The sequence below is a fragment of the Oncorhynchus gorbuscha genome, linkage group LG02 (genome assembly GCF_021184085.1).
Source record: "Oncorhynchus gorbuscha isolate QuinsamMale2020 ecotype Even-year linkage group LG02, OgorEven_v1.0, whole genome shotgun sequence".
NCBI lineage: Eukaryota > Metazoa > Chordata > Actinopteri > Salmoniformes > Salmonidae > Oncorhynchus > Oncorhynchus gorbuscha.
The window spans coordinates 31,015,766-31,087,854 of record NC_060174.1 but is presented as its reverse complement, the minus strand read 5'-3'; the positions used below and the strand labels follow the sequence as shown (position 1 = coordinate 31,087,854).

Below are 72,089 nucleotides of genomic sequence, written 5' to 3'. Positions count from 1 at the left end.
TGGGGCCCCCGTGTTGAGGATCAGCGGGGAGGAGATGTCGTTGCCTACCCTCACCACCTGGGGGCGGCCCATCAGGAAGTCCAGTACCCAGTTGCACAGGGCGGGGTCGAGACCCAGGGTCTCGAGCTTGATGACGAGCTTGGAGGGTACTATGGTGTTGTATGCCGAGCTGTAGTCGATGAACAGCATTCTCACATAGCTATTCCTCTTGTCCAGGTGGGTTAGGGCAGTGTGCAGTGTGTTTGAGATTGCATCGTCTGTGGACCTATTTGGGCGGTAAGCAAATTGGAGTGGGTCTAGGGTGTCAGGTAGGGTGGAGGTGATATGGTCCTTGACTAGTCTCTCAAAGCACTTCATGATGACGGAAGTGAGTGCTACGGGGCGGTAGTCGTTTAGCTCAGTTACCTTAGCTTTCTTGGGAACAGGAACAATGGTGGCCCTCTTGAAGCATGTGGGAACAGCAGACTGGTATAGGGATTGATTGAATATGTCCGTAAACACACCGGCCAGCTGGTCTGTGCATGCTCTGAGGGCGCGGCTGGGGATGCCGTCTGGGCCTGCAGCCTTGCGAGGGTTAACACGTTTAAATGTCTTACTCACCTCGGCTGCAGTGAAGGAGAGACCGCATGTTTTCGTTGCAGGCCGTGTCAGTGGCACTGTATTGTCCTCAAAGCGGGCAAAAAAAGTTATTTAGTTTGCCTGGGAGCAAGACATCCTGGTCCGTGACTGGGTTTCTTCTTGTAGTCCGTGATTGACTGTAGACCCTGCCACATGCCTCTTGTGTCTGAGCCATTGAATTGAGATTCCACTTTGTCTCTGTACTGACGCTTAGCTTGTTTAATAGCCTTGCGGAGGGAATAGCGGCATTGTTTATATTCGGACATGTTACCAGACACCTTGCCCTGATTAAAAGCAGTGGTTCGCGCTTTCAGTTTCACGAGAATGCTGCCACCAATCCACGGTTTCTGGTTTGGGAATGTTTTTATCGTTGCTATGGGAACGACATCTTCGTCGCACGTTCTAATGAACTCGCACACCGAATCAGCGTATTCGTCAATATTTCCATCTGACGCAATACGAAACATGTCCCAGTCCACATGATGGAAGCAGTCTTGGAGTGTAGAGTCAGCTTGGTCTGACCAGCGTTGGACAGACCTCAGCGTGGGAGCCTCTTGTTTTAGCTTCTGCCTGTAGTCAGGGATCAGCAAAATGGAGTCGTGGTCAGCTTTCCCGAAAGGGGGGCGGGGCAGGGCCTTATATGTGTCGCGGAAGTTAGAGTAACAATGATCCAAGGTTTTACCACCCCTGGTTGCGCAATCGATATGCTGATAAAATTTAGGGAGTCTTGTTTTCAGATTAGCTTTGTTAAAATCCCCAGCTACAATGAATGCAGCCTCCGGATAAATGGTTTCCAGTTTGCAAAGAGTTAAATAAAGTTCGTTCAGAGCCATCGATGTGTCTGCTTGGGGGGGGGGGTATACGGCTGTGATTATAATCGAAGAGAATTCTCTTGGAAGATAATGCGGTCTACATTTGATTGTGAGGAATTCTAAATCAGGTGAACAGAAGGATTTGAGTTCCTGTATGTTTCCTTCATCACACCATGTCCCGTTAGTCATGAGGCATACCCCCCCGCCACTCTTCTTACCAGAGAGATGTATGTTTCTGTCGGCGCGATGCGTGGAGAAACCCGTTGGCTGCACCGCCCTGGATAGCGTCTTCCCAGTAAGCCATGTTTCCGTGAAGCAGAGAACGTTGCAGTCTCTGATGTCCCTCTGGAATGCCACCCTTGCTCGGATTTCGTCAACCTTGTTGTCGAGAGACTGGACATTGGCAAGAAGAATGCTGGGAAGTGGTGCGCGATGTGCCCTTTTTTGGAGTCTGACCAGAACACCGCCTCGTTTCCCTCTTTTTCGGAGTTGTTTTTTTGGGTCGCTGCATGCGATCCATTCCGTTGTCCTGTTTGTAAGGCAGAACACAGGATCCGCTTGGCCACGCAGTCATGAGTGAACAGGGAGTACAGGAGGGGACTGAAGACGCACCGCTGAGGGGCCCCCGTGTTGAGGATCAGCGTGGTGTATGTGTTGTTACCTACCCTTACCACCTGGATCCTTAGCATAGTGATGAGCTTTGAGGGCACTATGGTGTTGAACTGTAGTCAATTAATAGCATTCTCACATAGGTGTTCCTTTTGTCCAGGTGTGAAAGGGCAGTGTGGAGTGCAATAGAGATTGCATCATTGGTGGATCTGTTGGGGCGGTATGCAAATTGGAGTGGGTCTAGCGTTTCTGAGATAATGGTGTTAATGTGAGCGATGACCAGCCTTTCAAAGCACTTCATGGCTACAGACGTGAGTGCTACGGGTCGGTACTCATTTAGGCAGGTTACCTTAGTGTTCTTGGGCACAGGGACTATGGTGGTCTCCTTGAAACATGTTGGTATTACAGACCCAGTAAGGAATAGGTTGAAAATGTCAGTTAAGACACTTGCCAGTTGGTCAGTGCATGCTCAGAGTACACGTCCTGGTAATCCGTCTGGCCCTGCGGCATTGTGAATTTTGACCTGTTTGAAGGTCTTACTCACATCGGCTGTGGAGAGCTGTTGTGCTCTCATGCATGTTTCGGTGTTACTTGCCTCGAAGCAAGTATAGAAGTAATTCAGCTTGTTTGGTAGGCTTGTGTCACTGGGCAGCTCTTGGCTCTGCTTTCACTTGTAGTCTGTAATAGTTTGCAAGCCCTGCCACATCCGACAAGCATCGGATCCGGTGTAGTGCGATTCGATCTTGATCCTGTATTGATACTTTGCCTGTTTGTTGGTTTGTCAGAGGGCATAGCGAGATATCTTCTAAGTTTCCAGTTTAGAGTCCCGCTCCTTGAAAGCGGCAACTCTACCCTTTAGCTCGTTACGGATGTTTCCTGTAATCCATGACTTTGGATGGGGTATGTACAGTTGAAGTTGGAAGTTTACATACACTTAGGTTGGAGTCATTAAAACTCATTTTTCAACCACTCCACAAATGTCTTGTTCACAAACTATAGTTTTGGCAAGCCGGTTAGGACATTTACTTTGTGCATGACACAAGTAATTTTTCCAAGAATTGTTTACAGACATATTATTTCACTTATAATTCACTGTATCACAATTCCAGTGGGTCAGAAGTTTACATACACTAAGTTGACTGTGTCTTTAAACAGCTTAGAGAATTGCAGAAAATTATGTCATGGCTTTAGAAGCTTCTGATAGGCTAATTGACATTATTTGAGTCAATTGGAGGTGTACCTGTGGATGTATTTCAAGGCCTACCTTCAAACTATGGTCCTCTTTGCTTGACATGATGGGAAAATCAAAAGAAATCAGCCAAGACTTCAGAAAAAAAATTGTAGATCTGGTTCATCCCTGGGAGCAATTTCCAAACGCCCGAAGGTACCACGTTCATCTGTACAAACAATAGTACGCAAGTATAAACACCATGGGACCATGCAGCCGTCATACCGCTCAGAAAGAAGAGGCATTCTGTCTCCTTGAGATGAATGTACTTTAGTGCGAAAAGTGCAAATCAATCAATCAGAACAACAGCAAATTACCTTGTGAAGATGCTGGAGGAATCAGGTACAAAAGTATCTATATCCACAGTAAAACAAGTCCTATATCGACATAACCTGAAAGGCTGTTCAGCAAGGAAGAAGCCATTGCTCCAAATCCGCCATAAAAAAGCCAGACTACGGTTTGCAACTGCTGTACTAAAAAAGCTGCGAAACCTGGACCCGTACAAATCAGCTGGGCTAGACAATCTGGAACCTCTCTTTCTAAAATTATCCGCCGCCATTGTTGCAACCCCTATTACCAGTCTGTTCAACCTCTCTTTCGTATCGTCCGAGAAACGTAAAGATTGTAAAGCTGCCGCGGTCATCCCACTATTCAAAGGGGGTGACACTCTAGGTCCAAACTGTTATAGACCTATATCCATCCTGCCCTGCTAAATGACTTAAATGTAAAGTCTTCGAAAGCCAAGTTAACAAACAGATCACTGACCATTTCGAATCCCACCGTACCTTCTGTGTTGTGCAATCCGGTTTCTGAGCTGGTCATGGGTGCACCTCAGCCACGCTCAAGTTACTAAACGATGTCATATCTGCCATCAATAAAAGACAATACTGTGCAGCCGTCTTCATTGACCTGGCCAAGGCTTTCGACTCTGTCAATCACCGTATCCTTATCGGTAGACTCAACAGCCTTGATTTCTCAAATGACTGCCTCGCCTGGTTCACCAACTACTCTGATAGAGTTCAGTGTGTCAAATCGGAGGGCCTGCTGTCCGGATCTCTGGCAGTCTCTATGGGGTTACCACAGAATTCAATTTTCGGGCCGACTATTTTCTCTGTATGTATCAACGATGTCGCTCTATCTGCGGGTGATTCCCTGATCCACCTCTACGCAGACGACACCATTCTGTATACATCTGGCCCTTCTTTGGACACTGTTAACTAACCTCCAAATGAGCTTCAATGCCATACCACTCTCATTCCGTGGCCTCCAACTGCTCTGAAACGCTAGTAAAACCGAATGCATGCTTTTCAACTGTTCGCTGCCCGCACCCGCCCGCCCGACTGAAAAAAAAACATCAGTCAGAAGTTAAAGCTTGGTCAGAAATGAGTCTTCCAAGTGGACAATGACTCCAAGCATACTTCCAAAGTTGGAGTGGCCATCACAAAGCCCTGACCTCATCCTCATCCTGTGGGCAGAACCGAAAAAGCGTGTGCAAGCAAGGAAGGCTACAAACCTGACTCAGTTACACCAGCTCAGTGAGGAAGAATCGGTCAAAATTCACCCAACTTATTGTGGGAAGCTTGTGGAAGGCTACCCGAAACGTTTGACCCAGGTTAAACAATTTAAAGGCAATGCTACTAAATACTAATTGTATGTAAACTTCTGACCCACTGGGAATGTGATGAAAGAAATAATAGCTGAAATAAATCATTCTCTCTACTATTATTTTGACATTTCACATTCTTAAAATAAAGTGATGATCCTAACTGACCTAAGACAGGGAATTTTTACTAGAATTAAATGTCAGGAATTGTGAAAAACTGAGTTTAAATGTACTTGGCTAAGGTGTATGTCAACTTCTGACTTCAACTGTACGTACAGTTACTGTGGGGACGACGTCATCAATGCACTTATTGATGAAGCCAGAGACTGATGTGGTGTACTCCTCAATGCCATCAGAAGAATTCCAGTAACATATTCCAGTCTGAGCTAGCAAAACAGTCATGTAGCTTATCATCTGCTTCATCTGATCACTTTTTTATTGACCGAATCACTAGTGCTTCCTACTCTATTATTTGCTTGTAAGTAGGAATGTGGAGGATAGATTTATGGTCAGATTTTGCAAATGGAGGGCGAGGGAGAACTTTGTACATGTCTGTGTGTTGAGTAAAGGTGGTCTAGAGTTTTTTCCCCTTTGTTGAACATTTAACATGCTGGTAGAAGTGAGGTAACCCGGATTTAAATTTCTCTGCATTAAAGTCCCCGGCCACTAGGAGTGCCACTTCTTGATGAGCGATTTCCTGTTTGCTTATGGCTGTATACAGCTCATTGAGTACGGTCTTAGTGCCAGCATCGGTTTGTGGTGGTAAATAGACAGCTACGAAGAATATAGATGAAATCTAGGTAGATAGAGTATCTCATGATAAGCTGTAGACCACACTACCTCAGGCGGGCAAAACCTTGAGACTTCCTTAGATATCGTGCACCAGCTGTTGTTTACAAATATAAATTGGCCGCCACCCCTTGTCTTACCAGAGGCTGCTGTTCTATCCTGCCGATACAGTGTATAACCCGCCAGCTGTATGTTATTCATGTTGTCATTCAGCTACTACTTGGTGAAACATAAGATATTGCAGTTGCTAGGATATATCTGATTGTAGTTTTGCCACTTTATTATTCAGAGATTGTACTTTGGCCAATAGTACCAATGGCAAAGGCAGATTAGCCCCTCGTTGCCAGATCCTCACAAGGCACCCCGATTTCCTTCCGCAATACCTCCCGTCTCCTTCTCCTGCGAATGACAGGGATCAGAGCCTGTTCAGGTGTATGGAGTAAATCCCTCTCTTCCAACTCGATATATTTTTTTTGTCCAGTTCAAGGTGAGGAATTGCTGTTCTGATGTCCAGAAGCTAATTTTGGTCAGAAGAGACGGTAGCAGCAACATTATGTACAAAATAAGTTACAAACAATGCGAAAAAACTAACAAAATAGCACGGTTGGTTAAGAGCCCATAAAACGTCAGCCATCCTCTCCGGCGCCATTCACGGCCGCAATTTATGTAACATGCTAAAACTTGAGATAATAATAGATGGCAAAGTAAAAAGATACTGGTTTCCACTAGGAATTATGTAAAAATTGATGGTCTCGAGGTTGCATGGGCAGAAATACTTCTTCCTAAATGTCATCCTATACTTGTTGGTGTGTGTGCTATCGGCCTCATAAGCAGAATAACTTCTATGATTTACTTGAATCGAATTGATGTGATCACAATGTATTTGCTAATAGAGAATGTATTCTTCTTGGCGATTTTAATACAAATATGCAGTTGTCACCCAAGAAAAGAACACAAGTAAATGCCCTGTATAACCTTAATCAGTTATCTGGACTACAACAACTGATTGTTGAGCCAACCCGGGTGTGTATTGACAGTAAATCAACTTTGGATTTGATTATTGTATCAGATCAAGAGAATGTATGTCAGTCAGGAGTCTTAAATATTGGTTTTAGTGATCATATGGTAACCTACTGTATCAGTAAGAAATCCAAAATGCTACTAGAGCCAGGTAATAAATACATGACGGGACGATCTATGAAAAGAAACTCAAATGAACATTTGTAGAAGCATTTGGAATTTTGGATTGGTCTCATGTACTAACCTGTGATGATGTTGATCAAGCTTGGTATCTTTTTAAAGATCTGTTCCTCTCTGTACTCGACTCTCTGGCTCCAATTAAACACATTTGAATCAAACAGCGGTCAGGGAAATGGATCACTTCCGAGATCTTAGACCTCATAAGGAAAAGGGGACAAATCAGTAGGCCAGATTCAGTAGGACAAATCTAAAACAAGATTATGATGGTTATATTAACTGTAGAAACCAGGCAAGATACAAAATGGATAAGGCCAAATCCCAACATGATATAGATGCTGTTAATGACAACTTACATCAGCCTCGTCAACTGTGGAAAATTTTAAAGGACATTGGCTCAAATGAGCCAATCATCTGATCCACTCTACTCATCTGTTATTAAAGGTCTATTTATGCAATATGTTTTCATAGGCAACAATAGGCTATAATCAGGGGTGTGGTGCTGCCGGAGCAAAGAGAAGTGGTGTTTGATTTGATAGCATGTAAATTCAAATAAATTCTATGAATTTATAGTTAACCTCTCGGATTTCTTATATTTTGTAATAGGGTATACTGTTCCTGCTAATCAAATCAAAGTTGATTTATGATACAGCGCGTAAGCTACCCAATGCCTACTCACAATAAAGCTCTGCTCGCAAACAGTTCAATGATATTAAGCTATACTATTTGTATTTACTGTACATTAGGCTATAGCTTACAAATAGTTATACCACGTAGTTATAGGCCTATTCTGCTGTATGCCTACTGCAAATTATTGTTGTTTGTTCCTGAACTTGCCGAAAGAGAGAGCTATCCTTCAGCACCACAAGTTGGTTCAACGTCTTTAACATCCTTGTGGAATCCTGGCGCTGTCCTTTCAGCACCACAAAGGGTGATCCAATCGCTTAAAATGACATTTCATCAATAATATATGCCATTTAGCAGACACTTTTATCCAAAGCGACTTACAGTCATGTGTGCATACATTCTACGTATGGGTGGTCCCGGGGATCGAACCCACTACCCTGGCGTTACAAGCGCCATGCTCTACCAACTGAGCTACATCAAGATATGTTGCATATGCCTAATTGTCACTCATCATTTATTATTACAAATAGTAGGTTATCGCTTCTCACACTGGTGTACGTTTAGTAAAGTTAGATCAAAGCTGAATCAATTTCTCGCAAGGTCACAATGAAATTCTCATTTTGCATAACAGAACCGAATATAATAGCATAGCATACATAGTAGGCCTATAATGTTACTGTTAAAACACAACACCTCATTTCTAGTGAGATTTTATGATGGTTAGCTGAAGCTGAATAGTCACATTTATTTTCTCAGGTGACCAAATCTCAACAGCGTGCACCACTAGGCTGTCACGTTCGGACCTTTATTTCCTTTGTTTTGTATTCATTATTTAGTATGGTCAGGGCGTGAGTTGGGGTGGGCAGTCTATGTTTGATTTTCTATGATTTGGGGATTTCTATGTTTCGGCCTAGTATGGTTCTCAATCAGAGGCAGGTGTCATTAGTTGTCTCTGATTGAGAATCATACTTAGGTGGCCTGGGTTGCACTGTTTGTTGGTGGGTGATTGTCTATGTTAGTTGCTTGTGTCAGCACAGTCCTCATAATAGCTTCACGGTCTTTATTTGTTTATTGTTTTTGTATTCAGTGTTCAGTTCTTTCTTTAATGAAACATTCATCATGAACACATACCACCTCGCATTTTGGTCCTCTGATCCTTCTCGCCTCCTCTTCAGATGAAGAGGAGGAAGATCGTGACATAGGCAGGATGTATGCTTCGATTGAAACAAAATACAAGAAAGGCTAATAGCTTGTTAACACAATCTGCTCTAATTTGCCCACAAAACAGTAATTCAAGAAAATCTAAATGCATTTTCCTTTGAAAATGATTGAGATCAATCAAATGATTGGCATGGAGATGCAATTCTGACATTTCATTGGTTAAACGTGAAGAATTATCATTGACAGTGATGATTGCCTATTTTGAAATTAGGTAGCCTAGCCTAACTTGGTGTTTTAGGGTATTAAGAATAGAACATTTTCTTTAGACCATATGTGTGGGAATAGGCAGACGTTGCAATTGGAGGAAGCATTTTATGCATATTCTATAATAGGCTGTTGAATTGGCGGTACAAATTTAAGGAAATTATTACATAAATTACATTTTTTGGTGCTCTCTCATCTAAAGAAATAGCATGACACCATAGTTTAGGTGTAGCCTACTGTACGGCTGCATTTCAAATACACTTGTATGTCGTAGTGGAGACCAATATTGATCTTGTGTTATTAAGAGGTTGTTGATGTGAATGGATTCATTTCAGACACATTTTTGTATATTTGAATGTTGCAGTAGAACATTTATTAATATTGGTGCTTTTGGTGTTTGAGTGCGTGAGAGACAGAGGATGCTTTTGATAACTGGCACTGGTCTGAATGACTCTACTGCATGGAAAGAAACAAAATAACTGGTTGAACAGGTTTTCAGTGAAAGTTTCTAAATCACGAGGCTCATTTGAATTTGCTGATGTGCAGGAACATTTTCCACGACAAAAGAGTGATCAAATGAAGATCTGACATCTGTATGTTGAGTGAAAAGGGTCTGTTGCCCAGATGGGCTGGGTGGCATTTAAAACTGCCAGACCACTTCTTGCTGGTGACTGGCAGAGGGTAGAAGTAGGTTAGATGCATACAAATCAAATCACATTTTGTCACATGCTTCGTAAACAACGGGTGTAGACTAACAGTGAAATGCTTACATTCGGGCCCTTCCCAACAATGCAGAGAGAAAAAAATTGAAATAGAAGAAAAAGAAAAAGAGGAATAAATACACAATGAGTAATGATAACTTGGCTATATACACAGGGTACCATTACTGTGTCGATGTGAAGGGGTGCGAGGTAATTGAGGAAGATACTGTATGTACATATACATACAGTAGGTAGGAATAAAGTGACTCTCCAACAGGATAGATAAACAGTAACAACAGCGTATGTGATGAGTCAAAAGAGTTAGTGTAAAAAGGATCAATGCACATAGTTAAATAGTAACCAATAGCTACCTGGACTAAGTATCTAGCAGTCTTATGGCTTTGGGTTAGAAGCTGTTCAGGGTCCTGTTGATTACAGACTTTGTGCATTTGTACTGCTTGCTGTGCGGTAGCAAAGAGAACAGTGTATGACTTGGGTGGCTGGAGTCTGACAACTTTTAGCTCCTTCCTCTGACACCGCCTGGTATTGAGGTCCTGGATGGCAGGGAGCTCTGTCCCAGTCATGTACTGTACCGTACGCATTAACCTCTGTAGCACTTTGCGGTTGGATGCCAAGCAGTTGCTATACCAAGCGTTGATGAAGGCAGTCATATGCTCTCAATGGTGCAGCTGTAGAACTTTGAGGATCTGAGGGCCCATGGCGAATCTTTTCAGCCTCCTGAGGGGGAAGAGGCGTTGTCGCTCCCTCTTCATGACTGTGTTGGTGTGTGTGGACCATGATAATTCCTTAGTGATGTGGACACCTGACATTGAGATCTGGCACCACATTGCCAGATCTCTGACCTGCTCCCTGTAGGCTGTCTCATCAACATTGTGTCATTTGCAAACTACTGTGGTCTGCTTGAAACATGTAGGTATTACATACTGGGTCAGGGAAAATGTCTGAAGACACTTGCCAGCTGGTCTGAGCACTTGACCTGTTAATCCGTCCAGCCCTGCGGCCTTGCAAATGTTAACCTGTTTAAAGGCCTTACTCACATCGGCTAGGGAGAGCACGATCACACAGTCATCCTGAACAACTGGTGCTCTCATGCATGGTTCAGTGTTGCTAGCCTCAAAGCGAGCATAGAAGGCATTTAGCTCGTCTGGTAGGCTTGCGGCACTGGACAGCTCGCGGCTGGGATTCTCTTTCTAATCCGTGGTAGTTTGCTAGCCCTGACACATCCAAAGAGTGTCAGCGCCGGTGTAGTAGGATTCAATACATGTCCTGTATTAACTCTTTGCCTGTGTGATGGTTCATCGGAAGGCATAGTGGGATTTCTTATAAACCTCCAGATTAGTGTCCCGCTCCTTGAATGCGGCAGCTCTAGCCTTTAGCTCAGTGCAGACATTACCTGTAATTCATGGCTGCTGGTTGGGACATGTACAGTTGAAGTCAGAAGTTTGCATACACCTTAATTATCAAAATACATTTAACTCAGTTTTTCACAATGCCTGACATTTAATCCAAGTAAAAATTCTTAGGTCAGGTCAGTTATGATCACCACTTTATTTATTTATTTATTTAAGAATGTAAATGTCAGAATAATAGTAGAGATATTATTTATTTAAGCTTTTATTGCTTTCATCACATTCCCAGTGGGTTAGAAGTTTACATAAACTCAATTAGTATTTGATAGCATTGTGTGACGAATCCCTTTTGGCCCGACAGTCTAGGGGGGGTGGTAAATGAGACCCGTAACATAACTCATGCAATTTATAATAGTGACAAAGTAAAAGTGTGAACGAAATAACCACGGCAACTGAAATCTACCGTCAAACTCAGGGTTTATTAATAAATACACGGTAATGGGGGGAGCAGGAAAAGGGCTGAGCTGGACCCAAGGAAAGAAACAATAAGTATTCAAAAACACCCCTAAGCTAGACTAGCCTACTTTAACAACAGCTAACTAACTAACCAAAAATACAGTGGATGGTCCGCCCAGTTCTAACTAGTGTATTTAACGAAGTCTACCTACGGGTAGTGTATGCCCATGGGTGACTTGTCCTGGTTTCCCCTTTTCCCACCAGCAAACAAACAAACACCATAACCAAAAACAATACTCACAGATGAGGACAAAGTGCTATGGAGGTGCTCAAACAAAAGAGAGGTTAATACACAAAGAGAGAGTGAACCACAGAGACCTACAGACATGGCATTTACAGAGAGATTGAGCTCTAGAGCAAACAACTGACAGGGTTTTTAAACCAAGGGAAAGGAACTGTGATAGGGTAGGAAACAGGAGGTGTGTCTTCTCATTGATGATTGGATTGGTGACTGATTGGGGAGTGATGATTTTCACCTGTGAGGAAAGAAACACACACAGGATACACACACAGGATACTTGTATCCGTAACACATTGCCTTTAACTTCTTTAACTTGGGTCAAACATTTCGGGTAGCCTTCCACAAGCTTCCCACAATAAGTTGGGTACATTTTGGCCCATTCCTCCTGATAGAGCTGGTGTAACTGAGTCAGGTTTGTAGGCCTCCTTGCTCGCACATGCTTTTTCAGTTCTGCCCACAAATTTTCTATAGGATTGAGGTCAGGGCTTTGTGATGGCTACTCCAATACTGTGACTTTGTCCTAAGCCATTTTTTCCACAACTTTGGAAGCATGATTGGGGTCAATGTCCATTTGGAAGACCCATTTACGACCATGCTTTAACTTCCTGACTGATGTCTTGAGATGTTGCTTCAATAAATCCACATAATTTCCCCACCTCATGATGCCATCTATTTTGTGAAGTGCACCAGTCCCTCCTGCGGCAAAGCACCCCCGCAATGTGATGCTGCCACCCCCGTTCTTCACGGTTGGGATGGTGCTCTTCGGCTTGCAAGCGTTGACCATTGTTATGTTTTTCCTCCAAACATAACGATGGTCATTATGGCCAAACAGTTCCATTTTTGTTTCATCAGACCAGAGGACATTTCTCCAAAAAAGGATGATCTTTGTCCCCATGTGCAGTTTCAAACCGTAGTCTGGCCTTTTTATGGTGGTTTTGGATCAGTGACTTCTTCCTTGCTGAGCGGCCTTTCAGTTTATGTCGATATAGTTACTTTTGAACCTGTTTCCTCCATCTTCTTCACAAGGTCCTTTGCTGTTGTTCTGAGATTGATTTGCACTTTTCACACCAAAGTACATTCATCTCAAGGAGACAGAATGTGTCTCCTTTCTGAGCGGTATGACAGCTGCGGGGTCCCATGGTGTTTATACTTGCGTACTATTGTTTGTACAGATGAACGTGGTACCTTCAGGCGTTTGGAAATTGCTCCCAAGGATGAACCATACTTGTGGAGGTCTACAAAAAGGCACTAAGTTTGAAGGAAGCATTGAAATACATCCACAGGTACACCTCCAATTGACTCAAATGTCAATTAGCCTATCAGAAGCCTCTAAAGCCATGACATTATTTTCTGGAATTTTACAAGCTGTTTAAAGGCACTGTCAACTTAGTGTATGTAAACTTCTGACCCACTGGAATTGTGATACAGCAAATTATAAGTGAAATAATCTGTCTGTAAACAATTGTTGGAAAAATTACTTATGTCATGCACAAAGTAGATGTCCTAACCGGCTTGCCAAAAATATAGTTTGTTAATTAACAAGACATTTGTGAAGTGGTTGAAAAACTAAGTGGGGACGACTGTGGGGACGACATCGTCGATGCACTTATTGATGAAGCCTTTGATGTTGTAAACTCCTCAATGCCATTGGATGAATTGGGGCGGCAGCGTAGCCTAGTGGTTAGAGTGTTGGCCTAGTAACCGGAAGGTTACAAGTTCGAATCCCTGAGCTGACAAGGTTGTTCTGCCCCTGAACAGGCAGTTAACCCACTGTTCCTAGGCTGTCATTGAAAAAAATAATTTCTTCTTAACTGACTTGCCTAGTAAAATGAAGGTGAAAAAAATTAATTTAAAAAATCCCGGAACATATTCCAGTCTGTGCTTCCGAAACAGTCCTGTAGCTTAGCATTTGCTTCATTGGAGCACTTCCGTATTGAGTATATCACTGGTACTTCCTGTTTGAGTTTTTGCTTTTAAGCAGGAATCAGGAGGACAGAGTTAAGTCAGATTGGTGAAATGGAGGGTGAGGGAGAACTTTGTATGCATCTCTATGTGTGGAGTAAAGGTGATCTAGAGTTTATTCATCTCTACTTGCACAGGTGACATTAACATTTTTATTTCACCTTTATTTAACCAGGTAGGCCAGTTGAGAACAAGTTCTCATTTACAACTGCGACCTGGCCAAGATAAAGCAAAGCAGTACGACACAAACAACACAGAGTTACACATGGAATAAACAAAGGTACAATCAATAACACAGTAGAAAAAAATTGGAAAAAATATATACAGTGTGTGCAAATGGCGTGAGGAGGTAAAGCAATAAATAGGCCATAGTAGCGAAGTAATTACAATTTAGTAAATTAACACTGGAGTGATAGATGAGCCGATGATGATGTTCAAGTAGAAATACTGGTGTGCAAATGAACAAAAAAGTAAATAAAAACAATATGGGGATGAGGTAGGTAGATTGGATGGGCTATTTACAGATGGGCTGTGTACAGCTGCGGCGATCGGATAGCTGACGTTTAAAGTTAGTGAGGGAGATATAAGTCTCCAACTTCAGCGATGTTTGCAATTCGTTCCAGTCATTGGCAGCAGAGAACTGGAAGGAAAGGTGGCCAAAGCAGGTGTTGGCTTTGGGGATGACCAGTGAGATATACCTGCTGGAGAGTGTGCTACGGGTGGGTGTTGACATACCTCACACATACAAAACATCTCCTAATACACAATTTAAAACAGGGAAGATGGAATATGTGGGAGAGGGAGAAGTGTGATGTCTGTATGAAAAGGTTTTAAAAGGTTTTGTGTGTTGTACAGTATATTTGTCACACCGTTGTGAAACCTGTGTTAAAGACAGCACATGTAGACACTGCTGTATCCCCATCACAGATAGGAGGTACTGACAGCTAACATGATGCACTACGTAAGATCCTCTATAAGACTGATGGAGGTCAGTGACAGGTGTAGCAGATGACACGGTTACACAGATGCTTTTGTTTATGAATGCTTGCATCTCTGCTGACTGAAATACAATACAAGTCAGAAGTGTGGACACACCTACTCATTCAAGGTTTTTTCTTTCTTTATACTATTTTCTACATTGTAAAACTATGAAATAACACATATGGAATCATGTAGCAAGCAGAAAAGTGTTATACAAATCAGAATATATTTTATATTCTTCAAAGTAGCCACCCTTTGCCTTGATGACAGCTTTGCACACTCTTGGCATTCTCTCAACCAGATTCACCTGAAATGCTTTTTACAACAGTCTTGAAAGAGTTACCACATATGCTGAGCACTTGTTGGATGCTTTCCCTTCACTCTGTGGTCCAACTCATCCCAGACAATTTGACCATGAAGGCCTGTTTCACACAGTTTCCTCTGAACAGTTGATGTTGAGATGTCTCTCTTACTTGAACTCTGTGAAGCATTTATTTGGGCTGCAATTTCTGAGGCTGGTAAATCTAATTACCTTATCCTCTGCAGTAGAAGTAACTCTGGGTCTTCCTTTCCTGTGGTGTTCAACATGAGAGCCAGTTTCATCTTAGCGCTTGATTGTTTTTGCGACTGCACTTGAAGAAATTGTCAAAGTTCTTGAAATTTTCCAGATTGACAGTCTTTCATGTTTTAAAGTAATGATGGAATGTTGTTTCTCTTTGCTTATTTGAGCTGTTCTAGCCATAAAATGGACTTGGTATTTTACCAAACAGGCTTATCTTCTGTATACCTGCCCTACCTTGTCACATCACAACTGATTGGCTCAAATGCATTAGAAAGGAAAACAATTCCATAAATTAACTTTGAACATGGCACACCTGTTAATTGAAATGCATTCCAGGTGACTACCTCATGACGCTGGTTGAGAGAATGCCAAGAGTGTGCAAAGCTGTCATCAAGGCAATTTTATTTATTTATCCGTTATTTTACCAGGTAAATTGACTGAGAACACGTTCTCATTTGCAGCAATGACCTGAGGAATAGTTACAGGGGAGAGGAGGGGGATGAATGAGCCAATTGTAAACTGGGGATTATTAGGTGACCGTGATGGTTTGAGGGCCAGATTGGGAATTTAGCCAGGACACCGGGGTTAACACCCCTACTCTTACGATAAGTGCCATGGGATATTTAATGACCTCAGAGAGGGTGGCTACTTTGAAGAATCTCAAATATAAGATATATTTTTATTTGTTTAGCACTTTGTCTTCACTATTATTCTACAATGCAGAAAACTGTTAAAAAAATAAGTAAAAAAAGATTTGTAAAAACTCTGGAATGAGTATGTGTCCAAACTTTTGACTGGCAACGTACATTGCTTTCACTTATTGTTTTCAGTATGACTGATAACTGTTTAAAGATACATTGCCTACCCACATAACATCACATGTTTTGAAAATGATGTCTGCGACTAGTCTTTCTTGACACTTGTCTCCTGTAATCTTAGCTCTAGGATGTATGTTCCACTTTTGTTAAGATGCTCTACCTTTAAGATATGCTCTTTTATCCTCTCCTGTGCCATCTGCCTCTGAGGCGCCAGGAGCATTGGATGGCAGTGTTTTAGGGCACGCTGACTCCACGGACAGCCTTGGGGGAACCAGAGAATGTAGGTGCTAACTCTGGACTGCTGATGAGGAGGGGATTGGCAGTGAACTGGGTTGGGGCTCATGGGAAATCTGGCGTGCAAACTAATTATGTTGTGCTGCCAAACTGCCTGTGATTACTAAATTGGGAGGGGGCATGGGTAGAGCTTAAAATGTATTAATTTTATTTAAAATAAAATGGTTCAAATTAGGGTTATTTTATAAGAACACCCCATTTTATATTAAAATAATTGCTTCTGTGAAGATGCTTTGATATGTCTTTTCAGTTTTAACTACTAAAATCTGTGGATTTCCAATGTTCAAAGATAAACCCACCATTTGGAATAGATTCTCGAATCTAAACCACATGGCACATCTCCTAAAATGTCCATCCTCAAGTCACAAACTATCTATCTGCTCCTCTAAATCAGGAATACATGACAGCAAATATAAAACTCTTATTTCTGTTTCCCTACCTGCCAGTCACACTTCTGGGGAATGATGCTTAAAAAAGGTTTTCTGCCTGATTTGTATTAACACATCAGCTGGCGGTACAGACGGCCCCTGAAGGTAAGCAATCCATTACACCTAGAATACCAGTCCACTTTCTCAATAATGGAACACAATACAATTTAAAACAAAAACCAGCATCAGACCTGAATTAAATACATATACCTGAGTATTTTTGTATTCAAATTAATTATATTTTTAATATTTTTAATTATAAAGTAAGTATTTCGTGAAATAAGGAATTAGGTATTTGATTATCGAAGATATTTACTGTAAGTTTGGGAAGCTATTCCTGTTTTAAAGCAAATTTGAAGACATGGTTATAACACTTGACATAGAAACATTTCTTCTGAATCAATGTTTAATGCACAAATTATTTGTTTTTTTATACCTAAGTCATATAATATAACTACAATTGTGGCTTTTAAAAAACATGCAATATACAGTAGAGAAACAGAGTTATGATTTGCACCAATTGATTGCATACTGTATCAAATAATTTATATGAAAATACATTACAGGTTGTAGACTGTACACATAAATAATGTGGTTAAACTTTTTTCCAAATTATTATTTGGATGTAATTGAAGCAGCTGCATATGATATGCAATCAAACCTGGAACAAAAGACAATCTATGTGGGGGTAGATGCTGCTTTTCCATTTAGCCCAAATGTTTTGTTGTTAATAGACAAGTGTAATGTTGTAATAAAGGTTAGCAGGGATGATTATAATGTGAGATATATATTCTACGTCCTCGCCATTATTTGTATTACATTATGTTTCAATAGATGCAAATGGGTTTAGCAGATGTCTCCATGCTTTGTGACTTGCATAACTTATATTTTAGCACATAATCCATTTACTCAGTGATACACGTCACCGGTTCGAGGGCACCATTGCAGTCTGACAGCATCCCACCTAAGAACAACCTCAGCTCTCTCTGTCTAGACTTAATCTCAGCATCTCAAGGGTTAAAAGAATGGATCTGATTTTATAAGGGAAATGGAGGCACAGTCATGGATCTAATCGCGATGGAAGGGATGCAGGTAACATCGGTCATTGACATGGAGCAACATGATATCAGTCGTGAAATACATCACTGGCTGTGAGATATACATAGCACCACTCTTCCACAGACCTCATCCTTCAAAGGGGCAGGCTGGTTGTGGTTAGGGAACTGAACTTGGGACTAGAGGGCTGCAGGTTCAATCTCTCCAGTGAGACACTGAGCAAGGTACTTAACCTGAGCTGCTTCAATGAACATCCCGCTTAATAAATAGATGGCAGGTAAAATGTCACCACTGCATGCTAAAGCAGTAATGCTCTGGCAACATACAAAGACAGTGACTGTAAACTACAGCAGCAGGTTCATATTGCAGTATGCTATAATTGAGCATCTAGTTACAGTATTTGACATTGAAAGACTCACTTTGATTGTGTAGAATACTGTACATAGCAAGATGTGTAACATAAGCCAAAATTGGCCAAATTATGTAAACGGTCTACTTGCTGGATGCATGATCAGAGCCCCTAGGGCAAGGTATAGGGGGAAATGTCTGCCCTCTCTTCGGCACCTCAGCTCTCCAGTTTCTGTCCCAGGTTCTCAGGGCAAGGAGAAAAAAATCAATAAACCAACAAGACAGTGAGTCTCAATGGATTTCACTACAGATTAGGTACTGCGTGTGAAAAAGCGATGGAGAATGCAATGGCGAGATTGCATTATGACATTATTATCAAAATCCACATTGATTTATTGAAGTGTAAAAATAAGAGTAATCTTACAAGTAGTAATTGAACCTAAATCCAACAGCTCACTGTTCATCCAGCAATGATAGCCAATGACATGACATTAAGCAATGAGACAGGGGCCACTGGTTTAAGTGATCTGGAAGGCGGCATGATGCCCTCCCTGTCAGGATCAATCAGTCCTGCTGAAATTAAGAGCAAGTCTGTAAATTGGTCTTAATGTTGTGTTTCATCCTGAATCTCCTCAACACATTGACTGGAGGCTGGTGTCCTTCATCCCGCTGGGTCCCTGCCCTCCTCTCCTTTCATTCTGTGCAGACGGCTGATCTCTGCTCTCTGAGGGGAGGGAGCCAGTGGGCCAGGGGCCAGGCAGCACCCACAACCTCTCATGGCTCACATCGTGGCTCACATGGCAGGGAGCACAAAACAATAGACAGAAACTAACACTGGGGTGCCCCTCAATGTTCTCTCTCACCATAAAAACTAGTCCAACAATGCTCAATTTAGAACGGCAGGACATTTTTCTACCACCTCCATTTTTAAGTAGCATTTATCACCTCACAAAGAGTTAATGTGCTGTTTCTCTAGACCTACAGTATATGGGTGGCCTATGTCTCCAGTCCATAAATGGGACAGACTTGAAAGGCCCTAAAAAACACCCTCTCTGCCCCTCTCCCAGTCTGTTGGAAAGTAATCTGCTTACATCATTAGGCTAAGCTTGCTGAAACTAATTACCAGATGTTGTGTTCCTTTTTCTCTCCTCTTTTTTGTCTGCGTGTTAAAATACCCGCCATAATTTTCTCTCACTAGCGCCCCCTCCTTCTGTGGCACCTCTACACAATAAAGCCATTTGCAAATAACAACAATTGAAAAAGAAAGCTCCCTGCCGCTATTCAGAAGACCTATCTTGTGCTGTTCACCTCCCCACTCTTCCAAAATATGCAGTCGTGTAGGGGCTAATAACCTGAACTGAGAAAAAGAAAATACCTGGGACAAAATGAAAGCAGAATGAACCGAGGCAATTGAGGTCCTCCAGTCGCATTTGCACAATTTTCGAGAGTTTAGCTTATCACATTATTACCCATTTAGAGATAAAGAAGTGTCCCAGTGCTTATTATGGCACTGTAGCATGCTGAGTGTGCAAACACATATTTCAATCCTCCTCCTTTCTAATTCTGAGTGCTGCTGTGCCACAGCACATATAGAAGAGTTAAACAAACTCAACCATATCCTGCCCATAAAGATGTATGTCCCTTAAAAGACTGGATTTGTGATGTGTGTTTATGTCAGTGGATGTTAATTTCCACCGTTGTCATTTCCTGATTGTGCAGTACATTTTCTTATGAGCTGAACAGTGCCGTGTGACTCATGCTCAGTTCCGTTGATTATTGGTTTGACCACTTCCCCTCAGCAAAGGACATAGATTTCTTTGTTTTGCAAAGCACAGCAAAAAAGCACGACAACATTGTACCACAGCCACCACCACCACTACTATTAATGATGTACGTTGACCATTATTATAATACAATAAGCACACTAATACTAGTACAAATAATAATAATAATATTTTGAACATCCACCCTATTTATGTCTCTTACCTTTATTGTATTTTCTCTAGTCTAAACTATTATTATATTCAATTGTATTATTACATTCTACAGAACATTTCTGTTTGGAGTTTTCACATTTAACTATTATAAGACACTTTTGTGATGGATTCAGATATTAAACACTGCTACATATGACCACAATCCACATCACACTCACACTTTAGTCGTAGTAAATAAATGCATACCTTTCCACATAATGTCACAGTGCTTTCTTTATAGGAGTGATGATGATGGTGAGCGTAAAAAACAGCATTCTTAAAAATAAAACATATGATTGAAGAATGTATTTATTTGACTTTTAAAGTAACTCCATACAACTAAACAGAAACGCTGTTTGTCCTACTCTGACCTTATTTTATAAGAAGGTGACCTCAATAAATAACCGAATGAAAAAATAGACATATGCTTTTAAAAACCACTAGCTTGTGTATTTCCCTCTTATCAACAGCCTGGCAGTGATTGTGATTCATAGCAGTCATTTAAGTGATAACGCACTCATTCACTACACACCTCCTGGTTATCTATGTGGCAGAGTCGGTGCCGACGCTAGCCGCCGAACAGGAGGCAGATATTCAAGATGGTGTTGATTGATAAATTGACAGGTTAATTTTCATGTGGATAATGAGAGTAAGAGCCAGAAAGACAGTAGAGAAAGTCTCTGGCCCTTTGCTCTACCTTGCATGCAGTGCCATCTATCTATTGCTGCCAGTACCACAAGCAGAAACAGATATACACTATGTCAAGCCCTGGTCAATTGTATTCATGATCTAGGCTACACATTTTCTCGGCCATTTCCTATTATCATCATCATCACCACATAACTCTATTCCTTTTGGGTAAAAAAAATAAATATATATATTTTTTTAATGTTTAATTTCAGTGGGTATTAAGCTGCTATGTTACTTGTGTTTGCTGTACCAAGGTACATTGCAATCAATTGTAAAACCATATAGGACAACATACATGAGTGTATGAGGTCCACTGAATTGGATCCTTATTGCATGGTTGGGAAGTCAATGAAATTAGAATAAGAAAACCTTCTGCTAAAAGAACATGTGCAATGAAAGACTTGGGGGCTAAACACTGTAAGGAATATAATCCTTGTGTCCTGCAGTAAAATGTGCACATGGCCATGCAAAAACAGACAATATGCTATACTAAACTAATAGTATTAGCTATAAATTGTATTATTTATGAAGTTTGTAATGAACCCTATCCGTTTAGACTGTAAAAGTGAGAAAAGAAATCTGAGAAATTCACAACCTCCAGAAATTCACAACCTCCAGAAATTCACAACCTCCAGAAATTCACAACCTCCAGAAATTCACAACCTCCAGAAATTCACAACCTCCAGAAATTCACAACCTCCAGAAATTCACAACCTCCAGACAGATGCAAAAGTTCAAGTTTTATATTTTTTAGGGTTTTTTTTCTTTAAAAAAAATCTATTCACATGATTTGAATCCTGTCTACAGGCTTGTTCGTGTTATAGCAATAGGCTACTTTTTATCATGGTTGTCATATCTCATTACACTTTTAGATTTGAATAGATACAGAATTCTCAGTAAACTAATAAGATATTACAGATGAGATTTCCATTGATCGATTTGACAACATGATCTACAGTTGTAATTGCTGTATTTGATGATTCGGGATAGTAATATCACTTTTTACTAGAAGCAATTAGCACAATCTTACTTATAGTGCTTTTACAAATTAGACAGAATTCCAGCATAGACCTTAATTAGGGGACAAATTCTTGGAATGGAAGAAAGGGTTTTGCTAGGGATTAGAAAGGTTGCTAAATCTGACACACGTTTCTGCTGCTTGTCACTGCAATGTTCCGTGTCTGCAAGCCCCTCTAATTAACTCTCCACTAACATTACTCTGTAGCTATATGAATCAGCATTCAACATCATGCTAATCAAATGTCACTTCTTACAGTCCCGAAACCAACGTCCTTCAATTATAACTTGTATAACTAATAATGCACGTTCGGGTGGATAAGAGCGTCTGCTAAATGACTTAAATGTAATGTAATGTATCTGTATACTTCTTACCCTGAAGGGTGGATCTGTGTTCATATATTTGCCCTGTTTTACCTTAATGATGTCATCATTTTTTACTTTTATTATCTAGAATTTATAAAGCAACTTTTCACACATTTATTTTAAAATATGGATGATACACAATTCACAATTGATTCATAGATTTATTTTCAGAGATATTTTTTACACTAAAATCCTTGAATTTAAAATATGAATAATAGTAATAAACATTTTTTTTTAAAGAAGATGAACTGGAATACAAAGTTCAATCTACATTGGTGCTAGTGTGGTCATGGGCTATGACAATCATTGTTTGAAAAGGTAAAGAAATCTGACCCAATTAAAGTACCTCTCTGGAGCTTGTTTGTTGTACAGCTCCAAGAGAACCTGAACCATTTGGGTTTGTCTGAATTGAATTTGCTGGCTTGTGGTTTGCGTTGCCTAGCTATCTCCCAATAGTAAAACAGTTGGCAGGGAAACTACAATTTAAAACTCACAATTGTGAACTTGCTGTCTCTTTAGCTATGCTAGAAATCTGTCAGCTTTCTAACAAAATATCATATCTCATCTTGTTTTTCTTTATGTAACTCTACATGCCAAATTTCTACTAAACAATATTTTTGAATAGTGAGAGTAAGTTTGCAAGTATTAAATGAGAAGCAATATACTGTAATACATGTCTATAACTAGTTTGTTGTTTCTATTATATCAATTCTGAAAAATACTAACAATTCAATGTGTTATTCATGAAATTGTCTCGTATAAAGACTTTCATTTAGTCCTTTGTTTAATTTTCTTTCCTTCCTACAAACCATCATCTTATACCCAAAGGGGAAATACAGGCATCTGAGCAATTTGGCATGATTACAAACTACCTGCTTAGTTTCTGTATTCACACAGACACTGGCCCTGTCTTGTAGGAACAGTATGTGTTCATATGACAATGAAGTCTACCGTGAGTGGGAGTCTCACTGGGTCGTCACAATAGGATGCACTCAAACTTTCTTTTCACAAAACTTTCCAATAGATAGTGAATGCTTTGTTGTTTGTTGTAAACATGTAGACAAGGTGGCAATAAAACATATTTCCCTCTTTCCAAAAGTTTGAACCCCACAATAGTACTCAACGATTTATAGAAATCAGCGATAAATATATATATATATTTTGTTATAAAAAATGTATCCAGTCTGAACTTAAACCAGGTAGAAAGTGTGTAAAAATGACAATGTACTTACATGTTTTTAAAATGTAATCCCTGAACACGTTTTCTTTAAGTGACAGTATTTTCAATTTATGGCTATTAGCATCACAGTTCTGGTTGATTTTGTGGTCTCCAGCCAGTGAGGTGACTTTATTAACATTCTTCATCACGAATATGGACAAAATGTAATTGACAATGAAAGAGTGGCTGGGACTGTTGTTCCCTTGTCATTTAATTGCTACATTAGCTATCAATACACAATTTCTTTTTTCCCCAAGATTGTATTTTCAAGATGCGACTGAGACAACCTTGTTCAATTTGGGTCTCAAGGCAAAACTAGTTGAGAAGCACTGATATAAATCATTGGCAGTAGCTAACCTCCACTATGTCGCAAACTCAGATGGGGCTGAAGTGGGAGAAATCATTGACCCTACACTTTGACTGACAGCTACAACACTGTGCATTACATGCTGAGTGTCAACGCTTTGATGTCAAGACACCTCTAACAAGCTGATGACCCACTTCATCTTAATGTAGCCATGACTTAAACTTCTCACATCGGTCAAGTTCCAATCAAGAGCTGTAAAAGTATGGCACGCTAAACAGATTATTCAACAGCTTTTAGTAATGAAATAGCTTGTTGAAACTATATTCGTACAACCCAATTAAATCAAGAGTTCACAAAAACAAAAGAAAGAAGTTGAATGTGATGTCTAACTTTTGCAGGTTGTTACTTTGTTTACAGCAACAACTGTTCAGCGCTCAAAGTGGAAATGTTTTGTTTCTGTTGTTTACTTAGTTCCTTTGATGCATTTTCCTTCTCAACAATGCATATTCATCTCACTATACTAACACTGAATACATAATCAGATAAAGGACACTGACACATTTTGACATTTCTTTATTGTCTATCTTAATATTGAAAATATCTCAGTGAAATGAGAATGACTGCCGTGAAAAGAGGGATGAGAGGGATGGTTTGAGGTGCCGCTATATTGGTGTCAATGCTGTTGTTCACCAAGAACAGTCTGATAACACCTAAGGGTGCCTCACCCCTTCCATTCACTTCAAGCTGTACCCCGAGGTCTGACAAACAGACAGCAGAACAACAAAGGCTATTGATGATGATGCTGTGGTAAAGGAAGGGTGCAGAGGACACATCTTTGGGAATTCATCCCATCCTGGCCTCCAAGGCGCCCAACAGCTTGATCCTGTGTCACTCTAAGGGCATGGCTCTCCATTGATTTGCCTTTGAAATCTAAACGGTTAATTTTGACAAATAAAAAGGGTTCAACTAAACGATGGGTTGAAGAATATGGACAAAGGGTGGGGCCTGTTTAGAGAGTCAGGCTGTAAAATGAAGTTTTAAAAAATCAAGAGGGAATAATGAAATTAGGGATGGGGCGAGAGAGAAAGAGAAAGTGAGGGTTGGAGAACTTGAAGCATTGACCCTTATCGTCCATGGTGAAAAGCAGGAGATTAGAAAGTGTTTCATGCCAATTTCCATGGAGATTTCTGTAATTTCAAAAAAATTACTTCTTCCCACTTTGATTTGTCCGTCCTGCCTGGCCCCCCACTAGTGTGGTCAGGGTGGTCTGCCACATCACGCTGCTGTTCTCGTGGGCCACTCGCTGGGCCCAGACGTCGTGAGATTACTGAAGCAGCACTGACGTCTCTATCAGCTAGCGCCACCACCGTGCCCTCTCCCAACATCCCCAGCATAGCCCCCACCTCACCCACCACCTACCCTCACCACAAACTCTCACAGTTCTGTCAGATGATGGCTTCATTGGTGCACATTGCTCCCTTCAAACTCTCACCAGTCTTTTTGCACTCCCCCCATCCCATCATTTATTCCCTCCCAGAACCCCCCCACACCACCAGAGTAATCTCCTCCCCCCTTTTCATTGCAGAATGTTTCACCTTTTGCTATCCCTCTGCCTCCTCTCTCTCTCTGCCTCAGCCTGGTTTGTGCTTCTGCCTGCCACATCAAAGGAGAACCAGGGGTCATGGAGCCACAGGCATGGAATATAAATGCAGCCAACTGCGTGGCAGTATGGGAAATCAATCCTCTAAAGATAGCTCCATCCACTTCCTGAACCCATCATCATCCTCTATCACATACGGTATCATATAGGGATAGTTTGTGATAGCATACTCTAAATGGTTATTGTGCATGAGATGATGTATTATTGTGAAATGTTTGTTGTCCATACATCTAGGTCAGAAGACACCCTGTTTGTACGAAAAAAAAGTTTGTATTTGTTTGTATTAATCTGCATAGTTGGTGAATATATTTGAAAGTATGTATTGTAAACTTTGAGTGAATTATTGAGAAATATGCACATTTGTTGACTGATGATACCAACACTGTACTTGCAATTCACAAACAAAGATGTTCTATCAATGTTTTCTTCTCTAAGGGTAGTAAAGATAGAAGAGTATGAAACATATAAGTATAGATGTATATGAGAATTGCAATGTAAAAAAGTGTTAGCACTGAGAAAGGAATGTCATAAGCAAAAGTGACAACATCTCTCATCAAACACAAGCTTGAATCTCACTTGGGGGTGGGGGCATGTCTTTGTGTTGATCCTGGAATCCTATGAAACATGTCAGACAGTTTAGTGAGCAAAACAGTGCAGCAGAAATGTGTAAACAGCCTTGGTTGGAGGCCTTCTACTGAAGACTGATGCCAACAGAGACTCATGCTTCCCGCTGTATGTCACTATCATGCTCCACTTCGATTTTAAACTACCCGGGAAATATGCTTGTATCATTTATCAGTCAGATTGTCTCCTTGATGAGCGATAATAACATACTGGGTATGATTTACTCCAAGAGAAATGGCTATGCAGCATTCCATGTAACAACCATATTCTATTGACAATACCAAAGCTGGATAAAAACAGCTTGTGATTGGTGAATCCGTATTCACTGCTGAGTGAAGAATGATAAATTCCATGACAAAATTATGGCTTTCACCAGTTGCCAGGCGTTCTTGTTTAGGGCAGAATGTGATGGCTCCACGTGGGGGCCATTGGCTCCAGTTGCTTAGCGTAAGCATCAGATGAACGTCCTGCCGGAAGATGTCAATGTCTCCATTAATGCCAGGCCTGCCACACAGGCAGTGCTTGAATGACACAGGGTTTTGTGGAGAGTGACGGGGGGTTGTAAATGTTAACTCTCGCTGGCTGGTTGTCCCAGCCTGGCGGCCACATAGCCTGGCAACACCTGTGTGTACAAGGCCTACAAGACATAATTCTTAGTGAACATGGACAGCTGTTATCGTTTAACCACATAGCACCACAGTGGTTATACAGAAGTATGATTTTAAAAAGGTAATATGAAAAAAAGATAACTGGAATTAGTGTGGGTATGTGGGGGGGTCTTGGTCATTGGTATTTTGATAAAAGTACATAGTTGATTAAATAAATATAATTCAATTATTATTATTTTGATATTATAACAATAATATCCAAACCAGAGACTGAATTTGTCTAACACGTGCTAGCATTTTTTAATAAGCATGTTCCATGACCATGACATGAGTGATAAGAGAGTGTCACGAAGGGGAGGAGAGACGGACCAAGGCGCAGCGGATGTTGAGTTCCATATATTTATTATAAAGTGAAACTTGGCAAAGCAAAACAATAAATCAAATAAACTAACAACGAAACGTGACTATGTGGTGCACATGCCCAAAACACAAAATAATATCCCACAAATGCAGGTGGGGAAACAACCTACCTAAATATGATCCCCAATCAGAGGCAACGATAAACAGCTGCCTCTAATTGGGAACCATATTAGTACCCACATCTATACTAGACCAGCCCCTAGTCACGCCCTGACCAACTACACCATAGAGAACTAAGGGCTCTCTATGGTCAGGGTGTGACAGTATCCCCCCCAAAAGGTGCGGTCTCCGGCCGCAAAACCTGAAACCAAATGGGGAGGGTAGGGGGGTGATTAGTGTCGGTGGCGGCTCCGGTGCAGGTCGTAGCCCGCGCCCAGACCCCGGATCCGGCCATGGCGCCGGGCTGAACGCTGTGCCTGGACATCAGCGCCAAGGAGGGCTCCGGCCATGGAGCTGGTTTGGACACTGAGCCTGGACTGGGCACCGGCGCAGAGGGAAGCTCCTGCCATGGAGTGGGACTGGCACTGGACTGGTGACACACTTCAGGGCGGGTGCGTGGAGCTGGGACAGGACTTACCGGTCTGGAGAGGCGCACTGGAGGCCTGATGCGTGGAGCCGGCACAGGTGGTACCGTACTGGTGACACGCACTTCAAGGCGAGTGCGGGGAGCAGGCACAGGACGTACCGGACTGGGAAGGCACACTTGAGGCCTAGTGCGTGGAGCTGGCACCAATTGTACTGGAACGATAACACACTTTGCAAGGTGAGTGAGAGGAGCTGGCACAGGACATACTGGGCTGTGGAGGCGCACTGGAGACCTGGTGCGTAGAGCCAGCACAAATGGTACCGGACAAATGACATGCTCCTCAAGGCGAGTTTGGAGAGCTAGCACAGGACGTACAGGGCTGGGAACGCTTACTGGAGACCTGGTGCGTGGAGCCGGCACAGACTTTTACCAGACTGATAGCACGCTCCTCAGGACGAGTTCGGAGAGCTGACTCATGTGGCATTAAACTGGTAACACGCTCCTTAGGGCAAATGTTGTGCATCTTTCACCAGCTCAACAACTCTCTCCGTTCTCTCCCCTACAATATCTCCATCCACTCACTGACGGTCTCTGACTCTCTCCTCCAGTTTCTCCCTCTTCACCCAGACTGGCTCTGGTTCATTCCTCGGCTCCGCCGACCACCCCTTGTGCCCCCCAAAATAAATATTTTCGGGGAGTTTTTTGGGCTTTCTTTGTGGCCGTGAACCCCGGCGTTGTAGCTGTCCTCCCTTCTCTCCTTGCGTCTGCTGCCAAGGAAGGCTATCCTGTCCTGCCATGATTTCCTCCCAAGTCCAGGATCCTTTCCCATCTAAGACCTCCTCCCAAGTCCAGGATCCCTTCTCCTCCTGGGCACGCTGCTTGGTTTTGTTATGGTGGGATCTTCTGTCACGAAGGTGAGGAGAGACGGACCAAGGCACAGCGGATGTGGAGTTCCACATATTTATTATGAAGTGAAACAAAACAATAAATCAAATAAACTAACAACGAAACGTGACTACGTGGTGCACATGCACAAAACACAAAATAATATCCCACGAATGCAGGTGGGGAAACAACCTACCTAAATATGAAACCAATCAGAGGCAACGATAAACAGCTGCCTCTAATTGGAAACCATATTAGCACCCACATAGAAATGTCTATACTAGATCACCCCCTAGTCACGCCCTGACCTACTACACCACAGAGAACTAAGGGTTCTCTATGGTCAGGGCGTGACAGAGAGGCATTAAATCTATGCCCACTTATCCCGTTGTGCCATCCTTGCTCTGAAAATATTATCCTTTGGTGTGCCTATCCCAAAAAGATTTTCCAAGGTCCTCAAAAAAACAATATGAAAGCTGTGTATTCAGCACAAATGTAATACACTTAAAGGATCCCACAAGTGCACACATCCAGCAGCACAATGAGCAGGATATGGGTTTTTCCACACTTTGACAAAGTGGACAGGAGTTTTTCCAGTCAGAAATGGAGCCCTGATGTCTAGAGATGAGATGTATTTTTAAAGTGCAGTAGAGGCATTTTTTAAATTATATCACAGGTGAACTGATGACCCACTTACCTTGGAAAACTGCAAACACCAAGGACTGCCGGAGACCAAGTCAAAATAAAGCCACATCAACTGTTCGAGTGACACTGCATGTTGGAGTATTATGCCAAATTCAAATGACACAAAGCGCACCGGAGCACTCCAAACATGCAAAGTGTGGTTATTGTAGAAATCATGATCTTAGGAAGGCCGGAGCTATTTTTGATTTCCAAGAGCAAGATGTACCATTAATGGGCTAATAGAAAAGCATTCAGGTAAGTGAAATACAGTCAAAAAGCCGAATCATGAGCTTAGTATTGTCTGGAAACTGAAAAAGCATCAAAATTCTTGACTCTTCAGAATGCTCAAGCAGCAACAGGAATTGTGGGAATGTTTTCATGCTCTCTAACCTGCCTTGAGCTCAATAAGACTAGCCGTCTACTGTACACACTGGTCTGCTGTGTTCTAGGCTGGAGGGCTGAACAGAGTAGTGTACTCTTTCCCCTAATGTCCTGTCCATTGATCTTTCCCGTAAGTACAGCTCCCTACAGAAACCCACACAATCTGGGCAGAGGAGTGCTCCAGGGCACCCCTCACTTCAAAGGTGCATATTTACTCTTAGAAATTTAGAGAAAGTGCAGCTGTGGATGCATCCTGCAACCTCAATCAATGATGGGGCTGGTCCTCCTGATCCCCCCTGCTGGCTAATAAAGTGCTTATTTGGCTCGGTGGTTTCACTGCAAGCCTTTTGGGGTTGGCTGAAACTAGCACTTACAGTATGTTATAGCATGTTTGTTTCCACTGCCTCTTCTCATAAATATAATTTAAGGTAATACTTATCTGTCGTTTCGAACACAGTAATTTAGAGGGGTTGGTGGGACAGATTATTATTCCACATTAATCCTATTGTAATGAACACTTCCTAATTTGTGTAGTAATACAATAACAAAAACATGCTGCAATATTAATTGTATTTCTTGCCAATTGGTAAAAGGAGTCACTGTCTAATTAGAATAAAGATTTGACTAACACATTATATAAATTGGAAGGTTGGTGAAACCTGTTTTCATGAGTTTCATCTTTATTATCTAAATAAAAAGATAAAATAGATCATTACAATATCTTTAATTCATTGTTTTAAGGATCTACATGTGTATTATGTAAACTTAGGAGATCTCGTTCTTAGTTTTCAACAAAAGTTTCATGCTGTGATGCAGATTATCATAATTGTCTTTCCCACTCTTCTAAAACAAATATGTATTAAGACAGCGGCTAGAATGGGCCTTCCGCCACTGCAAAAATGAGACAATCAGAATATTTTGTAATTACGTGCAACAATATTCTAATTACTGATGATTTAAGCTACTCCATGCTGCTTCCTCTCTCACTTGCTACAATTAGAAAAATATATATGCCAGCTGTATTTTTGTCGAATCATTTCACTTAAATGTAAGTCACCAAAGTGGCACAGTTGGAGATTTATTTTAAAACAATGAGAATATAATTCTCCTCCATGAGAATGACATGTGTCTTATGCTCACCACGTAAGGTTTAAGTGGTAGATAGAAGAGGTCTGCACAGATTTCCATATCTCAAAAGGGGATACAGCTTGTCACATGTTATCTTGCTGTCTTGCTGTAGTTTGACAAATAAGTATTATAGGTGTTATTTTTTATATTTTTTAAGAATACAAATAAACTAGGGGAAAGTTCCTAGGGCTCCCGAGTGGTGCAGCGGTTTAAGGCATTGTAAATAAGAATTTGTTCTTAACTGACTTGCCTAGTTAAATAAAGGTTCAACTAAAAAAACTTGGCAAAATAAACATGCACTATATTAATTAAGCAGCATACATATTTAGGCCTGCTAACATATAAATATACAGTATGTATTTCACAAGGTGAGGGCTGGGCCACGATGACCTAAATTAAGACACATTTTTGGAGAGAACTGCTTAGAAATGTCCTTCACTAATACTCATCACGTGAGCAGATCTCTGTTGGAGGCCACCTGTCAACCCAGGCCAGCTCCTTCTCCACTTGACTGCACTCTGCGTGCCTGCCACAACTGTGACTGAACGGCACAGACTAGCCTCCCGATCATTAATCCTGACTGCCTTCTTCGACTTCTCCTCCCTCTTAAAGAGCACCTCTCTTTTACACCTGCTTTCTTTCTCTCCCTCTCTACGCTCTGCTAACATGTTGACAGCCGTTGAGAGGGAGGGGTGTGGTAATCATCTTTATCTCCGTCCCCTCGGCATGCTGGCAGACACTTGCCATTGAGTGTCTGTCAGGCAGAAAGGGTGTGGGATGTGGGCTCAGGCTGCACAGGTGACAGGTCACGGTCATTTTGCACCAAAAGCCACTGAAGCTAAAACCTTAAGTGGCATTTGAGCTACCTGCACTGTCAGCTCTAACACTCCCAACACTAACAAGGAGACCACCAGTACAGAGGCAAACTTCATTATTCCTCTCAGGTGGATTTCACTAAAAACAACAACTACCGGAGTCTCCCTGTCAAGATCCACCCTGATGCATACAACTGATTGAATTTTGAATTTGAATTGAATTTGATGGTAAAGAGAATTGTAGCCGCCAAACTGTTTAAATGCTAATGCACCCTGTCCCTGACTACGCCTTATGTGTCTTAGTCTTCACCACAATGGTGACGAAGTGTCCACCAAAAGCCTTAGGACAGAACAGAGAATTAGACTCTCCCCCTGAATACTGTTCAGTCTAAAGGAGATGTTGTATTGGTTTACAGGCCAGACCAAGGCCATTGCAATACTTTCCAAGATATCACTATCCACGTTGTTAAAATTTTCATTAAGTGTTCAGCAATTTCCAAAGTCAAGTTAAAAGAGACTTAGACAATACCATCGTATCAGATAAAGGATCTTCGCTGAAAGACTGGCAGTCAGTTTTCATGTAATGTATCCTTGCCTGCTTATACTGACAGTCTCCATAGCTGATGGATTACTAATTATGAGAAAGAGAACTGGATGACAGCCCCATTGATTGCCCACTTAAGAACATGTTAGGATAGATAGCAGCCCACACAGCATAAACCACATATATCTGCATCCATCCATTTATTTTATTTTAAATATGACAGCTGTTACAGGGGTGGTTTTCATTGAGAGTCCTTCAAGCAGTAAGTCTCAAGGCTTTCGGGAAACTCTAGCAGTAGTTGATGGGCGTTGATTAAGCTGTTATACGGCACAATTGGAACCACTCTGTCCTCGTTCTCTCTGTTGCGGCAGTGACGGATGTGCTGTTGAAAAGGTATTGGATTTGGTTAAAACACAGAACAGTGAAAGATTTACAGCCACTGGTCAGTGAGGTTTACAGAGGTCCTGCAATGCTCTACTGGTTTCTTTTGTGCTGCACTCTGGGTAATGTTAATGCCCAGAAAAAGCACTGAGGAGGTCATATGCTTTGAAAACCCCAGGCAAAGACTGACTTTGAAGTAAAAAATAAAAAATAAAATAAAAAGCCATTTATTTGAATGACATTTTGACTTTTTTGTTTTGATTCAATGCTGTAAATTGACATTCTTCTGCCAGTAGTTAAAAAAAAACTTAAATGAGCCATACTATACACCAGAAGGGTAACTTTGATATGTTATTTCACGGCAGAATCTCCTAAACCTTTGTTATTTTCTTGTGGCGGCAAGGGAAAATAATGCCAAAAAAGAGAAAGAATGAATCATGTGCAGTTTCCAGGATGAGGCCAGGTGGGAAAAGGAGGAGCTAGAATTACACAGAACTCGTTGTCAAAGAAACAGGTAATTTCACTGGGAATACTCTCTGAAAGTTGTGTACCAGGGTAGCTGACCATGTCTTGCTCTTTTTCGTGACAATTATTCTGCAGTAATGCAAGTTCCTGCTTGGTTCAACAACCCAAACCCTTTTAGTTCATGCTGTGTTATTTGGCAACAAAACTAATTACCAATCAAACTCTCAAGTTGTACCAAGAGGTTATCTCCCTAAACAAAACTATATATGAAAAAGAAGTCTTACTTGTGGGGATGTGAATTGGATCCTGCTCCATATGTTACAGGCTCTCGTAACCTGGAACCATGATCTTTTGAGGGAAGCCTTCAAGTTCACAGCAACAAATGCCCTCAATCACTCAGGGAGATGCAGACTCTCTCTGCTGGCCAATTACTGTTTTTTAAAAGCCTGGGGCGCCCAGGAAACTTTGACTCTTGGAAATGAAGTCCAATCTTAGAAAGAAACATAGCTGCTATTAAAATCTTTATCATTCTGTAAATCACAAGTGATTTGTTTTACCCCATGGCTTGTTGAGATACATCCGTGCTGCTGTTGCAGAGGTTAAGAGGTTACTGCAATTGAGGAAAGCAAGCTTATTTTTACAACTGGGCCTAGAAGAAAAGGAAATTATTTGCTTTTTTTTCTCTTTTGGGGCACTCTGAACAGCCAAAGATCTCCTCTGTGTCATAATTGCCTGAAGTGAGTGAGCAAAGGCCCTGGACTCCTGATGTTAGTGTGGCTCTTTCATGAAGGGTATGGAGTCAGAGCTTCTTTAAAAGATCAGTCTCTCTGGAGGATATTACTGTGTGTTTTTTATGTAATAAAAGCATTTTGAAAGAAGTGGAAAAAAATACTGTTTTATTTATTGTTCCTACCAATATGTTTCTACTACTGAGGTGTTCACTCTGGACTATTGTTTTTGTTTTACCTTGCAGTTATTCTCTCTCAATTACAGTTATACATATTGCATTTCTGAATACCAATAGTGTGAATATTGATTGATTTTGAAGATCATGAAATTAGCTTGCTTTTTAAACAAAGTGGATGCCAAAAGTGGCAGAGAGGATAATGTAATTATGAATAAAATCACTCCAATTAAACATCACTATGTTAACTTTTGGAGAGCACACACACTCAGCTCTCAACTCCACATAATGTAATTACACAATTTGGAGAGAAAAAAAAACAGAAAACGAGAACACTTAAATTGGGGTATGAACATTAACAGCAGATGGATTATGAAAAATCTGTTCCTGCCTCTGGTGCTACGGGTTAAGAATGACACTCCTACTCCCAGCCCCACCCTACCTATTGAGAGCTGATAGGCCCTCTGCTACTAGACAAGGGTCTTGACTGAGGACACTTTGATACTCCAGCCTTTAATCACCAAAGTGTTCCTAGTGCCCAGCTGATGGAGGATTTCCAAACCATAAAACAGACTATAGAGGTGACAGAACACAAAATAGGTAGATTGTTCCCAGGGCCTAGGGCCACCCTTATGTCCCTGAGTGACCCCATACTTTTTATTATTCAGGGGTGAGTCAAATGGATACCCTACCAGCTATTCTGCCCTCCCCCATCTGCTTTCCTCCACTCTCCCTGTCTGGGCCCAGATGTGAACTGCTCCCAGAGTCAGTTACCAGCATAATTGAAAGTGCTCTGTCATCACTTTCAGCCAAACACTGATGAATGTGAAGTTGAATGAGGTTTGGGTTTTAGTGATACGGGGAAGTCTGGCTGAGATTTATCACTGGTGGCTTATGAGGCTACAAAGAGGTCATTTAAGCAGAAACTCCATCTACCCCTCTGTGATCTGTTAATTATTACTCATTAAACCAGCACACATTAAATCAGTCTAGTTTAACATGGACCTGAACGTTACTGCAGTCAATATGATGCTTTACATGGGAAACTTACATTAAAACAGGTTTGATTGTCAAGAGCCAACTACTGTAGACACAATCCAATGTAGCACAATATGTTCTATAAATAATGAGTATGCAATAACTAATAGTCAACCCACTTGAATAAAGTAATGAGCAGAAGCATATACTCTATCAAGTCCAGCTTAAAATTCAAAGATGACACTAGCTGTGTCAACTGCTCTCTGGAAGAATAGATTTACTGCGTAATCAACTCAAAGACAAATGCCATCTCCATTTGACTATCGAACCAAATTGAATCATTCAAGTATTGTCAGATGTCCCAGCTAGCTATCTAGTAGCCTATTACCATGATTGGCTACATCAGTTGTTAAGGTAGTCATCAGAAACAAGCCAGCCATAACCATGGATTTATAAAACAATCACAACATCACATATTGATCAATTTTATTCAGAAACAATCGATATTGTATTCAATAACCTCATTTTCCATCTCTGGCATGTCTAATTGGCTAGCTTGATACTCAACTAAAGAAAACATAGCAGTTGAAGCTATCTTTGCCATAGCTTGTTACTGGAGACATGCTCCTCTCCAATGAGCTTGTAAGCCTGCCAATACCAGATATTTCTGAGGGCTGAGCCAGCAGACTTTAAGCCCTTTAAAATCGACCTGAACTGTACTCAAAACTTAATGGAAAACACACAAACTGTATTAACTGACAAGGTTTGAGACATAATTTGAAAAGAAGGTCTGTTATATCTACAACTATCTGTATCTTTGTACATGTGCATTTCAGATAAACTGTAGTACATTTGAGGTATTTTTAGCAGTGCTCTCCTGAGAATCAGTTTAATTAGTAAATTATGAAAATCAATTGGGCTAATATTAACTATTTGTAATGTTTCAAACAACATGCTTTATGTAAATGCCATACTAGTGTGCACATCATTATGTCTTACACATAGCTTCCGTAGCAACATTTACAAGACCTTTTGAAAAACCTATGAAACCTGATTCAAACTCTGATTCGACATCCAAATGCAAAGCGTAGGAGGTGAGCAAGTTCTCATTGTCTCTCCCCTATTAGAGCACACCCCCAGCTGCCTGGGCTGTCAGGGCCTGGGTCCTGGCTCCCGTCCAGCACTGCTCTGATCTGGGCTTTCAGGGCCTGGGTCCTGGCTCCCATCCAGCACTGCTCTGATCTGGGCTTTCAGGGCCTGGGTCCTGGCTCCCGTCCAGCACTGCTCTGATCTGGGCTTTCAGGGCCTGGGTCCTGGCTCCCATCCAGCACTGCTCTGATCTGGGCTTTCAGGGCCTGGGTCCTGGCTCCCATCCAGCACTGCTCTGATCTGGGCTGTCAGGGCCTGGGTCCTGGCTCCCGTCCAGCACTGCTCTGATCTGGGCTTTCAGGGCCTGGGTCCTGGCTCCCGTCCAGCACTGCTCTGATCTGGGCTTTCAGGGCCTGGGTCCTGGCTCCCATCCAGCACTGCTCTGATCTGGGCTGTCAGGGCCTGGGTCCTGGCTCCCGTCCAGCACTGCTCTGATCTGGGCTGTCAGGGCCTGGGTCCTGGCTCCCGTCCAGCACTGCTCTGATCTGGGCTTTCAGGGCCTGGGTCCTGGCTCCCGTCCAGCACTGCTCTGATCTGGGCTTTCAGGGCCTGGGTCCTGGCTCCCATCCAGCACTGCTCTGATCTGGGCTGTCAGGGCCTGGGTCCTGGCTCCCGTCCAGCACTGCTCTGATCTGGGCTGTCAGGGCCTGGGTCCTGGCTCCCGTCCAGCACTGCTCTGATCTGGGCTTTCAGGGCCTGGGTCCTGGCTCCCGTCCAGCACTGCTCTGATCTGGGCTTTCAGGGCCTGGGTCCTGGCTCCCGTCCAGCACTGCTCTGATCTGGGCTGTCAGGGCCTGGGTCCTGGCTCCCGTCCAGCACTGCTCTGATCTGGGCTTTCAGGGCCTGGGTCCTGGCTCCCGTCCAGCACTGCTCTGATCTGGGCTTTCAGGGCCTGGGTCCTGGCTCCCGTCCAGCACTGCTCTGTTCTGGGCTTTTTTGTGATTTGAAGAGTATGGTGGTTTGCTGAGCTGCTGTCCTAAAGCCATGTTGGAATGCTAGAGCGGCAGTGGAGGTGCAGAGGAGGGAAGTGACCTCACTGTGTGATGTTTGAGAGGGAGTGGGCCAGGGGCTACACAGCGAGGTTGGCTATATTATAAATAAAGCAAAGCATGGTTTCTTCACAGAGATAGGAAGTTGGGTAAAGGTGAATGCCAGCTCTCGCAGCACAGTTGTAAAGGGTGACCTCTATTGTAACTCTGTCTCAAGGCAGCCAAGATCCCATGGCCAAAATTGATTTTTGAAAGAATTGTGCCAAACCCCAAATATACAATATGCTTTCTATCACAATATCAAAAAACAAATTCACTAGTATTTTTATTCTTACTCTATGGTAACATTGCAACCTGGCAGATTGAAAAATATTTTGACAGATACAAAGTGCCTGACAAAATCTTTTCCAAAGACTATCAGACAACAACACTAAGCATCTTATCAGACAAAATTAGAGGTTAGGGATTTTCTGGGGGAAGTTTACATTTATTTTATTTTATTGAACTACAAGAATCCAAATTAAGGTTTCATAAACTGTGTGAACATACACTAAAGAAAGTAAACGTAATATTTTGCAGGGAATAATATGTTTAACTTACCCACGGTTTGTGTGTGAATTGGACCCAACATTTACCTTGCACATGAGATAACCTATTGGAATGTAGAATGTGTGCTGAAGAGTGATCATGACTGGCCTGCTTGGATGGGCCTCTGCGTGTCTCATCTCTCTCGCTGAGTGCAGGATGGAACAAAGGACCAGGACCCTGCATTCCACAGTCACAGCAGCCACAGGCACCAACACCTGACAGGAGACACAAAGACACAAGACAGACACACTTTAACAGGAAGCACAGTTTCCAGGGTAAACAGAGCTCACCTGGATACACCACAAATAAGTGAAACTCAATCTGACTTGTTATCAGACTGCTGTCTCTGTCTAGATTGTCCCACTGGAACCAATAGCAGACCAACATAATCCACTGGCAATTGGTTCTGCTCTGTCATTTATTTTGGCAACATAAAGAGAAACAACTTAACACCATCGGAATTCAATAGCATCCAAGTGTTTTAACTTGCTTGGACTGTAAACTTCTATCCCACACAGATTCAATTACACTGAAGGCAACCTTTTAATTTGGTTAAAATATTTCTCCTGCTGAAATTACTTAATAATTTTAAGTGTGGGTGAATCCCCCAAGAATAAATCAATAAATGGACTGTTGCCTATGGGAAAATCAGCAGAGTAAATTAATATTAACTTGCAGATGGTTGGGTATAGGGCATCAGTGTGCCTCCTAACTAACAATTGATTAACTTGTAAATTCCCATCGCCCAGCTGTTGTTCAGGCTGTTTACCATAATAGAGGGGGAGCAGTAGAGAAAGGATCCAGATGCTTTGAGTGCAGAGGAAAGGCAATCTGTCATTCTTCTGAACTACCTACAACTGATGGATTCTGCTTTGAATGGGTATTGGTTTTAGTTAAACATGACAGAGTGAGGGATGACATGTCATTGGTAACAAAGGTTTAGAGGTCCGACAACGCCTCAGCAATCCCTTTTTTCAGCCAAGGCAACCTCTTGTGCATGTACCAGCTGCTAATTAAGGCTACATTTTTTGTTCCTGGTACTGTCTGCCAAACTTTGCATAAATGTAAAAACAGACTTAACCTTCCTCATCTCTATGTAAGGTGATGTTTTTGTCAACTGAAGTTGGATTCTATAGAGCAGTCCACTAAAAACCAAGGTTAGACCTTTGCCCTGCAGACATATAGATGTTTAAACAGTAACCACTAGCAGGCATCCTCCCAGTACCCTGCCCTAAACCTTACTCACTGTTACTAGCTAGCTACGAGCTGTTACTCTACCCTGCACCTTAGAGACTGCTTCCATATGTACAATGAGTTCGGAAATTATTCAGACCCCTTGACTTTTTCCAAAATGTCTTACGTTACAGCCTTATCCTAAAATGTATTAAATAAAAAATGGTCCTCATCAATCTGGACACAATTACCTATAATGACAAAGCAAAAACAGTTTCATCTGAAATGTATGCAAATTTATTAAAAAATAAAAACAGAAATATCACATTTACATAAGTATTCAGACCATTTACTCAGTGCTTTGTTGAAGCACCTTTGGCAGTGATTACAGTCTTCTTGGGTATGACGCTAGGTACAGTGCCTTGCGAAAGTATTCGGCCCCCTTGAACTTTGCGACCTTTTGCCACATTTCAGGCTTCAAACATAAAGATATAAAACTGTATTTTTTTGTGAAGAATCAACAACAAGTGGGACACAATCATGAAGTGGAACAACATTTATTGGATATTTCAAACTTTTTTAACAAATCAAAAACTGAAAAATTGGGCGTGCAAAATTATTCAGCCCCCTTAAGTTAATACTTTGTAGCGCCACCTTTTGCTGCGATTACAGCTTTAAGTCGCTTGGGTTATATCTCCATCAGTTTTGCACATCGAAAGACTGACATTCTTTCCCATTCCTCCTTGCAAAACAGCTCGAGCTCAGTGAGGTTGGATGGAGAGCATTTGTGAACAGCAGTTTTCAGTTCTTTCCACAGATTCTCGATTGGATTCAGGTCTGTACTTTGACTTGGCCATTCTAACACCTGGATATGTTTATTTTTGAACCATTCCATTGTAGATTTTGCTTTATGTTTTGGATCATTGTCTTGTTGGAAGACAAATCTCCGTCCCAGTCTCAGGTCTTTTGCAGACTCCATCAGGTTTTCTTCCAGAATGGTCCTGTATTTGGCTCCATCCATCTTCCCATCAATTTTAACCATCTTCCCTGTCCCTGCTGAAGAAAATCAGGCCCAAACCATGATGCTGCCACCACCATGTTTGACAGTGGGGATGGTGTGTTCAGGGTGATTATCTGTGTTGCTTTTACGCCAAACATAACGTTTTGCATTTTTGCCAAAAAGTTCAATTTTGGTTTCATCTGACCAGTGCACCTTCTTCCACATGTTTGGTGTGTTTCCCAGGTGGCTTGTGGCAAACTTTAAACGACACTTTTTATGGATATCTTTAAGAACTGGTTTTCTTCAAGCCACTCTTCCATAAAGGCCAGATTTGTGCAATATACGACTGATTGTTGTCCTATGGACAGTCTCCCACCTCAGCTGTAGATCTCTGCAGTTCATCCAGAGTGATCATGGGCCTCTTGGCTGCATCTCTGATCAGTCTTCTCCTTGTATGAGCTGAAAGTTTAGAGGGACGGCCAGGTCTTGGTAGATTTGCAGTGGTCTGATACTCCTTCCATTTAAATATTATCGCTTGCACAGTGCTCCTTAGGATGTTTAAAGCTTGGGAAATCTTTTTGTATCCAAATCCGGCTTTAAACTTCTTCACAACAGTATCTCGGACCTGCCTGGTGTGTTCCTTGTTCTTCATGATGCTCTCTGCGCTTTTAACGGACCTTTGAGACTATCACAGTGCAGGTGCATTTATACGGAGACTTGATTACACACAGGTGGATTGTATTTATCATCATTAGTCATTTAGGTCAACATTGGATCATTCAGAGATCCTCACTGAACTTCTGGAGAGAGTTTGCTGCACTGAAAGTAAAGGGGCTGAATAATTTTGCACGCCCAATTCTTCAGTTTTTGATTTGTTAAAAAAGTTTGAAATATCCAATAAATGTCGTTCCACTTCATGATTGTGTCCCACTTGTTGTTGATTCTTCACAAAAAAATACAGTTTTATATCTTTATGTTTGAAGCCTGGAATGTGGCAAAAGGTCGCAAAGTTCAAGGGGGCCGAATACTTTCGCATGGCACTGTACACCTGTATTTGGGGAGTTTCTCCCATTCATCACTGCAGATCCTCTCAAGCTCTGTCAGGTTGGATGGGGAGCGTCACGGCACAGCTGTTTTCAGGTCTCTCCAGAGATGTTCGATCGGGTTCAAGTCCAGGCTCTGGCTGGGCCACTCAAGGACATTCAGCGACTTATACCAAAGCCACTCCTGCGTTATCTTGGCTGTGTGATTAGCTTCGTGGTCCTCTTGAAAGGTGAACCTTCACCCCAGCCTGAGGTCATGAGCACTCTGGAGCAGGTTTTCATCAAGGATCTCTCTGTACTTTGCTCCATTCATCTTTCCCACAGTCCTGACTAAGGCCAAAGAGTTCAATATTGGTTTCATCAGACCAGAGAATCTTTAAGTGCCTTTTGGCAAACTCCAAGCAGGCTGTCATGTGCCTTTTACTGAGGAGTGGCTTCCGTCTGGCCACTCTACCATAAAAGCTGACCATCGGGATCTTGGTCACCTCCCTCACCAAGGCCCTTCTCCTCCGTTTTCTCAGTTTGGCCGTGCGGCCAGCTCTAGGAAGAATCTTGGTGGTTCCAAACTTCTTCCATTTAAGAATGATGGAGGCCACTGTTCTTGGGGACCTTCAACGCTGCAGAAATGTTTTGGTACCTTTCCCCAGATCTGTGCCCCAACAAAATCCTGTCTCAGAGCTCTACGGACAATTCCACCAACATCATGGATTGGGGTTTTTGCTCTGACATGCACAGTCAACCCTGGGACCTTAAATAGACAGGTGTGTGCCTTTCCAAATCATGTCCAATCAATAGAATTTACCACAGGTGGACTCCAATCAAGTTGTAGAAACATTTCAAGGATGATCAATGGAAACAGGATGCATCGGAGCTTAATTTCGAGTCTCATAGTAAATGTTCCTGAATAATTATGTAAATAAGGTGTTTCTGTTTTTTTATTTGTATAAATTAGCAAAAATAAATAAATAATAATAATAATGTTTTTGCTTTATCATTATTGGGTATTGTGTGTAGATTGCTGAAAAAATATATCTATTGAATCAATTTTAGAATTAAGGCTGTAACATAACAAACTGTTGAAGAAGGGAAGGTGTCTGAATACTTTCCGAATGTACTTTATGTTTTCGTTCCCATCTTAACATAACGATCCGCTTGGACTGGCCGACCAAGAGGTCATGACTAAGCTGGCCCTTAACTTGGTAAGCTGCAGCTGTCTCTGGGGCACATGTGCATCCAACACGGTCCTCAAAATGCTGATTTCTCACAGAAATGCACACATTCATTAATGTAACTAGGCCTAGGACCCCTATACAAAGCGAGTGCAACAATATCCATAAGATAGTTATTCGGTCCTCAATAATTATGACAAAATGACATTCATAATAATAAATACATTTAAAAAAATATATATATATATATATATATATATTATTAGTACAACAAAAAAGGGAAAAACGCAACTGTATTGAGTTTTGGCTAGCCAGATATTTAAAAATCTAGACATCTGGGTTTAGTCAAACAGAAAGAAAACCTTCACATCAAAAATACATTGGATGGCCTCAGTTACAGACAGTGATGTTGTTAGACAGAAGGCTATGACTAGAAAGCCAGTCGCTAAGCAGACCTGAGCAAGACGTGGCATGGTGAATGGTCCACTGCACTCTGCCTCTCATGTAACCTTGCCTCTCAGTGACCCTCAGCTCCTCAGGGTGAGGTACATGTGGACCTTCCATCCAGTTCCAGGGAGGAACCAGCCAATCCAGAGCCCCTAGCAAGGCTCCAGTTGAGCTCTGTTCAGGAAAACACTGGGGTAAAATCTGGAGGTCTCATAGGGATCGTATAAAGAACACTTCTGCAGAACTCATCACTTGCTGCCAAATCTTGTTAATCTCTCATTCTAGCACCTTAAAGGAAAACGCCACCCAGAAACTACTAATCGTTGTTGATATAGACCCAAAATGGTTTGCATGTCAGCAGTCAAGTTTTCAAGATACTGTACATAACGTTCAAAATACAAAATTGCATCAGATGACCCTAACCCTAACCCATCTATACTTGAGTATATTTTAAGTATAAAAAAAGACTAATATAAGTTACCAAAAAACGATAAATAATTTCCAGTCTACAGTACAGCAGGATGTGGGATCAACATCTTTAAGGCTTGCTGTGGTGCTGCAGTGAGAGGACTCTAGAGTGAGCCCATGTAGCCAGACTTCTCACAGATATGACCACTGGCTGAAGCCAACTGTCTGAACCAGGCAGAAGACCGGACTCCCCACATGAAGAAAAAAAACAAGTGTAAGGTTTTCAGCAGGCAGCCTTCAGACAGGGAGGCTCTGTAGGAAACACTAGAAAACCATTAACTGACCACAGTATTATCATTTGCTGGAATGAGCTACAGACAGCTAATGAACTAGCTTTAATGCTTTTATTTTCCCCCCAGCTGAAATGCACCAGTGAGAGCTCTTCCTTGTACACAACAGTGTGACAGATCGATGCTTAAATTCCTAAATCAAGGGAAAAGGTTATTCTCTGTCTCACTGGGATTCCACACTCTATCCCTCCTACATCGAAGACCCTCTTTAAACCAAACAAGTCTCTTTTCTCTACACTCTTAATTAAGAGAGGCGGTATGGCTTTTTTTCTTCTTGGTTATGCTTCCAATGTTAGTGTGTGTAGTGTGAAAACAGATCTGATGGACTTGTGCCCTCAGCTCTCCCTGATCAGGCTCTAGCAGGTATCCTCCATGATTGACAGCCCACAGGTCAGCAGCCCTTCTCTCAGACTGTTAGAGGGTGGGCGTTAAAGAGATTTGGAATGCCTGGGACCCTGATTGCTTTATTGCTCGCCTGTCAGAACCATTGTACAGCTCTGTATTATTAGGGCTTGCCATCTCTCACCGTCTGGAAGGCGTCGCATCTCAGCTCTGCATAAAGAACCACCGCCACACTATTCAAAATCCTCTTTCTTTTTGGCTCAAAGAAAAAAGGCACAGATTTTTCAACACAATTGCTTGTGTTGGTTTGTCAGATTGTGTCACCAAAGTGTCTCCTGGGAATGGGTTTGATGGCACTGTGCAATATCAAACTGAGACGAAAGATTCTGTTTTGTTATTATAACAGACATATCCCATTTGCATTTTCCAAAACGACAAACTAAATGGATCCATGACTTACCTGATATAATCATGTTGATTACCTCAAATCTAAAAGAGATCAGAATTAGTTGATATGCAATTAACTTGCTGTTGTTTTCAGTATACTATTTACAACAATCCATGAACTGCCAATATTACAATCATTTTCCTTTTATGCAATATCTACAATGACTATTACAGCATCAACATTGTCCTGTGTGATAGTCATGTTGTCATCCAATAGCCAATCCCATACGACTTAAAGGAAGACAATTTACATTATATTTTTTACTATCCCCGCGCAACTGAGGGAATCAAGACAGTAGAGGCACAAGAAAAAGTCACCCTAGTACACAAAATAAAAAGCTATCTTTAGAAGCACCACGCCACAGTATTTGCAATATTAAGGGCAGATTTACATTTACATTTACATTTAAGTCATTTAGCAGACGCTCTTATCCAGAGCGACTTACAAATTGATAATGCAGATGGTGAGACATGTACTGTATGACTCAGTACGTACATCCTGGTTTACAGACTGGACCCATAACCGATGATTGCTGTTTTGGGTAACTGCTCTGAGAATATGTCCACTCTCAGTGCACCTGGGAGTGAAAACCACAAGCACTCACCCTGAGGATAGGTTAGTAGGGGATGGTGAACACAAGGCTGTACTTACTATGCTTACTTGCAGCACATTGTACAATGTAGACTGCTTCAGTGGTTGGGTCTGAAGTAATGTTTATCGTTAAATGTTTTCATTTGACATAGCCTGTAATCATGGCAGGTGCTACTGATTACATATTTTAGATTTCCCTCTTTTAAATCAAATGTTGCGAACTAGAATGCTGCCTGGGGGCCTGTCCAAACAGTAATTTCACTCCATTGTTCTGCTCTTAGAAGTAAAGACAGAGTAGAATACAGGAATTGGGATGATAGCTATTATTGCTGTCTAATTATGTTAATTTAGTTTTTTCTTTTTCTCTTCTGCCAGCTGTTTCATTTTTGATAGAGCAATCAAATCCAAAATCTGAAAGTAGATCGCCTTAGTCCAGCATTTAAAATCTTTCCACATCAAGATTGGCTAATAGAAACAAAGGAAGTATTAGCATATCAAATTAGCACATATATATAATACCAGTCAAAAGTTTGGACAAGGTAGTTATGACAATGTTGATGCTGCAAAAACCTTCAAGCGCTATGATGAAACTGGCTCTCATGAGGACCGCCACAGGGAAGGAAGACCCAGAGTTACCTCTGCTGCAGAGTATATGTTCATTAGAGTTACCAGCCTCAGAAATTGCAGCCCCAAAAAAATGCTTCACAGAGTTCAAGTAACAGACATTTCAACATCAACTGTTCAGAGGAGACTGTGGGAATCAGGCCTTCATGGTCAAATTGCTGCAAAGAAACCACTACTAAAGGACACCAATAAGAGACTTGCTTGGGCCAAGAAACATGAGCAATCTATCCTTTGGTTTGATGAGTCCAAATTTGAGATTTCTAGTTCCAACCGCCTCGTCTTTGTGAGACGCAGAGTAGGTGAGCAGATGATCTCCGCATTTGTGGTTCACACAGTGAAGCATGGAAGTGGTGTGATGGTGCTTTGCTGGTGACACTGTCAGTGATTTATTTTAGAATTTAAGGCACACTTAACCAGAATGGCTACCACAGCATTCTGCAGCGATATGCCATCCCATCTGTGTTGCGCTTAGTGGGACTATCATTTTTTGCCTACACAAAGTATTCATATCTTTTGACTTATTCCACATTTTGTTGTGTTACAGCCTGCATTCAAAACAGATTAAATCTATTTTATTCTCACCCATCTACACAAAATACCCCAACATGACAAAGTAAAAGCATGTTTTTGGAAATGTTTGCAATTTTATTGAAAATGGAATACAGATATCTAATTTACATAAGTATTCCCACCCCTGAGTCATCGCATGTTAGAATCACCTTTGGCAGCGATTACAGCTGTGAGTATTTTTGGGTAGGTCGCTAAGAGCTTTGCACACCTTGACTGTACAACACTCACATTATTATCTTTCAAATCCTTCAATCAAAAGCCAACTCAAATCAAAACTGTAACTAGCCCACTCACGAACATTCAATGACATCTTAGTAAACAACTCCAGTGTATATTTGGCCTTGTGTTTTCGCTTATTGTCCTGCTGAAAGGTAGATGTGTCTCCCAGTGTCTGTTGGAAAGTAGACAACCAGGTTTTCCTCTAGGATTTTGCCTGTGCTTAGCTCTATTTAGTTTCTTCTTATCCTAAAATAAAAACTCCCTTGCAGATAACAAGCATACACATAACATGATGCAGCCACCATCATGCTTGAAAATATCAAGAATGGTACTCGGTGATGTGTCGGATTTACCCCGAAAATAACACTTTCTATTCAGGACATAAAGTACATTTCTTTGCCACTTTTTAACTTTTACTTTAGTGCCTTATTGCAAACAGGATGCATGTTTTGGAATATTTTTTATAGATATGTTAGCTGACAACTTAACCAAAACGATGGTGAGAAATCAACGTATCGTGATTCTGTATGGCCAGATTGCAACCAAGAATGACCAGAAACGGCCATGTGAGGAATCAAAAGTGACTCATTTCATCTTGTTCTTGATACCATGTCTTGTTTTGAGGTGTTTTGACTGATTTCATGTCAACTTTAATATGGCAAAATAAATGCTAGCTAGTTCACCAACAACTGTAATGATGTCTTTGAGAAACAAGTGCTAATTGTGGAGATGTATTTATGTTTTCAATAAACATTGGAGATGAAATACAGCTTACATGTGGTCAACAACCTAAGCCATCCCAGTCTGTTTTGCCCCATAGTTGCGCACATGTCGGTTTTGTTGCTAAAAACATAACTAATCTATTCTTTACAGGGTTCCATCTTTTCACTTGGTCATTTAGGTTAGTATTGTGGAGTAACTACAATGTTGGTGATCCATCCTCAGTTCTCTTATCACAGCCATTAAGTAAATGTTTTTAAGTCACCATTGGCCTCATGGTGAAATCGCTGAGTGGTTTCCTTCCTCTCCGACAACAGAGTTAGGAAGGATTAGGAAGGATGCATGTATCTTTGTAGTCACTGGGTGTATTGACACATCATCCAAAGTGCAATTAATAACTTTACCATGTTCAATGGGATATTCATGTCTGTTTTTTTTACCCATCTACCAATAGGTGCCCTTCTTTGCGATGAATTGTAAACCTCCCTGGTCTTTGTGGTTGAATCTGTGTTTGAAATTCACTGCTCGACAGAGGGACCTTACAGATAATTGTATGTGTAAGGTACAGAGATGAAGTAGTCATTCAAAAATCCATGCAACTTATGTGACTTGTTAAGCAAATTTGTTAAGCAAATTTTTACATTTAGCCTTGCCATAACAAAGGGGTTGAATACTTGACTCAAGACATTTCAGCGTTTCATTTTGAATTCATTTGTAAACATTTCTAAAAACATTATTCCACTTTGACATTATAGGGTACTGTGTGTAGGCAAGTGACACAAAATCTCAATTGAATCCATTTTAGATTCAGGCCAAAATGCAACAAAATGTGGAAAATATCAAGGGGTGTGAATATTTTCTGAAGGCACCCTCCGATCTTATATCCCTTTGTACATAGTTCCTTCTCTACCACAATATAGATCCCCTTTGTTCTCCAAATAAATATACACTGGCACAGTCAATAGTGTCTCTATAGACATCCCCCAAAAATCCTAATTCCCCAGGCAAAGATGACAGGCTGACAGGTTGTTGAAGGTCATTTGAGCAGTGGCTCCTGGTCCCCCTGGAGCCAAGGGAATGGTCAGGCTGCTTCCCAAATGCTCCCGCCTGCTCCGGGCCACAACGGAGACAAGCCCATAGGGGTGCCTTGTCCCTGTCTCCGTGGAGACGAGGCGACGGGCCGGCCAGAGCTCACTCACACCTTTCTGGTCAGCGCCTCCAAGTCTCTGAGGAGACCAGACCAGCCTAACAGCAGCAGTCGCAGAACAACTTGTTTTTTCAGCCCCTCACCATCTCTTTTTTGTTGTCTTCTTTAATGCCAGTACAAGCACATAGCGGGATGCCCCACCTCCAGTCCGACCCTCCTGCCCTGGCAGCACTACCCCTGTGAGGCCTGCTGGGAACAGTGGTGAGATGTGAGATAAGACCTGCGAGTCTGGGCAGGGCCTGAGAGGGGATAGGACGCTTTGGGACAGCCCACGCTGTCTGTGGACCAGGCTCTATTATGTTTGTATCAGGGTGTGTGAATCCACCATTCCCAAATGCCGCCTACTTAAAGATCCTTTCAATTCATTTCAAAATTGGCTGTTGCTGTGAGACTGGCTGGCCTAATTCAGTTCATTATCCCTGCTGATATATACCACGGCTTTCTGCTGGTATGCGTGTTAAGTCTTTGTTTCTTATTAGATCTACAATGTAATACTGTGACTGTTGTGTATTAAATACAGTATTAAAAAGTGTGTAGGATGACAGACAGCTTTCTTCAATCCATGCTCACACCAGTAGCCCTATTGATTTTGAGCAAGCTGCGACTTTGTTCTTCTGTGTGTCTTGATCTGAGAAATAAGTGTTAACCCCTTCATCACTTTACCCCAGTGTGTCCTTACTGGAAGCCATATTGATTTTGTTTTTGGGAGCGTCCTCCCATTGCCCATGCCCTTTACCACTGGGACTTATCTAATTGTTTATCTCTGGACACTTTCCTGCCTTCACTCCCTTCTGTCTCATTATGTGCCAAGATTTGACAAGTCAAGTCTCCCCACACTCTCAAATCTCGCTTTACAACATGTCGACCGGCAAAACACTACAGATGGCTTACTTCTCAACAGACCCTCCCACATGGAACGCTACAAACATGACAACAGAAGACACTTGCTAAAATACACACAAATCGACATATAACCACTCACTATGAACCTGATTACACATACGCAATACAGACAAGTAAACACCAGAACCCCACACAGTGATTTCAGACTCAATGATTCTACCATAAATGTGCTGACAAATGTTGAAGAGCACAACACTTGAAAAGGAAAACTAGAAGGAGACCTTTAGTAAATGTTGGCAATATTGATATTGAAATAACAATACTGTCTGCAACACCACTAGCTACTAGTAGCCAGTAGCCATATTTTAATTTGAGTAAGATCCGCTGCCGCTGATGGCATAACTAACCTTCCAGACCTACTGTATACTGTATTACACTTCGTTACATATTCTGACTGATATTATTCTCCATAACTGTCAAAGTGTCTCTCACTAGGCACAAGGGGGAAGTTTGTGTTACAGGCTGTATTCTTTTGAATATTGTCTTTTTAAATGCAGTTTCTTACCAGCATTCCAAACGATTTCAGTCCCAAGAAAGCCCTTGGTCAGGATATATCAGTGAGTTAACTCTATAGAAGTGGGCCAGATCAATAAGCACATTCTCAGAGAGGAGCCAGAGAAGAGTTGGAGGCAGGCACGGGAGAGAAGCAGTCAGGGAGCGGGAGAGGCAGGGAGCAATCAGAGCTCTGTGTTTCTGTGTGCCTTCAGGAGTAGATCGATGCTCTGACAGGAGCCCTGCTTTGTTTTCTCTCACTGTTCAGATGTTAGACGTGCTTTACATGATTGCTTAAAGGTTTTAGTTTGCCTACTTGTGTATTTGTTTGTCATTTTTGGTTCAGTCTGTTTAAACTATTCCCCCATTGTCCATTTTGTTAGTAAGGTAGAGGACATAGCCAAGTCACTGTATTTATCATAGAGTATGACTTACATGAATCGCAGAGATATAAATGTATAGACTGTGATCATTATAATAAACTGTAGAAATGATAGGCCGTCTGCGCTTTTTTATACTAAATAGTGTCGGTTCCATATAATAAACTGCAACGCAATCTGCTATGTAAAATATATAAGCTAGTTTCAGGGTATATAACATATTAATAGACTACATCACAATTAGCTGACTTCTGCATTCTCTCTACAACTATTCAACACAAGTTAGCCTGTTTGTAGAACTTCAAGTTCGAAATATGTAAGTGCTAATGCCCGAGAAGCCAGTGTTTGGAGGATATCTTGGCACAGGTGTTGTTAGGCCCGAGACGAAACTGTGTCAATATATCCTCCAAACACCGACTTCGAGGGCATTATCACTTTGATACAACAGGTTACCAACTTATTCAAATAATATTGACATATTTTAATTAAAAACATTATTTTGATTAATTTATTCATACTATTTCAACCTTCCACAAGATATAGTCCCAACACAAATCTAGAGTTTCTAGGGACGCGAACCAATCGTTCAGTCTTTTTGTACTGTATCTATGGATGCGACCCAGTCGTTCAGTCTTTTTGTACTGTATCTATGGATGCGACCCAGTCGTTCAGTCTTTTTGTACTGTATCTATGGATGCGACCCAGTCGTTCAGTCTTTTTGTACTGTATCTATGGATGCGACCCAGTCGTTCAGTCTTTTTGTACTGTATCTATGGATGCGACCCAGTCGTTCAGTCTTTTTGTTCTGTATCTATGCATCCAGTCGTTCGTTCTAGATGTTCCATTGCCATACTGGCTGGCAACGTTCTTATCCCTTGCTTGCTCGCTAGCCAACTACGGCTAACTTACAGTCACATCAAAAAGTGCAGCCAGAATAACAGCAAAGTAGCTGCATTTGTTTAAGCTTTTTTCTAGTGACATCCATAACAATGAGCTAATGAGGCGCCTGATTTCGCCTGGCATAGAAAATGTGCTCACTCGTCAGGACACTGTTGTTCAGAGGAGCTAGCCAACAACACAGCTACAGTACATAATCACTTCAAACTAAAGCTGGAAAGATTGCACATTAACTGTGTTTTGTTTTAATAGAATATATATATTTTTGTATATATCCATAAAAATGATGCCAACTGATTCATGATTTCTGTCTCTCTGTCTGTCTCGTCCAGACACGTTCATTACTATGGGACAGTAGGAGATAGAATTTGAATATTGAAACAATGTTGCAAATGTCGGGGAGACAGACAGCAAAGTCTATACAAATCTCCGTTGTTGATAACGAAATGTTAGTCTAAAATAAATGTGAAATAATGCATACATGCTTTGTATAGTGGAGATCAGGTTTATTAGTTGCCTGGCTGGACTGATGATGCACCGGATTGTGCAGTCAGATGGAACAGAATAAATACGTATTTTAACGTCATAGATTTAGCCGGTGGGAACTTGTGGAATAGACACTGGCTAGAATGCAGTTTTAACCAATCAGCATTCAGGATAAGAACCACCCATTGTATAATGATTAACAATACCCAGGCTCTCTATATCTCAACAAGGGAGTAATGAGGCTCAAAAAGTGGTTGGTGCTTGTATAAGTACCCACAGAGAAGGTATCCTTGGAGTGTATTCCATATTGAAGGGCAGTTTTCTTCTGACTGGAATGGCCTTAGACATTCTTTGTCATCAGAATTTTTCCATTTCTCACATGGCCACCTAAACCAAGTTAAGCACTTGCCTCTCCAAATAAGCTGCCCAGAATTACTCCTAATAAGAATTTGTGAGTGTAGGCTGCTCCTCTGAAAGGTGTTGACCGCAAAGGACAAATAGGTGTCAATAGATCTGGTCACAGCTCCTATGGGACATTGAGAAACATGAGCTCCTTTCCAAGGCTTAATAAGACAGCACAGATGCACCCTTGTCTCAGCATAGCCCTGTGTCTCATTGTACTTTGGCCTTCCAACCCGGCCAGCACAGGACCAGTATTGCAGCGGCCGCGTGAGAGGGTCTCATTAGGACTGGCAAAGGAAAAGCGGGGTCAAGATACATAAAGGTACCCCAAGCTAAGGAGCATGCCTCTAAGATGAGCTGGGAGCTCCACCTAGTCCTAAGGCCACCCCTCCAGACCTCTGGCCCTCCCCGTCGTGACCTCCTATCTCTACCATTATTTGATGAAGCAGAGCTTGATAATTATTTTGTGTGGATGGAGAAGGGGGCACAGTGTGAAAAGAGTGTGTCACTCTGAGGGAAAGGATAGCAGGAGATGACAGAACAGAGAAGAAAAAAACTGAAAAAAGATCAAAAGCGGCCCTTTCACTTTTCATGCCTGCGAAGGCTCCAAAGAGGATAAGGAACAATCGGGCCTGGGGTCTCCTGTCCTCTCTGGCAATTAGACTCAGCTGATGAAGTGAAAGGGATGAATGGCAGGTTTCAAGGCCTTCTCTAGGATTCACACAACAGGGTGTGTTTTTTCCCTGCTTCTCCTTTATCTTCATCTCCCTTCAGAGTGGCAGAAATGCAGCTGAAATATTTCCAAATGAAGACAATGTGGTCTAAGGTGCCAAATCTTAATCATGAGGACTGATGAGATTGAAGGGGTGTTAGAGTCTGATGGGGAACAAACAGACAGCATTCAATCCTGTGCATTTTTGCACATGACCAAAATAACAAAGTAGGGATTCACACTTATTAGAAACTACATTTGTTTAACATACACTTCTACAAGTTCATGCATATCTGTTTAGGTAAAACATTTACTTCATTCTGGATTGAAAAGGTACAATACCCATGTGACTAAAGCAGACGGACCACACATATGGCAAATTGTTAAGATGTGTGAATGCATTGACTAATTTGGGAATATACCTGATAGAGGGCCGTGGCCAATTAAAAGCTATTTCATTACCATTTGATTGAATGTATGCCTCTTTTTCTAATACAAATTTGTGTTAGAGTAAGCCAGTACATGTTTACAATGAATTTAAGACCTATAAATGAACTTAAAATCAAGATGTGTTTAGTTAAAACATTGAAATCATCTAACTCTACTTAATGTGACCCAAACTCAATTTAGCATGAGAGAAGTTCTCCACCCCCCTCGGTCTGTTTTCTCAGCCATTGTTAATACAGTATATGGTGGTAAATGGCCCCAGAGGCCCAAACCATGCCGCCACACTGCACTAAAACCTTAAGATGCTTAGTGATATTCTTTAATCTGGCCCACTGATAATGTGTTTAAAGAAGCGCTTCAGATTTTCCAAACTTTGAGGGTTCAAAGTGTAAGAAGCATGGGGTCAGAATGCCAATGAGCTAAATAAAGAGTAGCCAAAACAGGCTTTGGGGGATTTGAAACTCAGTCCCCCCCGAATCCCTTTGATCTAAACAGAGTTACGGCCAAAATAATGCAGAATATTACATGCCAGGCACGGTGGTTCTGCCAACATACTGTCTGTTTGGCATGTAGAATGCAAAGTTCCAGGTTTAATATGGAACGGTTAATATGAACTACATGTGGAATTCATCTCAATTGGATTGTTTGAGGTTTTTTGGAAATAATATTCTAATGAGATGAGGCCCATGTGAAAGTTTTTGTTTTGACCATCTCGAAATTAAACCTCTCACTGTTCTCTCATTTCGAAGACATGACAAGTGTCCTTTCAGATGCTATACATTAAGGGTAAGAAAATTAATTTCTGCTCTTTTATCACATATTACCATGTGCCAAAATATGAACTGAAAATAAGCAAATCTGACATTTATTAAAAACAAATTGCAATTGCTTTTGATATTTTGACTACACTGGGTTAGTGTTAAATTCAATTTAGCAGAATGAAATAATATCAGATGTTTTGAAAGACTGCATAAATGTCATTTATAATTGTGATGCCCCTTTCCTATTGCTATACGTAGGAGGAAATTCATATAATGTGCTTTGCAATTAGAAACATCAACTAAAAAGCTTGTGACACATTTTGCCCACAAAAAATGTGGGTAAAACTGTCAACTTCCATAATTCAATCTCTACCATAATACACACCAATCTCTACCATAATACACACCAATCTCTACCATAATACACACCAATCTCTTCGTCAAGCCACAGAAATGAGGGTGTGTTCACTACGGTCAGGGGACCAGATTATAACCCTCCGGCCCAAACATGTCACATTGCTTTTTTAGGGCAAAGCAGAACATGAAATGTGAATGGACTTATCTCCAGACACAATATAATCCTACTGCTTGAAAGAATGCACACATACTACAGAATAAGAACCATCATACATTGTAGCTTGTTAAAGTAGCTTTCAAATAACTAAGCAAAAGTCAGAGGTGCCTGGAAAAGTCAACATATTGTACCCAGAACCTTAAAACATCAGCAAATGTCATGAGAACAGACTTTTATTCAGAATAGCTTTTGTATTCATCAAGTAAATAATCACTAGGCTCCTTTATTACATGATTTTCTAACATGTTACATGACTAATCTGCACCATGTTAAAATCCACCAAAAAGCCATGACTCAATATTCAGTTCAGTAACAAAGGAACTTCTCACTTACAACACTGTTAATGAAAAAGGGAGTAGGGAATTGCCAGATAATGGCCATCTTGTTTTAATTGTTCACATATTTTTCTTTTTCTGGGCGACATGGCCATTACTTCCCAGTCACCACTTATCAGCAGAATCACACAGGATTAATGGTTTCACTTGTGCTGGTAAGACATGTTTAAATTGTCCTGATTATCAGTGCAAGAAAAATAATGGTTATTTGTCATTGTGCTATGCAGTGAGATTGAGTAATCTAACAAACACTGAGTTAAGCACACTATTAACCATTCAGGGGAATGCAGCCAGTTTGAATGGGATGCACAAGTCAGACAGGCCTATGCAATTGTGGCTATAATGTTTTGGGAAATGTTCACAGAACATAGTGTTGTATGTTGAGGCTGATTGTTAGTTATAGTTAGTTCAAATGTGTCAAGAAGCTAAGTAACATGATGGAAAGTCTTGGGTTTATTGTTTTCTCAAGCAGAAAAAAATTCTTAACCTTCATGTCCAAGGTACAATTGATGGTCTGGGTTGATTTGAGACTCCCCTCCACAACAAAGACAGTCCATTACAGTATGCTGCTAACCAACCCTGAACTCCACCCAAATGCACTTTACACTGGCATGCCTTTTATGTGTCTTTGAATGTTCTGCTCTCCAAATACAATCAGCACCACATTCTACACACTGTCACATAATGAGCTCTGAATAAATAATGCATTAATATCAAATAATGAATGTTGAATAAAGACAAGTCACAATAGACACTTACTAAAAAATATATATTTAATAACTTGTACAATATATTTTTCAACCCACAAAAAGTAACATTTCTGTCTATGATTTTAGCAATAATGCTCCATTACTAAACTAGAGTCATAGACAATTAAAAATAAACTATCAACAGCATGTCACTTTAATGGGCTGTGTAAAAGTAAAGCAATATCCATTCATACCTCCAGTAGGTGAGAGATAGTGGGTAGGCTATGTATAACACCCCTAGTACTATTGTGACTAGTACTGTACAGCACGGTTGACACATGTCTTATCTGGTTGATTCAAAGTGAGAAAGGTACACATCTCCAGTGCTCTCAGGGCCATGGGGTCCACAGGGTCTTCTCCAGAGGAGAGGATCCTTGAGCCAATCCATATCTTTATTTGATCAATTAAGTGCCAAGGAGAAAAGAAGAGACTATATCTCTCAAGTGCCCGTTTTAAAAGAAGTCCGGATTAATGATACCTAATGTAATTTGTCCATATCTTATCACACCTCACTATGGTCTCATGAAAAAGGTTACTTATGTTACTTATGTCAAATTCCAGTGTCACATATCAAATAAAGTCAAACGATATTTACATGAGATTAAATTTGTGTTCAATCATTCTGATAAGTGTTTTACAAATAACAGTTCATGATTTGAAAAGTATCTAGTCTCAAGTTTATATTTACAGTAAATTCAAGCACTAATAAACGTAGCACACACATTTGACAGATATAATGTGACTTCTGGAACTCCAGCCCTATGGCAGAGTCTCTATATTTGTACTGCAACGTCCAGGCATGTACCTTCCTCTTTAATCTACTCCATTATTTTTCTTGTATGTCTCTTTCAGAGTATCTATTAGCCACTCTCCACTATCTGTTTGTGCAGTGTTTTCTCTCCTTTTTTCCCCATGAATGTTTTATATATTGGAAAGAGAATGATTGTTCACTGCAATGAGGCCGGCCCACGGCCTCAGTAAGACAAATTGCTCCAGAACGCCTAAATGGCAGTCAATGATAACTCATTGTAAGGAGAGTAAGTGACTTCCAATGGAGTGGATGGGGGACGGAGAGTAATGGCAGAGCACAGGTGAAAAATAGATGTTTGGCTCTGTGTAATTACTCCATTAGGGGGCTTTCTGTTAATCTACCAAACCACAGCAAGTGTTTTTACAGCATCCAGGAATAAATGACTGAAACCGGACCGAGAGGAGTCCCACAAGTCTTAACAACACCCTATCAAAACAGACTCTATGAAGTGTTAACTAATGGCCAAATATGCACTCTATTTATGCTCTAGATAAGCACACACATTAGCTACTCCACAGTTAAGTGCACTAATAGATGTAAAGATAAAGTTCATTTATTGACTTGACCAATTAATTAACTGTAGTATGGTAGCACATGTTCAGACAGCTTTAACCTTCCCTCCACATCGCCCGCTGTTGAATGCATCAGCTGTGAAACATGAAAATCAAGGTTAGCAATAAAAAAGGGACAAAGGAAAAACTGTCCATTAGATATCAGCACCCCCGTCCGGCCCGTTCCCAGACAAACATAATGATCACCATTTTTTTTTACCATTTGGTGTCTGGCAGCAATACTGCCTGTAGCAATCTACACAAAAGAAGCATGAACAAATGCTGCAATATGGTCTTGAGTTTTGTCTGACCATACAATCTGTTTTCTTAAGTCAACTTTAAAAACACTGCTAAGAGCAGTGCCCACAGCTTTATCACTGAATCTCAGATTGACCTTGGACTCGTCTCTTACAGTACTTCCCATCTGTTGGGGTCCCACCCCAGGATACATCCCGACGGGCTTGGGCTTTAAACCTGCTTTTTGCTTTCTTTCAGCTCTCAAATCTTGGTAGGGCCTATCTTATTAGTGTACTGGATGACGTGCTGCAAGTTCATAGGCGTTTCGGTATGGAACCTTCTTCAGAGTAATAATGGGAGTGGGTCCATACAGTTGCATATCGGGATATTATTTTAGGCGATATATCGTATCCACAATAGCGCAATATAATTTTTACGCTAGTTGGCTGTACCTGCACCAAAACTCCAGTATTTTCCTCAATAGCTTGTACTCCATCTTCTTTTTAAATAGGGAGACCATTTGTTTTCCCATGACTGATGACAACTAATTTTCTCAAAGCTCTCTCTTGTCCCTCTACAGCAGACATATGGCGAGCAATATATTTGGAACATCGAATCACAATAGAATCACAGTATCGAACCATAACAAGTGGGGCAGTGGTCTAAGGCACTGACTGCATCTCAGTGCAAAGGCATCACTACGGTCCCTGGTTTGAATCCAGGATGTATTACATCCGGCCGTGATTGGGAGTCCACTTATGGCAGCGCACAATTGGCCCAGCGCTGTCTGGGTTTGGCTGGGGTAGGCTGTCATTGTAAATAAGAATTTGTTCTTAACTGACTTGCCTAGTTAAATAAAGGTTCAATAAAATTGTATATTATATATATATATAATATAGACACACACACACAGAACGCTATACATATCTTATCGGCATGTTGTGATATCATATCGTGAGGTCCCTGGCAATTTCCAGCCCTACTACAGAGTATGAAATCGTGACCTGTTTTTAACCTTTCACCAGATCATAGTAACATTGTTTCTATAATATGGCTGGGGCAGATTATATGGTCCAATGCTAATCCTTCACCAGCTATGTACTTTGTAGAAAGGACTGTTGTTGTTTTACAAGTTGTCTGATGAGTCAAATTTGTTAACTGATTTGCAGGTAGGTCTAATTCACAATTATTAAAGAGACTGAAGGCTATGTGTGTGTGAGAGAGAGAAGAAGCAAGAATTACAGAAATAAAGATAGACCCAAGTAGCCTAAAATAGATTCTGGAATATTATTGTTATTTTTCATTTACTTTGTTGAACCCATATCCCATTGTCTAGTGAGAGTCTATCAATACAGACTATATTACAATACATGTGTATGGAAACTACATTGATGATACTGAATACACTGTATAAAATATAAAAGCTGTAAATTAATTGAGTGAATCTGATCACACGTCAACATTACGTGGCATTTCCTGCAATGCAAGAGCTTCCATGTGCACATGCTTTTACAAACAAGGCCACCCCAGAACAGACAAAGGAGGACAAATGAATTAGACACTATTTGAAAAATGTATTTTGTAATGTGTTTTGTTTATCTGTGCGTTGACTGAGTGTTTGACTATTTCGGGGGAAGGTGTGACTTTCCAAGATGAGTATAGCCAACAACTCACCCTGACGCCATGCTCTGAGAATTATTAACCATGCATTTCTAGATTATGAAGACTTGTATGCTTAATTTGCATACTCGCGATAAGCATAGTCTGAGGGTTTCACCTACCTGCAGTTTCCTTTTAAATAGCTGTAGTTCACTCCCCCATCATTGTCACCGTCAACTGTCTAACACATAACGGTTCCGTGCACTTCCCGAAGGAAGGATATCTGCTTCCGCCTTCCATCTCGCGCATGTATACCTTCCAAAAAGCGGGCCACAGCGTCGCTCAGTGGACATATCTGAACAGTCAGGTCTTCCAACATGATATCCCACTGTTCGCTCCTGATGATTCTGGACATTTTCCCGTGTTGTAATAATTACTTTAATGATCTGCAAATTGATTTATAATCGAAAAACCGAAGCAGCATTGGCTACTCAATTAGAATACTGGGTTATTATGTCCATGTTTTTTTTAATGTTCGGTGGATTTACTTTTGAAGGCCCAAATTGAAGTTTCAGGAAACGTTCAAGAATCGAGGGTACTTCTACCCAGCATTGCAAGCAACAATGTAAGCATACCGGCATGTATTTTATTGTTTTTTGAACATTTGATGTACAGTGGATTGCTACATAACTGGACACTAACCAGGCTACTACATTCCAAAAAGAGTTATACTAACATAAACTAATTCTGCAATGTCTAATTTAGATAGATGAAGTTATGCATGATAGTTTATAGGCAAGCCAAAGCTTATTATGTCTCAACCTAGCATGTTATTTGTCCACACATTCATAATATTTAAATTCAGACATATATTTCTGTTTGGTAATATAGGCCATATTCACATTATAATCTATCACATTTTGCACCTGACCCTTTGTTATTCACATAGCTCTTGTGGTGTTTGTGTGTGTGTTGAAATAGCATAAATGTTATATAAAGTATGAGCACGGCAGCCTTATTTATTAGCAGGCTTATTTTCATGGTATCAAAAGCCTTTTTTGAATCCACAATTGTCTTCAGAAAATCATTTTCTGTGAGCATAGTGCTGTATTTTATGAGTTCAAACCCCCCATGTGGAACAGTGTATTCTGACCTGTTTAAAAAGAAAGGTTTACCTTGATTAGTTTTGATTGATTAATTAATAACAGATCATTGAGCATGCATGCTGAGATCCAACTGAGGCCTGGCCCATGGCAGAGTGGGGGTTAGGCTGATGCCTGGCTCTGGGTGTAATTGTGTGTGGCTGGGTGGCCTCCTGCACTGTGAGGGAGGGAGAGAAGCCGCCTCCTGCAGCCTCCTACTCTCTGGAGCAGCCTGCCGCGACACGCTCACCCAGCACCTCCCCATGCTATATTGTTATAACACCTAACTACAGAGAATAGAGAAAGACTGCACACGCTGAAGGGTTTCTCTCACCATATATTGAATGGCGTTGTGAGGGAACCTTCTCATTAGATAATGCTGCACAGGTACATGTGAAATGTATTCTGCTTTTCTTGAAAGGGCATTGTGTGCTGAAAATAATATTATTTATCAAATATAATTTCAACAATTGGTTGGAAGAGTCTAAGCCGGGGGAGGGTGGCTTCTATTAAGCTAACATATGGAATAGTTTTAAGATAGTCATACCAAGGATCATTTTGCTATTTGATTTGGAATTTTAGGACACTTTAAGGTATCAAGAAAATATATACTAAAATTATTTGATGAAACACTGAATTTGGCCTTACTTCTATAATTAGCTCTTAGAAATGCTTCATATATGGATAAACAGGTAGTAAAAATAATACAATCTAAAGGAAGTTTATTCTGAAGTGTCATTCCTATATCATTATAGCACTAACCTAACCTATCTCCATATATCTCCATATCTCCATATATACTTTCAGAAAAAAATACTAGTCTTGTGAGGCTTTGTGGGCATGCTATAGCAAAACAACCAACATATACAGTACGTATTTGTCAGAGACTCACCTTTCCACAGAGGGTTCACATTAGTGTGTAGCCCAATCTGTTGGCACTCTACAGACAGACGTTGGCAGATCGGCTTTACCAACTTCAGACGAGTCCTGTGACGCTTGTGGGGGTCGTAGAGCAGAACAGAGACCATCATCGTGTTTGTGAGAGTCTCATAATAGTTTGTACGCCAAACCATTTGGACACTATAGATGTTTTTGTGAGAAGACCGATTTTCAGCATGTCTCATGGTCTGACAAACACCGCTCTAGCTCTGCCACCTTTCACCGCAGATGCAGAAGAGCAACATTGGCGGATGCAGTGGATTGAGATGCAGCCCATGCAAAAGAACAGATATCTCTACCTTAAAGTGACGGATGTTGATTTTGTATTTTTATTATGCTAATTCGATTTCAGCGGCGGCCTGGACATTGACTCTAGGATTTAAACATAGCCCTCCTTTTTACCCATTCAAACATTTGTGAGCTAGTAAATTCATTGGTATTTGCCATTTAATATAAGACATTGTTTACTATAATTAGGTTTGCAAAATTCGGAGAAATCTCAATAAATTCCCAGTTTTTTACGTAATCCTAGTTGGAGGTTCTCGGAATCAGGAGGGAATAAGCAGGAAATCTGGAATCTTCCAACCAGGGTTTCTGGAAAACCAGGGAATTTATTGGAAGTTCCTGGAATGTTGCTGTAATATAATTACCACAGTTAGCTCACACATTGGCAGTTGAATTGTCTTTAGATTAAACAGCTATTTTCGTGCAAGCTGCATGATTTATTGTCCCATATCCTCCAGTTTACCACAACTGGTAAGCCTGTATTGGTGCCCTTTTGTATACAAGCAACAAAGAAGTTCACAGCGTCGGTGGTCTAGGCTTCTCCAGACTTCCTTTGCATTAGATAGGCTGCCCTTTATCTCATGCTAATGTAGCCTAGAAAATGATCTGCCTTTAAAGACATGGCAGTCCGTTAAAAAAGCCTCTGCCTAGCATTTGAAGTCATAAAAGTGACAGAGGACTTCAAGGGGAAGAACCAAGACTGGCAGTCCTTAAGATGAGTGAGAGGAGGACAGGCAACATTCTTTTTGCCCATCCAGAGGGATATTCTGTGGCCAAGCTTGATTATTAGAGATGAAGGATGGGCTGAGAGGATGTGGAATTGTTAAGTCCTTGAATCCTTTCACCAAAGCCTCTCGTAGTAACATTCTTCGTCTCTCTGTTTCTCTATGCAATTGATGATGCATCCTTGATATATATATATATATATATATATATATATATATATATATATATATATATATATATATTGTTTTTATTCAGCGTCGGCTGATCTTGAGATGCATACAGACTGATATACGAATTCAAAAGTTATCAATAAGATTTGATATCAACCTCCCAACTCATCACAATTATTTATTATTTTCAAATCTGAGGTGATTTAAAAAAAAGTGTATTTAGAAGTAAAAGCAAATAAAAAAATTGGCATACTCCACACAAAGATGCTATTGATATCTTATTCACTAAAACATGACAATACATTTCTGTATTCACTCAGAAGGTACTTACTTAATGATGTTTGGAATAAGATTGCATCTCAGTATGGTATTACTTGGCACTGAGTGCAATCTATGGCGTCACAGCATAGCCATAAACCAGCTGTGGAGTTATGTGACACCCCTGATCTTGGATTCAGGATATCTGCACCCTGAATATAGTCTGCCACTAAAACCTTCCACGTGAAAAACTGTGTTTTGTTTGAAACTATGCTGTCAGTTATTGTCAGCATATTTGAGAATTCCTAAGCCCTGAAATGAGTCCCATATTATTTCAGACAGGACTGAATATTGCACGGCAGGAGGCTGAAAATGAGACCTTCTCTCAAGAGACTGCCTGCAGCGCCTTCTATTTGGTGCAGAAACCGGGAGGTTTCATGCAGCGCGAAAACACACTCTTTGACCACAAAATTATATATTTATTAACAACTCGTTTGATACTTTTTTTCTGCTGTAGTTGTTATTTGTAGAAGGAAAACGAGGGAGGAGATGCAAAACTGCAGTGAAAATATGGGCGGCCTTGTAGTTTTGTGCAAGAAAAGATTAGTATCAGCGCAGCGACATCAGTGACCCATAAAATATGTTTTTTTTATCACCCTCTCAGAAGCAGGCACACAGAACAGGGAAACTGGCGAGTTGTACAGCTCAGAGTCACAGGCGTAGTATAAGAGCTACATCAGGTTCAGTACAGGAAGCTGGACCAGATTGATTCTTGAACTGTCAATACTGCTGGAAATCTGATCCCAGTGGTTGGAGATTAGCCTTCAGCAGTGGCTATGATGTCGTACATGATGCCGTAGGTGTCTGCAGACAAGAAAACAGCACATGTCTCTTTTTTGACAACCGGGTGTGGATCTTAGTCATGTGATTATTGACTTGGTCAAATTAAACTGACATATTTCAGTGTTTCTGTTTCTTTGATAGACATATGGTGCCCAGTATAGATATATTATGGTATGGTGTTTCAACTCTGGGATAAATCCAGGATTTTTTGGACTCATACACTCTTAGAATTTGCTTTTGCTGTCTAGTGGCTTGCGCAAGTTTTCACCCCACTTGGCATTTTTCCTATTTTATTGCCTTACAACCTGGAATTAAAATAGATTTTGGGGAGGTGAAAACCTGAGAGTGCATAAATATTCACCCCCAAAGTCAATACTTTGTAGTGCCACCTTCTGCAGCAATTACAGCTGTCGTCTCTTGGGGTATGTCTCTATAAGCTTGGCGCATATAGCCACTGGGATTTTTTTCATGTCAAAACTGCTCTAGCTCCTTCAAGTTGGATGGGTTCCGCTCGTGTACTGCAATCTTTAAGTCAAACCACAGATTCTCAATTTGATTGAGGTCTGGGCTTTGATCTGGTCATTCCAAGACATTTAAATTGTTTCCCCTTAAACCACTCGAGTGTTGATTTAGCAGTATGCTTAGGGTAATTGTCCTGCTGGAAGGTGAACCTCCGTCCCAGTCTCAAATCACATGAAGACTGAAACAGGTTTCCCTCAAGAATTTCCCTGTATTTAGCGCCATCCATCATTCCATCAATTCTGACCAGTTTCCCAGTCCCTGCCGATGAAGAATATCCCCACAGCATGATGCTGTCACCACCATGCTTCAGTGTGGGGATAGTGTTCTCGGGGTGATGCGAGGTGTTGGGTTTGAGCCAGACATAGCGTTTTCCTTGATGGCCAAAAAGCTCAATTTTAGTCTCATCTGATCAGAGTGTTTTCTTCCATATGTTTGGGGAGTCTCCCACATGCCTTTTGGCGAACACCAAACATGTTTGCTTATTTTTTTCCATAAGCAATGGCTTTTTTCTCTCCACTCTCCCGTTAACCCAGCTCTGTGGAGTGTACGGCTTAAAGTGGTCCTATGGACAGATAATCCAATCTCCGCTGTGGAGCTTTGCAGCTCCTTCAGGGTTATCTTTGGTCTCTTTGTCTCTCTCTGATTAATGCCCTCCTTGCCTGGTCTGTGAGTTTTGGTGGGCGGCCCTCTCTTGGCAGGTTTATTGTGGTGCCATATTACTTCCATTTATAAATAATGGATTTAATGGTGCTCCGTGGGATGTTCAAAGTTTTGGAGATTCTCCACAACTTTGTCCCTGACCTGTTTGGAGAGCTCCTTGGTCTTCATGGTGCTGCTTGCTAGGTGGTGCCCCTTGCTTAGTGGTGTTGCAAACTCTAGAGCCTTTCAGAACAGATGTATATATACTAAGATCATGTGACACTTAAATACAGTCAACCTGTGTGCAATCTAACTAATTATGTGACTTCTGCTATTATTTAGGGCCTTCATAGCAAAGGGGGTGAATACATATGCAAGCACCACTTTTCAGTATAAAAGAAAAAAAAATGTTTTAAGCAAGTTATTTTTTCACTTCACCAATTTGGTCTCTTTTGTGTATGCCCATTACATGAAATCCAAATAAAATTTAAATTACAGGTTGTAATGCAACAAAATAGGAAAAACGCCAAGCGGGATGAATACTTTTGCAAGGCACTGTATATACCTAAAACGTTTCTTCTGCTGTCCCCATAGGAGGACCCTTTGAAGAACCATTTTTGGTTCCAGGTAGAACCCTTCTGGGTTCAATGTAGAACCTTTTTCCACAGAGGGTTCTACACGGAACTCAAAACCGCTGAAGAACCCCTTTTGGAACCCTTTTTTCTAAGAGTGTAGCATGGCATTTGAAGTCACCTCTCCAAATATGGTATCTTCTTAATATTCATTATATAATTAGACACTGACCTATATCGTATAGAGCTTTAGCCTGATTGAACTTGAAGGTTAGGCCAAATACACAATTTGCACCCAAAAGTACAGATTTCAATGGGGAAAAGTCAAACAACAAAGCATGGCTTAATCATGGAAACTTCAACGGGCTCTGACCTTTGGAAAGGATCCATATCTCTATTTCTGAAGAAACCATGTGAAGATATTTAGTGTTTGAAGTGATAACACTGACACTAAGCCTCTGGGGTGAGTTGGTGATGGCGGCGTGTCACACAATGGGATGGGACTTGGATCTTTGCTTTCCCTCCTCTGACCTCTCACCCTGACTGGTTTCCAGGGTTGCACTAGCCTGCAGTCCTTGGTGCCAGTGTCTACTCTGATCAGATCATGAATTTGCCAGAAAAAAAGTAATTTTTATATATATATATACACATGGTATTAACACAAACTATAACAACTAAAATATGTTTATTACGTTTATTGTATAAATTCTTATCATGCAAATATAATTTGTCATCAGAATTTAGATTAAGATTCCTCAAACTACAGAATGTAAGAACTACAGTATGTGAATAGTTTTTGTGAAGAATATTGTTTGACTCCTTGTTTGGGCTCTCAGTAAGTCATTTTAGCTGTGTAGAGACCCTAAGTGTCTTGGCAAACCAGTAGCCGTTCCCTTTCATGGAAATTACTTTTACTAATTATTCTTAGAATTTTGGATGACAATGTTTTCATGTGATCCTTCCATATTAAATGCCTCCAATCTCTAGACTGACATGATTCATTGAGGCCACACAACACAGCGTGCCATCTGCACCTGGAGTATGGCTATCAGCTGTATCTTTTTCTCTCTCTCTTTGGTTTTTACTGCTTGTGTGTAGCCTAACCCTGCTCTTCCCTTTCCAGGCTACAGAAGCGAAACCAAAGGGAGCTTTCAAAAGGGACTGTCTGCTCGAATCAAGTCAGGGGCCTTTTTAGAATCGGTTCAGAGATCATAGCAAGTGGAAGTCGGGGAAGAGGATGACCCTCTCCTCCAGGCTTGATGGGATCTTGGCCCAGTCAAACCCAGCAGGGCTCAGTCTCTGGACAGCTCCGTCTCTGCAGGCTTTGACTCTGTGATAGTGGGAATGAAAGAGGGCACCGAGAGAGCACCAAGAGAGCAGCAGTTCTGATGTGTCAGGCTCAATGTCCTGGCAGTCTCACAGAGCAAACTGGGAAAAGCAAAAACACAGCCAGCAGGCACAAGGCCAGAACAAGACCCCAAGATTGTGTGACATGTCATCTAATGGCTGTCCTTTTGTTTTAAGTTTATGCATCCAGGATGAGTTGGGGCCAATGATGAAGGTCAGTGTTCATGAGACAAAGAGGAAGTCCTGAACCAGATATCCATGCAGTATGGCATGACAGATATGTCAAAGATACATAGTTTAGAGTGCAGGTTACACAGGATAAATGTCATTGTACTCATGTCAAGTTGCATACGGGATCATCAGCCACGGATAGAGTCTCATGATTTGTCTCATTGTTATCTTCTATTTAGTTGATTAGTTGTCATACATTCTACTCCTTGAATCCTTCTCTTTGGTGGTGACCATGCTGTAAATTACACTCAAATCGGCTGACTTGGTTTTCAAGTGTAGGCAACTGAGAAAGGCATGAGCATTTGGCTGCAGGCCCACACTTTATTGGTGTGAAGATGAAGCATATCAAAGGCTGGGGACTCAAGGTTTCTACTCACTGTTGCTGCAGGTTGTGATAATAGGGAGTTAACAGTTGTCTTGTTGACTCACAGGATTATTCCCTCCGTGTTTCTGACCCTGCCCTGCTTGACTTGGGTTCCCCCTACCCCCCCCAGATCCCTGCATTCATTAAGATTATGTGTTTACTTAAAGCCCTATGTCTCTTTACATAATGGCTAGCAGGTTTCGTGGCTGGATGGCACTGTGCGTTTCAAGTGCTCAACAGTGGGGAGAGGACTGAATTTTAAACATGATGTGCCTTGCCTCGGCATTGACCTTGCTCAAAAAGCCCAGGGATCTCATTCTTCGCTTCAGAAGAATGCTGCTGATTCTCTCTGTTGCACTGTTACTCCTGTTAGAAAGGAGCTCTGTGTTGGCTGATAATGGCACATCACTGCAGGCTACTCTCTGTCTGTTCACTGAAATAAGAGGGAAGGAAAATGGCTCAATTCATAATGCTTTGATATGGAGATGTAGACTAACCTCCTGTTTAAGTACTTCAAAGATAGAAATGAACCACCGGAGAACATAATCCATCTGTATTTTGAAAAACAGACCTAAAATGTGGGGGTGAGGGGAGGAGTGGGGTATGATTCCTTATTTTCTATATTTAAAACGGTGGCAGTCCATCCCTATGGTTATTAGCAAAGACTGGGAATCATGTGTATGGTTACCACTGACTTTGGATGGAGATAATTATTGACAGTCATATTCAAAATCCTAAAGGACATTTCATAGCTGGTGTCGGTCACTTCAAAGTGTTGAAAAGTCAGGGTTCCCAGTGTCCCCAAGACGGTAAATAGATCCCTCCCAGCTCCCATTTGATGGAACCTGATCTAGTGCTGACTCCTGGCCCAGAGACCTGCAGGTCAGGAAATGTCACAGAGGTAACCTCCTTGTGTGAAGGCCACATTGTTCCACCCACTCATATGGATCAAAGGCTTATATCAGATGACCTTGAGCTGCCTATTGCACCGCACAGGGCCTATGAGCTGAGCTGATCTCCACTTGGTTTATCTAGCTGTTGGAGCGGAGAGCCTTTGCCTGTCCCACTCTGTTCTATGGTGTTTAGGGACAAACACTGCTAACACGGTGTGTCTGAGCCACTTGATAGCTCCTCTTTAAGGGGAATCACAGTTGGATATCCCAAAGTAAAGCTGTTGTGGTTTACAGATGAAGGATCTTAATTTGAGCCAGTTTGCTACAGAAGGAAAATAATCCTGCAGCAACAGGAAATCTGAATTATTATGTGGATTATAATCAATGGACATTTTTTAAGGGTTGATACATTTTTTTCATAAGGAAAATCAAGTCTGACATTTTTAAGCGGAAATTACAAACTTCAGATGGCTTTTTAAACCTCAAGTACACTGCAAGTTTGACATGTCCTGCAACAGAGTGATCGAATTAAGATCCTACATCTCTGTACATAGGAGACAAGTCATCATGGAAACAGACAACGACATGGCAGGATCTTCTCTAACTCTGAGTGAAAGTCGACTTTACCGTTAAGTCTCATTTTCTCAATGGAGCTAGTCATAGGATTGGACTTTTATGAAGTGCTTTAGGAATGCGTGTTATCACTTACTGGCCTTTATCCATGGCTTTATGTGACTGAAAGCATTTATTAAAGTGATACACAACAGTAACTTTGATTCTTGGGCTGTCAGTGCTTGGCATTGCTAAACTGTCCTAGTCTGCAACTTGGGTTTAGGAAGGTTAATACTGCCAAGTGCTCAAAATTCAAATTGAGACTGGAGGAGCTCATTGATGAATGACTGATAGTTGACCCCATATTGCACTTGTCATTGTCTCCACTAGAGGTTTGTCAGACAAGTTTAATCAGAATAGGTTTACAGCTTATCCCTCAGTTGTCTCCATCTTTCCTCTGCGCTATCTGTATCGCAGCAGACGAGTCAATCCCTTATCGCGACTCATCGCCCGACCTGATTAAATAAGATCTGCTCTACAATCAGTTCCCTATAACCTTAGGGTCATGTTTTAGATGATTGTGTGTGTGTGTGTGTGTGTGTGTGTGTGTGTGTGTGTGTGTGTGTGTGTGTGTGTGTGTGTGTGTGTGTGTGTGTGTGTGTGTGTGTGTGTGTGTGTGTGTGTGTGTGTGTGTGTGTGTGTGTGTGTGTGTGTGTGTGTTTGGCGAGCGTGCGTCCAAATGTACTGCTTCTGATCTACCTGGGAAATTCAACCCAGTGAAATAGACTTAATTAGAAAAAGGGCAGTTAATATTGAAGGCAGATTCAGTCAGCATTTCAAGTAGGCTAAACGTTGTGTTCTAGGTTTGGGCAGTATATGGTATACCGTATATCGGGGTATTTGGAAAAAGCCACAGGATGGTTTTTCAAAATTGGTTTAACATTAAATGTGAATATTTGTAGCTATTTGTTAAGGTAATACCTGCAGTCAACTTGTGCAATACGTTAGGAGATAAAGCAGATTGCGTTCATTCCACCTGTCACATTATTTTAGATTATGAAGCTTACCGTAGTTCCCCAGAACAGTTGAGCCAGTCACGTGTCTGTTGTATAGAGCACAACGGGAGAAAGCAGTAGCTGGTGAGTCCATAGCGTTCTATATATCGGTGAGTCTCTTTTGTGAGGCACACATGTGTTGCACCGCACAGCTTGTATGCAGTTCACTACTAAGTGTTTGCCATCAGATAACTTATAACGGCTTTCTGCCGCATTTGAGAGTGCGACAGAAAAGTCAAAGAGCTCTGTAATCTGTACAGCTGCCATTTTTCCCCCTGTGCTTCCTACTAGTGTTTTTTCCCTCCTCTGTTCTCTCCTCTACTCCCCTCTGCTCTGTGTACACATGCTGCTCTTCCTTCAGAAAAGTATGCATCACAGCTTTTTTCAATGCACAGTGTATATCATTCACTTTCCCTTGTAAATGTCCACACTTACTGAAAATTACATTCGGTAGCTATTAGCTATGCTTGTATAACTTTATGAGCTGGATTTGCCTATCTTTAAAATTAGTTTATGTTCGTTTTCGCTCGTTAGCATTTAGCTAACAGTGTCTGTGTGATTTTGCTATTACTTGTGCTAATTTTGTTTGTATTTTAGTAATAGAGGCCCAATAATATTTTGTGGTGTTTTTAACGCACCTTTGTGTGCTATGCCAGTAATACCGTAAATCCCGGGATGGCGGTATGACGGTATAAAATCTGGATACCGTGAAGCCTATTGTGTTCCTAAACTGGGTTAAAGTTGAAAAGTGAGTAGTCCAACAATGTTTTCCCTGTATCCTAGAAATGACCTTTAAATATGGACACTTGCCAACAGAATACATGTGATATCCCTTCTCTGTCACATGCTATACAGCTCGATGGTGATCAAAGAGGCCTGATTTTGTCACCTTTCATCTCGAACATGGCCATGTCTTGCGGAAGGGTCGATACCCCCCATTTCGCCCTAAGTTTTGCCCTTTCCAGAATTTAGCTGGAGGATAGGATTTTAGGACCTTGCAATGATGAGGGCAATGTGTCAGTCAGAGGCATTTCAACTCTTAGCCAGCAATTAGTCCTATCAACGTTGGATAAGTTGTCTGGTCGAGGAATCATAGGACAAAGGCAACTGTACTCAACAAGCATGAATTCATTTCATGAATCATCTGTAAAGGTCATTCCAACTAGACTTGGCTTGATGTAAGTGTTTTAGAAAGTTACTGCCCAAATACACCAATGTATTCCACACATTACTTTTTGATTCAACATTTAAGTTTGTTGTATGGACCTGTGTTGAGGAGAATGTTACATGTATGATACATCTATGTTTGCATAGTGCTGAGCGATTAACCAAAATGTCTGCTATTTTCCATTTCTTTAAGCAACTAATTAATATATGCCATTTAGCAGACGCTTTTATCCAAAGCGACTTACAGTCATGTGTGCATACATTCTACGTATGGGTGGTCCCGGGGATCGAACCCACTACCCTGGCGTTACAAGCGCCATGCTCTACCAACTGAGCTACAGAAGGACCTCAATTGACAGACGAAGGTTCAATTATTTTAATTCCCTTTTGTTGTTTTTTCCCCATTCTTCACACATTGCACAGTTTCTCTAGAGATAAATCAGATCGAGCCAGAACTGTGCGATGTAGTCGGCAGTTGTTAGCACATAAAACATGGTAATTTTCACTGGAGATGTTACGAATACACATTTACTTGAAGAACAGTGCAGATGCAAAATGTACAGTAGTAACAAAATGATGGTTTGTGTTGTTTGTGCGGTCATTCTGTTACCATACTTTGCGTCTGCACTGGTCTCCAAGTAAATGTGTTTTTGTTAAATTTTCAGTGGAGATTGTTCAAAGTAGTCCTTGTGCATAGGGTTGTATGGTTTGTTTATATAAGGACACAAGGCGAGACCCAAATGCAGACACAGGAGGTTGACCTCCGATATTTATTATAACAAAAGGTATAGGCAAAAGGCAGGGGACAAACGAGAGTTCATAAACCAGGTCACAGTCCAAACAGTACCAGGCGATAGGCAGGCTTGAGGTCAGGACAGGCAGGGGTTCAGTGATCAGGTCCGAGTCCAAACAGTACAAGGGGATAGGTAGGCTCGAGGTCAGAACAGGCAGAGTGGTCAGGTAGGCGGGTTCGGCGTCAGAACTTGCAAAGGTCAAAACCAGGAGAGTTAGGAAAAACCAGAGTCTGAGAAAAAGGAGCTAGGACCAACATATTGATACTCCTGTAGAGGGCCTGTGTGTAGATAATTCAGAAGAAGAGACAAAGTATAAAGAATAGCCTACATATCAACATTTTCTAGTTGTGCTGTTTTGCTAGTGTCCACCACTGTTTCTTAGATCCATTGATCATTCCACATGACAGTAAGTTGGCAATTATAACATCAAGTAAATGCTATCATCACTGGCCTGACTTTCCTCATTCCTGCACTGAACATTGACCCTATTAGAGCAGGCAGAATCCCTCTGAGTCAGTCTCCCCCTGTTTATCTCCTGCCTAGCCCCAGCATTGCTGCACCAAACAGTCATTAACCACCATCACCGGACTGGGCCGTTTCATGGTCAAAGAGCATTTCAGTGTTAGCTCTCCTTGGGGCTACAAACCCACCCATGTGCGTTGCAATCTTGCATGCTGAGCTACAGTATATGTTTAATATTTTCCACCATTCTTCCTCCCCCCTCTAACATCTCCGTGTTGTGCACTTTAACTCTCCAAATGTGACACAACTGAAGTTATCTATACATTATCAATAGTGTGTAACTTTCAGGTGAATTGGGCAATTATGCTTAACTTCAAATGCTGCTGAGGGGAATGTGCATATTCTACTAATATCCTCAATGCCAAGTCAATGGTATTGTCCCATGTGGCTCAGTTGGTAGAGCATGGTGCTTGCAATGTCAGAGTTGTGGGTTTGATTCCCATGGGGGACCAGTATGAAAAAGCATCTACTCATGTAAGTTGCAATGGATAAATGTAAGTAAAAAACATATGTATGAGATTTGTGCTGGAATTGTATGAGATTTGTTTATTGATTTACAATAAGATAAGTGATTTCAGCCCTACTTTCTGGAAACGTTGCATCATACATTTCCTCCATAAATACCTCATCTAAGAAATTACAACACCTGCACACTTTGTTTTTTCATGTTATTACTGAAAATGTCTTAAATTTGTTTGGTGTTGCAAGATATATACACAATCATATTTTTTGCAGGTGATGGTGAAATCATGACGAGAGATTCCAGACTATGTCTGCAGTACCGGCATTATGTTTTGCTTAAGCATGAAACAAAAGAGAATCTCACTGCTGATGGACTGTGGATAGACAGTGGAAGGCCGTTCCTTCTCTTTCCAGAACGAAAGCGGTACCTGCTATGCGCCGAGCCGTTAGTATCGAACTACCGATTCTAC

The 72,089-nt window shown here is 41.2% G+C and overlaps 1 long non-coding RNA gene across 1 annotated transcript; it reads right to left on the bottom strand.

Moving 5' to 3' along the window:
• Positions 1-32,233: 32,233 nt before the first annotated feature.
• Positions 32,234-58,533, bottom strand: LOC123992507. Its single transcript, XR_006831257.1, has 4 exons — positions 58,319-58,533; positions 37,537-37,704; positions 33,166-33,371; positions 32,234-32,417 (listed from the first exon to the last, which is right to left on the bottom strand). It is a non-coding gene; the product is annotated as an uncharacterized LOC123992507 (long non-coding RNA).
• Positions 58,534-72,089: the final 13,556 nt, after the last annotated feature.